At 42.8% G+C, this 72,089-nt stretch overlaps 1 protein-coding gene across 1 annotated transcript; it reads left to right on the forward strand.

Moving 5' to 3' along the window:
• Positions 1 to 13,505: 13,505 nt before the first annotated feature.
• On the forward strand, positions 13,506 to 15,560 carry LOC125551907. The gene is made up of 2 exons (XM_048715304.1): positions 13,506 to 14,184; positions 14,866 to 15,560. The coding sequence occupies exons 1-2, from the start codon at positions 13,713 to 13,715 to the stop codon at positions 15,408 to 15,410; spliced, it is 1,017 nt and encodes a 338-aa protein (XP_048571261.1). The 5' UTR covers positions 13,506 to 13,712; the 3' UTR covers positions 15,411 to 15,560.
• Positions 15,561 to 72,089: the final 56,529 nt, after the last annotated feature.

Raw genomic sequence — 72,089 nt, forward strand, 5'->3', positions numbered from 1 at the left:
TCTCCGATCTCGTGGTAGATCAACTCTTGTACTACTCATACTGTCAAGAATAATCAAGCAGGACGTAGGGTTTTACCTCCATCAAGAGGGCCCGAACCTGGGTAAAACATCGTGTCCCCTGCCTCCTGTTACCATCCGCCTTAGACGCACTCTTCGGGACCCCCTACCCGAGATCCGCCGGTTTTGACACCGACATCCGTCTTCAGTCCTCTCTTCCTTTGTAGTTCACGGTATTGGTCCTTGAACTTGGGGAAATTGTTGATGATCGTTCAACAATGCGTAAGAGTGAATGGCTTGTCGTTGTGACGGGCCTTGAATGACTCCAAAGATTGAAATGCCTACACCACATGATCAACAACAAGTGAACATGCAAACATATACACGGCCGAAGTCTCATGGCCGTAGCAAGGAAAGGGCTAGGAAGAGGAGAGCATACCATGTCCCCAACGCCGAGACCACTCACGGGCCGTGCTTCAACGCTCTCAAATGCGGCGCAATACGTGTTGCACTCTTGTTGGATGAACAACCATCTCTTTTGAATCGAGCCGATGCCACAGTTGCTTGTAAATTGGTAGGGCTCAAACATCTTCCTTCCATGGAATGTTTTGTGGACTCTCGTCCAAAAAACAATGCCCTTTTGTTGCGCGTCGGTCCTTGGATCTTGGCTAATCTCCATCCAAGCTTGGCAAATCAACTTGTTCTCATCTTGTGTATATGAACCCGTGCGAATGCTCTTCCTCTTCTTTTGTGCTTTCGCTCTTTGGGTGAGCTCGTCGATGAACAATGGCTCGCCACTAATATCAGCGTCATTGCCTTCTTCTTCATCACCATCACCTTTGACATAGATGTCATCGTCTTCATGCCACGAGTCACCATGGTCGTAGTCAGCACGGTCGTCGGCCTCTTCATTGGGCACGTACTGGGCGCGGCCATCCTGACTTTGAGTCTCCTCGGGGTCGTAGGCACGGCCATGCCCACCCTCGAAGATCACGTCCTCCTTGTACTGGTTGTAGAAGGGGTCGTCGACCGTTGGTGTTGGTGTTGGCATTCCGTCAAACAAGACGCGGGGGCCGGCATGGTGCCCGTGAACGGTGCCCGTGCTTGTTTTCTTTATAGATTCAGGCCGGCGCCTCATCAGACTTGGCAAACACGGAGCGGCACGCCGCATTGCGCCACTCATGCCGCGCCGCCGGCCTCACTGCACTGTCCTCGGCCAATACGATGGCCTACGACACGAGGAGTTGTCGTCACCGCCATGACCACTGAGATAGTGGAGGATGCGCCACTGTGCCTTTGCGTTCTACTTTGGGCAAATGTCGGGTCTTAAGATTAACTTACTAAAAGTGAATTGTTCTGCTTTGGAGAAGCCGTTGAGGCGGCGGCCAATTATGCGGACCTTAAAACTAAATCCTAAGCTATCATATATTTAACGGTGACCTCGTAGGCCATGCCGGGCTGGCCGGCGGCTCCTCCTCCGTCATCGGTGCCTGATCCGGTGTCAGAGTCGAAGTCGTCGTTGGGCTTCGGGCGCGAAAGGTGGCGGCAGGGCTTCCCGGTAGCCGCCCGTTGCTCGCAGATGATCCTCTATGCTTCCTCCTACGCCGTGCGCAGTGCGGCCGCGGCCACCTACGACGTGGGCTGGGGAAGAGGACGTCGGCCGTTGGTGGAGGCCGCGTCCATGTGGCGAGGGAGCATTCCTCACCGTACCTAACCATCACAACGTTAAGGCGGTGGAGACAGTGCTTGGCCGTCTCCGGCGTCATGACGGAGCGGTCCAGGACCCAGGCGTACAGGTCCGGGTCCGCCACGATGTGTGGCGGTGGGACGTCCGAGTCCGCGTACTTGGATCGGGGCGCTGCTCCCGCTCGGCGTACTCCTACATCGTCATGGCACTGTCAGAGTTGGTTTCTCGGGAACCTGCGTCCGTATTGAAGCGGCGGTTGCCGAGAGGTCGTGTCGTTCAGCGCCGCCCTCCCTTCCTCCAGTCACATCGCGGCATCGATGACGGTCTTTGCGTGCTCTGGGCCGCATGGGTGGGACGGGAGGACGGGTTTTTTGTGGGCTACGGCACTCAAAAGCGGGTGTGGGATCGGTTCGGACTCCCGCAAACCTCTCCTACATTTGTCTCTAGTTTGCGGGAGAAATCACGTCTGGACTGTCCTGCGGACCGCATTGGATGGCTTCTGCGATCCGGACAGCGCGGTCCGGACGGTTGCGAGAAGTTTAAGGGTCTGTCTTGAAGATGCCCTAAATGAATCACTTAATTTAAATTGGTGTCTTGTTTGTCTGAAGAAACTAGTAAAGTTTTTGCCAGGAGCTTCAGGGCACAAATAAAGTAGTGTGCAGCAAGAGAATCGTACGAGCACCGTTTTGCTTTCTATTTGCAGGGGGAAGTGGTGCTCCAGTTTAATTAGAAACCGAAGCTGAGGAAACATAAGATGTAGCAGAGGAATCGTGACTAGTAGTGAACCGCCAAAAATCATGGTGTTTCGTCTAGCCATGCAAACGCCAGCCATCTTGGCGTATGGCGGAGCCACGTCAGCCAGCCGACAAGGATGTGGCGCAAAGGCCAGACGCCAGAGGCGTCTCCAGTGCAACCGAAACTCCATACATGTTGGCGTAACTGAAAAAGTTCAGATGAAAAAATACTTGCGAAGCAGGGTCAAATCCTACTGATTTTTGCCTAAAAGGTTAAAACAGTAATTTCATCCCACACGAGAGGCCCTGTCGCATATCCTTTACCCTACCACCTGGTGTCAGCACTCGTCCTATAGGAGTAGGTCGTCGTCCGTCCGCCTTGGGAACAAAGTCTTCCTTCCCGTGCGTATCGGCTTTCCCTTCTTGGGGTGATTTCTCGGAGGAGTAAAATGCATTCGTGGTCATTGGACTTACCGTATAAGCTCACTTTGCTCACTGTACTTAGAAATACAGTCAATACGGTCACTATATACGTGTTGAGGTGATTATACGGTCATTGTAGATCGTATAGCTCCGTATTTCATCTATTTAACTGGTTAAACTATCCACGTGCTGCCTCACCAGCTCATTTTCTCCGCGGGTCCTACCTGTCAGTGGGTGGAGAAAGAAGTAGAGCCAAAAAGTAAAATGATGCACAAGCGTGGATTGCAACCGGAGAACAGATGCTCGAGTGCCAGTAGTCTAACCAGCTGCGTCAGTGTCGCCTTGTTGTTGCATAGTTTTAAGTTCCCTTTCAGCGATGTATGCTTGCATCGATCAATAGACGACCGGCCGGACCGGCGAAGCTTAGTTAGATGCCGATCCACCGATGGCAGCTATCTAGCATGGACGACGATTTACAGTTTGGATGGATCGGCTCGCGCCTAACGCAGGTGCCTAAACAAGTGAAGAACAGTACTTATGAACTGATTAACAGCTAGCTCTTCTTATTAAGTAGCAGTATCTCTGAATTTGAGATGGAGCGCGTCCGTCCATCCCCATTGATCTATCTCGTTCGTCACATGCCATGCGCATAGCTGCTTCCCAATGCCTCGCCTGTTTGTTGAAATGGAATCTTGTCAAGTACGAGTAGCAGCTAACTAGCTGCATCGCTGCACGACTGATCCACGCATGCATCACACTTAACCGCGGTACTTAGTTCACTACTCAACTACTTGAACAGAAGCCGGAAGTTGTCATGTGAGTAGTGAACTACTGGGAGCATTTTACTCGACACGTATTATTAAAAAACGAGAAAGCTATTTTTCTGCCGACTGTAATTTTGCAACAGATCCGCACGTATCCGATGTCGTTCATTTCAGATCTTGCGGCCGTGATTTCAGGACGGTTTTTTTGGATCGGAGTGATCGCCCGGGCGCATTTTTCTCGATCCCGATCTCTGGCGCGATTTTTTCTACGTAATTATCGGATCTTATCGCGGCAGCTATTTTAGAAAGTTTTTTTGGGCTCGATTTTAGAGATTTTTATTAGTGCGAAAGGAAATAAATGGCGTGATTTCTGGATCGTGATCACATGGGCAATTTTAGGAAGTTTTTCTAATGCGACTTCAGCTTGACTTTAATTAGAAAATAGCGTCAAAAACTGGTTGTGGCAAGAATCGAACTCTGACCATCTACTAGTGAGTTTAGCGAGCTAACCAATCCAGATACTATTACTTCTTGTTGTGAGTTGAAGTCAAAACTTATTTTAATACCTAGGTACTGACGAACATTTGCTCTATTAAAAGACTTAACTAGCCCATGCATCGTGGCCTAATGACTGACATTCGAATACCAAACACCGTGATAACTCTGATACAAGGAAAAAAATATACCATTGATATTTTATATGTAAATAGTATGATAATATAGGCTTCTTGACCTGATAACTTAGATACAAATAGCACGATAACTTTGACGCGTGATTAATTTTATTTTTTTGGAAAATGGCGAGGGATAAAAGTTGATACTCGCGTACAAACACCACGGTAAAGTTCGACTCCGAGATAAAAGTTGTTGAAAAATATACCCATGATAACTTCATTGTAAAAAGCATGATAATATATACACATCAGCGATGATAACTCATGTACAAACCACGAGTACTTTTCCACCTCCAAGATAAAAGTTGTTCAAAAATATACCCTGATAACTTTGGTGTAAATAACATGGTTGTATACTTATATCGGACCTGATAACTCACGTATGATGAGAAGTATACAACCTAATGTACCCCAGGTAACTTTTGTGTGAATACTGAATAGCATGGTAACTCACACATCGTAGACCTGACAACTTATGTACCCCGACCTGAAAACTTTGACAACGGGGGGGGGGGGGGGGGGGGGGGGGGTTGATGGAGTACCCCTAGTAACTTTTATATGAACAACATGATAACTCACACATCACATACATGGTGACTTATGTACTCTGTTCCTCACAACTTTGGCAGGGGGGAGGGGTAGGGGTTGATGAAATATCCCCTGGTAAATTTTGTGAATGGCATGGTAACTCACACATTACGGACCTGATAATTTATGTGCCCCGGTCCTGATTACTTTGGAGAAGGGGGTGATGAAATATACCCACAATAACTTTTATGCTAATAGCACAGCAACTCACATGCCGCAGACCTAATAACTTACGCACCACAGTTCTTTGGCGACGGGTGTGGGGATGGTGAGAGTTGTTGAACATATCATGATAATTTTTGTGCAAATAACATGATATTTTTTGGGTCCCGAAGACATGATAATGTAACTTTCATATAAATATCAGGGTAGCATACGCACCACAGTTCTAATAACTTAGGTACAAACACCACGATAACTTTTTTACTTTGGGAGAAATGTTGTTGTGCGTGAGTTACCATCATGTTTGTGTGTGAGTTATCAGGTTTGTGGCATATAAATTATGTTGCCCTTTTGAAGAGAAGTTATTGGTGTGTGTTACAACAACTTTTCTTCTGTGGACCAAAAGTTACCACAGTGTTTATGAGTGGGTTACCAGGTTTGTGGCGTATATATTACCATGTTTTTTATAAAGATGTTATTTGGGGTGTGTTACAACATTTTCTTTCATGTGGTCAAAAACTTACCACAATTTTTATGCGTGAGTTTTCAGATTCATGGCATATAAATTACCATGCTCTTTCTACAAATAAGTTATCGGGATGTATTACAACAATATTTTTTCTTCCGGTCGAAAGTTATCACGATGTTTGTGAGTGAGGTATGAGTTTCATGGCATATGATTACCATGCTCTTTTTACAAATAAGTTATGGGGATGTGTTACAGCAATATTTTTTCCTCGGGTCAAAAGTTACAACCGTGTTTGTGAGTTATCAGGTCTGTGATAGATGAATTACCGTGTACAAAAGGGAAGGAAGGAATATTTATGATCACGCGTGTAGATGTATAAATACCTGTCAAACTTCTTTGTATTCACAATTTGATTCTAGACCGAGTGGTACGACAATTGATCCTGTACCAGGAGCAAATGAGTTCGACTCCTGCTCCTTTTTACCATGTTTTTTTTATGACAAAAAAAGCGGGAGAAGTGGTGGGATCGATGTGCGCCAGAAAAATCGGAGCGACAGGACGGGAGAAGTGGATCGCAGGAAAAAAATGGGAGAAGCAAGGGGAACGAAGCGGGGAGCGGGAGAGAAGCGATCGTGCGGATCTGTAGCTAACGACCAGTTGACTGGTCATTAGCACAGTCCATTAAAAAACTCAACACGTATATATTTCAACTACTGGAAGCTTTTAACTCACGTGACAGTTTCCACGCAACAGGTAAAAGTTTCCACTAGCTAGAGCACATACGCGAGAGCTTTGGGTTCGAATCTCTGTTCGCGCGTAATTTTATTTCCGCTCTGCTTATTTCTCCCACCCACTGACAGGTAGGACCCACATGGGCAGAGAAAAAAATAAGCTGACGAGATTGTTTGACCGGTCAAATAGATGAAATACGGAGCTATACGATTTGTCAATGATCATATAATCACCTCAACACGTATATAATGATCGTATTGACCGTATTCCTGAATATAGTGACCAAAGTGAGCGTACACGATAAATCCAATGACCACGAGTACATTTTACTCTTCTCGAAGAGGGTGCGGAGTCACAGCCATACATCCATCTCCCGGGATGTCCCGCGCAGGCGCAGGGCAAAGTCCACCGGATTCTGCTCAACCTCTTTATGATGTCCTCCTACGCACAGAAACATACGTCCTGGTTCATCCTTAGGGCCACTGCACCACATCGTAATTACCCTGGTTTTATTTACACCGACACAAGGTGTGCGAGAAGGGGAACTCAAACTCGAGACCTGTTAGAGAGAGAGAGAGGTGCTTTACCAGTCGGGTTGAAGTAGGTTTTGTGAAAACATGCACTAAACTTGTCTTTAAATATTTGAATCTAATTTTTTAAGTTCAATATTTCATTAAAAAAATAAAAAAATCTAGTTTTTTTTCCAATTTTTAAGAGAATAAAAAATCCTATTTTTTAGAGGGGATTTTTTTCTAAACTTCCCATGTGCATTTTTATTGTAGGTAGCATGTCAATTTGTTTTTATACTAAAACTTGCATTTTTTTCTCTTCCAAAACATGGCACATTTTACTTTCTCACATGGCATTTCTATTGTTAAGAGCATATCATTTTAATTTTCTAATATGGTAGTTGTATTATTAAGATAATGGCATTTTAATAATTATTAATATTGATCTTTTTATTATTAGGAGGACAACAATTACATTATTAACCGGATGGTATTTTTATTTATTGATAGCATGGTATTTTTATTATCAAGAGGATGATAGTTTTATTATTAAGAGGATGGCAATTTCATTTTTATTAGCATGCCATTTTTTATTATAATAGTAAATTTATAAATTATAGAATGGGAGTTTTACAAAGTACCATGAAAATTTTGAAAAAAAAATCTCAGCATGGCTTTTATAAATTTATGTTCTTCTTTTTTTATAAGAAAATATGTTTTTTCATGCATTTTTTATCTAGAGGATGGTAGTTTAAAGTTTAGCACGGCAAAAAGAAAAGAGACCACGCAACCTTTTTTGTTTTGTGCACACTTATTGTAAATTTGTAAATTAGAGAAATAGCAGTTTTATAAAGTAACATGGCATTTTACATAATTCAGACTATGGCATTTTCAAATTTTAGGTTTTCTCTGTTTTTTATACGTAAATATTTTTTGTTCATGGCATTTCTTAAATAAAAAGGAGTTTACTGGGCCTTTTGGGTCAACCAGGGGTCGCCCTGTCCCGCCCGCTCAATGAACTATTATAAACGATCGCTGGGAGCTGCCCCCTCTAGCGAACGAATCGTCCAATAACAGCATATCCTAGGCGACCAGTCGCAAGATAATATATGGACGACGACAAGTGAAAATCTAGAACACAAATATCCACCCGACGTTCGATCTTTGCAAAACCCAGAATGAACGAACCAACACGTTCGATCTAGGGATCGACTACTTCGCTCAAAGACTCCCACGCTAACACCCCCCCCCCCCCCCCCCCCCCCCCCCCCCCCCCCCCGATCGAACCTCTAGTTGGGCAAAAAGGCCCAATTTTTGTAGTCAAGGCATACAAACTGGTATTTGGACCTAAATTTCAAAATAGCTAAACAAAAAAAGGAACAAAACTGCCCATGATGTACAAAAGGGAAAATTGCCATCTAGTGAGACATAAAATGCCAAGACATAAAAACCAATAGGAAATTTGTTTTTCGATCACGTAACAATATTAGACCCATTTTGTTACTAAAAGCGCAATGATTGTTTTATATACAATTGAAAACTTCCTAAAAAGATCCATTCAAGTTAGCCAAACTATTACGATTTGCCATGATGATATTTTTTACAACGAAAAGTTTTATAACAATTTCATTTCTAAAATTGGTGGCAAAATTATTTTAACAACATCTATGAGAATGTTCACATGGCAATTTCCAAGAATTGACATGGCCAAAAATTATGCTTGGAAAGTAGCATGGCAAAAAAACATGAAAAATTAGAATGAACAAAGTACAAACAAAATTATGAACAAAAAACTTGCCATGGCAAATTCGTATTGAAAATTTGCGATCGTATTTTAATTAATTTTCCATGTATAAAAAATATCACGAATATGAACAAAAAAATTACGATGGCATTTGAGTTATAATTGACATGCTTTGTGTAAGAAAACTGCCATGGACATATGTAGATATTAAAAAAAAATACCATGACCCATAAACTACATTTGCCATGCTTCATGCAATTAAGTCGCCATTGTCACATCAAGAAGAGTTTTATTTATATTGTTACGAAAAGAATTGTATTTGACATACTCCATGAACTTAAGTTGCCATGTTCCCATTAGAAAGTAATGTTTTGCGATCGTTGCGAAAGAATTTTTTCTTGGCCATTATACATGAACTACAAATGTCATGCTCCGTGAACTTAAAATTCCATGTTATCTTAAAGGTTTTTTTTGCCATGTTGCGATAGAAAAGAATTGCTTGCCATGATATACAAATAAAAAGAGTTGCCATGCCATTTTGAAGAAAAGAGTTTGTCAAAATTGCTGCCAATGTATATATGAATTTGAACATCAGATTTAATGAACAACTAAATTAGCCATGGCAAAAATTGGAGACTTGCCAAATGATATGAATCATCGATGGAAGATCAGAGAATAATAATGATCTTCAAATGGTAAAGTTCAAACAAGAAAAACTGATTGCTCTACATCAAATGACAAAATTGAGTGGGCATCTCAGACACATGCAAATTACCATACAACCCCCCCCCCCCCAAAAAAAATTTAAAAAAAATGGTGCATTTACATGCAAAACTATGATAATGAATAACAATTTTCCATGGTCGATGAAAAATCATAGCAAATTCATTTTTTTGCCATGGCAACTATTTACTAAAAGGAAAGATGGTAGGTGTTAAAGATTGTAAATTTTTCATGTCAATTGATGATAATTTGCAATGGCAGGTGATCTCTAATTCATAAACATTTTCCATGGTATATGAAGATAAACGATGCCTATTTATGAGAAATTTGGAAAAATGGTATGAACTAAATATCATTTATCGTGGCAATTTTAGGGATATGCAATTAAAGATCCATAATACATGGCAAATTTAGACAACATAGTGGATTAACATGGCAAAATGATCTATAAAAGAATGAATAGCAATTTGCCATGGCAACTATTTACTAAACAATTTGCCATGTTATATCAAAATTCATAGCAGTTCTGCCATGGAAACCATTTACTAACAAAAGCCATGGCAAAATGATCTCTGAAAATGAATAACAATTTGTCATGGTCTATGAAAATTCATAGCAAAATTTGCCATGCAACTATTTTCTAAAAAGAAAGATGGTACGTATTAAAGATTGCAAATTTTCCATGGCAAATGATCCCTAATTCATAATGATTCGCCATGGTATATGAAATTAGATGATGTATAACTCACGAGAAATGTACAAAAATGGTTTGAATTAAGGATCATGCGGCATGGCAATTTTAGAAACTAGATGATACCCCGCGCGTTGCTGCAGGATATTAGTATGCAAAATTGTTAAGATTCATGAGGTGCATTGTTGGAGTGTACATAAGATATGAAAAAGGAAATGGATTTTATCACTGTAGTAGGATCTTTGTGAGGTTGCGCAATCTACAATTGTAAAATGTATAAAGAGAAGGTTTTTTTGCAAATGATTCTTTTTCATATATAGATGCTGACCCATAAGAAAATAATTTACTTGTCTGGCGATGATCCGAAGTTTATTGTACTACAAAATAATTCAATTTCATCCTCAAAAAATAATAATTCAATTTCATACATACAAATTATTTTGCTATGCATAATTTGTTGCAAAGAGACATCGCTCCAGATCTCAGAATATAAGTACCTCTAGAATAAACGACTGGTACAGTAAAATAAATTTACTGGCCAGAAAGACAACCTGTTCATCATACCGAAAAATACGCATGTCTGTATGCCGCTTCAATTTTTGTTTGCGGCAGTTTGACACCTATTTATGTTACTGTTAATGAGCTATTGGTTAGCTGATAGAAAAGAGAGATGAGCTTAATACATGATTGTACAACGAATATAACCATATATTGTAGGAATAAGACACTTGGTAGTGTGTCTGTTCAGATTTAGTGACGCGAGGAAAACTTTTGAAATTGCACACTTCTTGGATGTACGCATCACACTTAGAAATGGCAAAGGAAAAGAAAGTATATACTTGCAGGATAGATAGAGGACATATCAAGAAAAGAGAAACCAGAAATTGTTCATGTGGTTCTAATTAAATTGATAGATGAGAATCTATAAGATAAATATATAGATCAAAAAAAATTGAACTCCTTCAGTTCCAGCATTGCAAATAATGAATTGCTACATTAACTAAAAGACTTGCTTACTAACTACGGAAAAGTCTCAAAAGAATTATCAAATGGTTGTTCAGAAATAGATAGATATCATACCACATCATTGAAGATTTCAGGGGACCTCATGAACCCAACTAACCTATTAAGATGCATACGCTTGTAGCAGTTTTCAGAAGCAGCCAGTGGGGTTGGATGCCATGACCTCATTGAACAGCGAAACCCTGTGAAGTACTTTTCCGGACATCAATTTTGCCAAATCTTGTAAACAGAAGGGTTCGGCAAGATAACCAAATGATGAAGCTCCAGATAAAAGAAGCATCAAATTAATCTAGTATCTAGTATATAACTTATATGGTAAATTCCTGGTACATGTTCAGTTGGTACCTCGTCAATCGTCCTGTTTACATGGTTCTTCCTTCACCTTCCAGCACTTGCTGACTGACATCTTTATCACAGCCAGGATCTCCCCCAAGGATCAGGCAACATATTTTTTAATGTTTCTGTTAAGTCCTCAACCAAAAAACACATCCGTTAATCTCCCCTTGCTCCAGGCTCCAGGAAGAAGTAAGGTGATCAATAAATCAGACGCGGGGCAGGAGCTAGAATCTCTTACATGGAATCATTCTGACCTATTCCTCCTAGGCGCCGAGTTGAACTCTGGGAGGCAAGACTGGCCAAGGACCCATAGTATATATAGCAAGTAAGAATCGCCAAGCCACCCACAATGAATCGAGGAGCAGTTGCATCGATTATTTCTGCAATGGGAGGTGGAGGAGTAAGATTTGGTGGAGAACGTGCAGACTGCAGAGGGAGAGGTGTTTCATATAGGGGGAGAGTAAATTCCGTGGAGAAGATGAGTAGCAGTCGTGGGGAAGATTCGGTCAGTTAAATATAGAATTGAAGGTGAGAAAATTAGGGCCGATTAATCCTGTCGTTTCATATGCATGTGTGGCTGCCGTTTCATTGTCGTGAGTGGAGAGCCTGTTGATCATGGCGGCAACAAACGGAAGAGAGAGCGACAGCGAGCGGACTTGCAGTAAGGAAAGATGGAAGTCTGATCGATCGACCCTAATGCAGTTACTGGCCAATTTATTGGACCGGGCAGCCCATTACAAAAAATGCCTAGTTGTCAACGGCTGCAAACAAATGCATGACGTGGCTGCATGTTAGACAAACGGACGTACGTGTGGCGACCTTGCTGAGTTGGAGTAGCTGCATGTTAAGATAAATTAGTTAATGGGAATGAACTTCTTAGGTATATAGGATATGTAATTGAAGATGTCTAATACATGGCAAATTAGACAACATAGTGGATTAACATGGCAAAAATCTGTAAAAGAACGAATAGCAATTTGCCATGGCAACTATTTACTAAACAAAAGCTATCATGACAACTATTTACCAAACAATTTGCCATGGTATATCAAAATTCATAGCAGTTCTACCATGACAACTATTTAATAACAAAAGCTATCATGGACCAACAAAAAAGGTACTAAATGGAAGCAGAAATAGAACATGGTGAATAGTCATGTTTCCTTTCATTCTAGCAATTTAAAATGAAGAGGCGTTTGTTTGCTCAGAGGTATAATTTTTTGAACCTATGGAGGCGCCAGAAGATGAGCACAAGGAAGAGGCGACAGAGTTCCTACTTCTGCATGTCGACACTGCACCACCATCTCCAGTGCCTGCGCCGTCGCATCCCGCAACAACTCCTCCCCCGCGCCGCCACGTTAGGCTGATGCACCACCGCGTCTTCCCCACGACGATGACCGCCACCACAGTGTATCCGCCGCCACCACCACATAAACCACAACCACCGCTGTAGCCATACTTGCGATGGAAGGGACATGGAAGGGGGTGCCGCTCCGACGCCACCGCTACCACGAGCTGACCGTGCCATCACCTTCCCACAGCCATCCTTGCAGTGTCCTCCTCGTGCGCCGTCGGAGCCGTGCCAACACACTGGACAGTAGCTGCCCCTCCTCCCCCTGCGTCGCCGACCGCGTCGCCTCCATCTCCTTCATGCCGCTCCTCTCCACTCGCACCAAACATCGATGGGAACCAACTGGATCCATGCACCATGCTCTGCCGCAGCACCGTCCGCACCAAACATATGAAGAAATGTCGCCAAAAACTGATCGGATCCACGTACCGTGCTCTGCCGCTGCACCGCCCGCACCAAACATCTGAAGAAACATCGCCAAGAACTGACCAGGATCCGTGCAACGCGCTTTGCCGCCGCACCACCTCGCCGGCAAATTGCCGAGCGGGGCTTGGATTGGACGCGGGAGGATAAGGGGGGTGACGATTGTCAGTGAGGGGGGTGAAGAAAAAACCGTTCATTCGATTTCCACTACCTATCAAACAACGTCGGAGCTGACGTGGAGCTAAATTTGCGTCAAGATCTGTGCTGAAAATCCAACTGCTAGAGCCTTCTACGGGAAACCTTAAAAATCTGACGTTTGATTTTTATCCATTTGGAAAATCTGACGCTCCCGACTTCGCCCGTTTTGCTTTTGTCACTACACGGGAACAAACACCGAACCACCACGCATTATGTGTCCTGTCTGCATCCCCATGACGCTTTCCGGCCAGGACCCCCAACCCCAGCTCATCCTAAACTTGTTGCGCTCCAGTAGTGACAGAACCCGGAAGATTTCGCCGCTGTGCCGCTCGCCAAACACCCACCAAAACCCCACCAAAAACGTAGTTTCTATATTAGGACTTGGAAACCCTTTGCTCCCAAGTGATATCGGTCAAACGTGCGAACACGCAAACACGAGAAGGAGAGCCTCCTCTCCGGATCTTGACGCCGCTTATCGTTCGCCATGTGCGGTGGCAGACGGCGCCGTCGCGGCGGCTCTGACGCGACGGCAGGAGAGCCCGGCGGGTGGGGTTTCTGCGCGCCAGCGCTCGCCTTCCTGGCCCTGGCGGCCGCTGCGGCGGTCGCGTTCCTGGAGGGCACCGCCGGCGGCGTCGCCTACGCCGGCGACGGGTGGTTCCACGAGTGCGCCAAGTGGGACGCCGAGGGCGGGAGGTTCCTGGTGTCCACCTTCTTCGGCGCCGGCGTGGCCGAGGTGCGCGTCGGGGCGGGGGGAGAAGAAGCCCTGGCGGAGCGGGTCGTGGTGGCGGACCCCGAGGTGACCGGGAGGGTGGCGCTGGGGCTCGCCGTGGACGCGCCCAGGCAGCGGATCCTCGTGGCCTACGCCGACCGGCCTCCGAGCTTCGGGTACGCCGCCGTGGGCGCGTACGATCTTCGCTCGGGGCGCCGCCTCTTCCTCGCCCGGCTCGACGGACCAGGTACACGTCTCCCCCTGTGATCGATGGCTTCTCCGCCTCTCGTCCATATGAGAATGTTCCTGCTTTCTAGCCGTCCGATTAGGATCATCTTTTCTTTGCCAAAAGGAAGAAGTCGAAAGCAAACCTTGAACTTGTAGATTAGAATGATCAGGTGGGCCCTGCTCTGCCCCGTCGCCGTCAAGAACCGTTGCGCATGGGATGCGGGACATACTCTACTTCCGTTGGAGAATGAAGGATGAATGGGCATCATTAATTATGTCCACCAATGATCCATGTCGATCCTGTGGTGGTTTCGCCTCTTGTCTCTGACAAGAAGACATAAAGCGAATTTCTGGATAGCATCTTCTCTTTATTAGGTGTAGGACCCTGCTGTACGTATTAGGATGCTGCTATCACTCGATTACTCAATTTGTTGGGAGCTTTACAGTTAGCATTCATCAACTCAAACAGTCCGCGATGCATAATCCACGCACTGCACTGGAACACGTTCCCTTTCAGATAAGATGTCGCCGGTTAAGCACCGAGCGGTAGAAAAACTTCGTAAAACATGACTACGGACAATATCCTCGAGCGCACATATCCCCTAATATAATTTTGCTTTCTTACATCATTGGATCAACCTCTGGCTAAAGTAGCACCTAATAATTCTAATTGACTGATCTGTGTTTCATCTGCGTGGAGGCGAGTCCTCGTTCGCCGACGACGTGGCCTCGGACGACGACGGCAACGCGTACGTGACCGACATCCTGGGCAACAGGATCTGGAAGGTGAGCCCGGACGGCGAGCCGCTCTCAGTCATCAAGAACGCCACCTTCAGGCAGCGGCCCGGGACGATGGACAACCTCATCGGCCTCAACGGCATCGTCTACCACCCCAACGGCTACCTCCTCGTCGTCCACACCTCTGGCCGCGACCTCTTCAAGGTGGACCCCAAGACGGGGGCCGTGAGCGTCGTCAGGGTGCGGGGCACGCTCAAGAGCGGCGACGGTCTGGAGCTGATCTCGCCGACGAAGCTGGCCGTCGCCGGCATGCCGAGCAGGCTGGTCGAGAGCTCCGACGACTGGGAGACCGCGAGCGTCACGGGACGGTATTTCGGGCCGGTGCACCGGATTGGGTCGTCGGCGACGGTGAAGGACGGGGACGTGTACGTCAACCACATCGTCGGGTTCGGTCTCGGCAAGAAGAAGACGCACGTCCTCGCCAAGGCGGTGTTCGCGCCTCTGTAGCACTCCATCGCTGTGGTCGAGTTGATGTGGCATTTGTCTGTTTTATTAAATTCAGTCGCATTTCTTGGCTACCACACTCTTCCCAGAGCTTTTGCTCTTCCCATCCCACCAAAGAGAATAGCCTTCAACCAAGGGATGAAGTTCATGTGAGATGTTGCCATTTTATCTCGGGAGTTATGCGTTCAGCAAGGAAGTGATGCACATACAACGCCCTTGCAGCTACCAACCTTGACGAGCATTAGCAGGACATTACAAACACGAAGACGCCTCACACGCCCAATTGAGAACGTGATGCCCATCTCCTACGACTTAGAAAAGAACCGATTCGGAGGAATCCATACAATCTCACACATTCAACCACTGAACCACACATATCCAGAAATAAATATTATTACTTGTTTTAATTGCAGTAGATTTGGGAAACAGCATTAAGAATGACCTGCTCATGGTTGATTCACAATCCACTGCCTTGATCCACTTGGCAACATCTGCCCTATTCAGCTAAACTTTTTTTTTCATTGATCATTATTTTATTTGTTCCGACCTCCGTACTTTGGTTGAGATATTGGACACATTCGTTGTAATTGATATTAGAAACCACATCAAAAACATTAATTGTTTTCTCTCCCCTCAATGGCCATGACCAATACTACAAATAAGAAGGACGAAAGAAAATGTGTTCATGCACTAATGATGTTTTTTGCGGGAACATGCACTAATGATGTTGCAGTCCATACTTCCGTGTTACGGACTACATGGCTGCGAAAACCCACAATAGTTCAACAACAACAATCGGCCGAGCCACCCCAGCTGTGGTGCATATAGATGTAGCATACGAAGCTCGATTGGAGCAAATGGGAAACAACATCGCCGAGGACGTCAACAACCATGTCACCAGCCGGACCATGTTGTGCCGACAAACTAATACCAAATGAGGTGGCACATCCATCAAATGCATAATGGCGACACATGGCATATCGTAGATTTTGAAAAGGCTAAACTTTAGAGAGCATCCATGCAAACAAGGGGAGACTCGATGAAGTGGAAGACGGCAACGTAAAGTTCCCCAATATATAATTAAACTCTATGTGTGTTGCACGTGCATGATTAATAATTATGAACAACTCGGCAGTACAAAAAACCAAAAGGCCTCCATGGGATACGCCTAAAAGTACAAAATTTACTCAAATCGGCTAGTCTGCCAATAATTTCTGGGATGTATGTACCCACTTGTATTCTCCGAATGCTCGTACGACAAACATGTAGGTGACATTCACTAAAAACAAGTTTTCTACAGTTAGAGCCCTAATGGTTCAATCAAGAAGAGAACTGCTCGGTTAATTTGTGGAAAACCGGACATAAACCAGCACCACACATCCACAAAACATGACACTAATCAAAGACCCACACACCAGACAAGATAGGAATTCCATCAAGGTTGCTAGCAAAATATCATTGTCATCACTTCTCCTCTAAGCAAGTGACTCTCCGACTTCACTTTAGACAACCAACTAAGAAGCCCCCACCATGAAATATGCACGAGATCGCTATCGACCCATACCAAACAATTGGCCAAACGTGTCGGCAAGCCTCACAAGAGAAAGAGGCACACCTTGCACCGAATGGTCCTGACATGGCAACTTGAGACTGCCAAACACCGAGCCCACCTCTCGTGCGACATCGTCGCCGTGTCGCTCGTTGACATTACAACTTTGATTGTACTGTGAGCAACAGGTGGTTGGAAGAACAAACCAAGGGACAAACTAGATAACCAATAACAAAGGACATATCGCGATCTAGCCTCCCTTACCACATGAGTCGCAACACCACTGTGACCCGTGGCAGCTGCCCCGACTCCATGCCCACATCACCAATCAGGACCTTCCGGGTGCAATGATGTGTGCGCACAACCCTTGAAAGTGTGGATGGGATCAATGGTCTTCAAGGCGATGCCCTAAAGGGGAAGCATCTGTTGGAAATGTGCCCTAGAGGCAATAATAAAATGGTTATCATCGTACTTCCCATTCATGATAAATGTTTATTATTCATGCTAGAATTGTATTAACCGGAAACTTAAATACATATGTGAACACATAAACAAGACCGTGTCTCTAGTATGCCTCTACTCGACTAGCTCGTAGATCAAAGATGGTTAAGGTTTCATAACCATAGACATGAGTTGTCATTTGATAACGGGATCACATCCATTTGATAACGGGACAGACCCAACCGTAAGCTTAGCATCAGATCGTTTAGTTATTTGCTACAACTTTCTTCATGTCAAGTATCAGTTCCTTAGACCATAAGATCATGCCACTCCCGGATATCGAAGGAATGCCTTGTGTGCTATAAAACGTCACTTCGTAAATGGATGATCATAAAGGTGCTCTACAGGTATCTCTGAAGGTGTCTGTTGGGTTGCATGGATCGAGACTGGGATTTGTCGCTCCGTGTGACGGAGAGATTCTCTCGGCCCTCTCGGTGATACAACATCACAATGAGTTTAGTCACGGAATCTTGTATTATGGAACGAATAAAGAGACTTGCCAGTAACGAGATTAAACTAGGTATGAAGATACCGGCGATCGAATCTCGGGCAAGTAACATATCGCCAGACAAAGGGAATTGTATGCGGGATTTACTGAATCCTTGACATCGTGGTTCGGACGGTAATGATCTTCGTGGAATATGTAGGAACCAATATGGGCATCCAGGTCCCACTATTGGTTATTGACCGGAGAGGAGTCTCGGTCATGTCTACATGATTCTTGAACCCGTAGGGTCGCACACTTAACGTTTGGTAGCGCTACGCTAGTATTGAGATATTAATATGGTGAAGTACGAAGGTTGTTTGGAGTCCTGGATAGGATCCGGGACATCATGAGGAGCTCCGAAATGGTCTAGAGGTAAAGATTTATATATGGGAAGTCATATTCAGGGTTCTGAAAAATGTTCGGATTTTTTTCGGTATTGTATCGGGAAAGGTCATAGAAGGTTCCTGAGTGGGGCCCACCTGCATAGGGGGGGAAAGGCCCCACACCCCTTGTCTAGGTGCACCAAGATCCCCCCTTAAAAGGAATAGTATCACATCCCGAAGGGATAAGATTAGGATCCCTAAAAGGGGATAGCGATAGGTGGGGAAGGAAAGGAGGGATTTCCTTCCTCCCCCCTTAGCCAATGACCCTAGGGGCTTGGAGGGCAAGCCAACAACCCCCTCCACACCTATATAAAGGTTGGTAGGCATTGGGGGCAACAACCCTTCCGCGCTTGCCCCGTTTCCCTCCCGTTACTCCTCCTCCATGTTCCATCAGCGCTTGCCGAAGCCCTGTCGGAATTCCGCCGCCACCACTATCACCATGCCCTCGTGTTGTTTCAGATCTCATCTAACTCCTCTCCCTCACTTGCTGGATCAAGAAGGAGAGGAAGACGTTGAGCTGTATGTGTGCTAAACTCAGAGGTGCCGTCCGTTCGGCACTAGATCACATTGGATCGTGAAGAGTACGACTACATCAACCTCATTAAGACACTAACGCTTTCAGTCTACGAGGGTACTTAGACACACTCGTCTCTCGTTGCTATACATATCCTAGATTAGATCTTGGGTGTTTCATAGGATTTTTTATTTTTATGCAACGTTCCCCATCGGTGGCATCATGAGCTAGGTCTATGCATAGATGTATATGCATGAGTAGAACACAAAGAAGGTGTTGGCGTTGATGTTCAAATTGCTTACTTCCTTTGTCTTATTTTTATTCGGTGGTATTGTGGGATGAAGCAGCTCGGACCAACCTTACTTGTCCATGCACAAGAGACCGGTTCCACTGATTGACATGCAACTTGTATAGCTTAAAAGTGGCTTTGCGGGCGTCTATCTCTCCCATATTAGTTGAATATGATTTGACAACGACGATCCTTGTAGAAGGTTAAAAGGCAACTTTTATATCATTGTTGTGGTTTTGCGTAGATAAGAATGGTTCTTATAGTTTACCCTAGCAGCCATGTAAAAATTGCAACAACAAAGTATAGGACGTCTAACTTGTTTTTGCAGGGCATGTTGTGATGTGGTATGGCCAAAATGTGATGTGATATATGTTGATGTATGAGATAGTCATGTTTTATAATAGGTTCACGACTTTCATGTCGATGAGTACGGCAACTAGCAGGAGCCATAGGGTTTTCTTTAATTCATTGTATGACATGCATGTCCATGATTTAACGCCATGTAATTGCTTTAATTTATCGCTATGCGTTAGCAATAGTTGTAGCAGCAATAGTTGGCGGAGACATCTACGTGACGATACGGTCACGAAGATCATGATGATGGAGATAATGGTGTCATGCCGGTGACGATGGAGATCATGTCGGTGCTTTGGAGATGGAGATCAAAAGCACAAGATGATAATGGCCATATCATGTCACATATATTGATTGCATGTGGTGTTTATCCTTTTTATGCATCTTATTTTTCTTAGGATGATGGTAGCATTGTAAGATGATCCCTTCACTTAATTTCAAGATAAAAGTGTTCTCCCTAAGTATGCACCATTGCGAAAGTTCGTCGTTTCAAAGCACCTCGTGATGACCGGGTGTGATAGACTCCACATTCGCATACAACGGGTGTAAGCCTGTTTTACACATGCAGAATACTTGGGATAAAATTGACGAGCCTAGCATGTACAGACATGGCCTCGGAACATGGAGGACCGAAAGGTTGAACATGAGTCATATAGTAGATATGATCAACATGGAGATGCTCACTATGAATGACGACCCCATCTCACATGATGATCGGACATGGGTAGTTGATTTGGATCATGTAACACTTACACAACTTGAGGGATGTTGATTTAAGTGGGAGTTCACTGGTAATTTGATTAATTGAACCAATTATCATGTACATAGCCTAAAGGTCTTCGCAAATTATGTTGTAGATCAATGGCTCGTGCTATAGGTCCCCTGAATTTTAATGCGTTCCTAGAGAAATAAAGGTTGAAAGATGATGGAAGCAACTATGCGTACTGGGTCTGTAATTTGAGGATTATCCTCACTGCTGCATAGAAGGCTTATGTCCTTCATGCACCTCTAGGTGAACCACCCGCTCCTGAAAATCTAGACGCTATGAACGTTTGGCAGACTAGAAGTGATGACTACACGATATTTCAGGGCGCCATGCTTTACGGCTTAGAACCGGGGCTCAAAAGATGTTTTGAGCACCACAGAGCATATGAGATATTCCAAGAGCTTGAATTGGTATTTGAGGCTCTTGCCCGGGTTGAGAGGTATGACACCTCCGACAAGTTCTTTAGCTGCAGATGGAGGACAACATCTCCATTAATGAGCATGTACTCAAGATGTCTGGGTACTACAACCACTTGAATCAGTTGGGAGTTAATCTTCCAGATGAAGTAGAGATTTACAGAGTTCTCCAGTCACTGCCAACAAGCTACAAAGGCTTTGTGATGAACTATAATATGCAAGGGATGGAGAGGGCGATCTTTGAGCTTTTTGTGATGCTTAATGTCGTGGAGGTAGAAAACGAGAAAGAGCATCAAGTGTTGATGGTTAAGAAGACCACTAGTTTCAAGAAAGGCAAGGGAAAGAAAGGAAACTTCAAGAAGAATGGCAAGGCAGTTGTCGCTCGCGTGAAGAAACCCAAGGCTGGACCCAAATCTGAGACTGAGTGCTTCTATTGCAAGGGGAATGGTCACTCGAAGCGGAATTGCCCTAAGTACTTGGCAGATAAGAAGGTTGGCAACGTCAATGAAGGTATATTTGATATACATGTTATTGATGTGTACCTTACTAGTGCTCGTAGAGTCGTAGTAGCGCTTCGGTATTTTATACTGATACGTCTCTAACGTATCTATAACTTTTGATTGTTCCATGCTATTATATTATCAATCTTGGATGTTTTATATGCATTATTATGCTATTTTATATCATTTTTGGGACTAACTTATTAACCCAGTGCCAGTTACTGCTTTTTTCCTTGTTTTTGCCTTTACAGAAAATCAATACCAAACGGAACAAAACTTTTTGAGGATTTTTCTTGGATAACAAGACACCTCGGAAGGTTTTGGAGGAGACCAGAAGAGCCACGAGGTGGCCACAAGCTGAGGGGGGCGCCCTCCAATCTTGTGGGCCCCCCGTGGCACTTCCAACCCTAATTTTTCTTCTATAAATACCAAAATATTCCCCGTAGACCAGAGGGCACACAAAAAATACTTTTCCGCGGATGCAAGTTCCAGAACCACGAGATCCCATTCAGAGGCCTTTTCCGATACTCTGCCGGAGGGGGGGGGGTTCGATCACGGAGGGCTTCTACAGACCTACGGGTCCATAGCTAGTAACTAGATGGCTTCTTCTCTCTGTTTGATCCTGAATACAATGTTCTCCTCAATGTTCTTGGAGATCTATTTGATGTAATCTTCTTTTGCGCTGTGTTTGTTGAGATCCGATGAATTGTGGGTTTATGATCAGATTATCTATGAATATTATTTGAGTCTTCTCTGAACTCTTTTATGCATGATTAAGATAGCTTTGTATTTCTCTCCGATCTATTGATTTGGTTTCGCCAACTAGATTGATTTTTCTTGCAATGGGAGAGGTGCTTTGTAGTGGGTTCAATTTTGCGGTGCTCAATCCCAGTGATAGAAAGGGGCATGGCACATATTTGTATTGTTGACATTAAGGATAAAAAGAAGGGGTTTATTCATATTGATTGGATCTATCCCTCTACATCATGTCATCTTGCTTAAGGCGTTACTCCGTTTTTGTTAGCTTAATACACTAGATGCATGTTGGATAGCGGTCATACGTGGAGTAATAGTAGTAGATGCAGGCAAGAGTCGGTCTACTTGTCTCAGACGTGATGCCTATATACATGATCATTGCCTTGGATATCTTCATAACTATGCATTTTTCTATCAATTGCTCAACAGTAATTTGTTTATCCACTGTATGCTCTCTTTCAAGAGAGAAGCCTCTAGTGAAAACTATGGCCCCGGGTCTACTTTTATCATATTATTTTCAGATCTATAAAATAAAAAATAATAAAAATACCGCTCTGCAATTTATTTACTTTTATCTTATTTAGCACTTTTACTTATCTTTTATATCCATCACTATCAGATCTCATCCTTGCAAGTAACCATGAAGGGATTGACAACCCCTTTATCGCGTTGGGTGCAAGTATTTATTTGTTTGTATAGGTGCAATTATTGGATACTTGTGTGTTCCTCCTACTAGATTGATACCTTGGTTCTTAACTGAGGGAAATATGTATCTCTATTTTCCTGCGTCACCCTTTCCTCTTCAAGGGAAAACCAACGCAAGCTCAAGAAGTAGCAGATACTGGTTCGGTTGCTCTTATTTGTAACTCGAAACAAAAGCTACGGAGTAAACGGAAACTAGATAAGGACGAGGTGACGATGCGCGTTGGAAATGGTTCAAAGGTTGATGTGATCGCCGTTGGCACGCTCCCTCTATATCTACCTTCAAGATTAGTTTTAAGCCCAAATAATTGTTATTTGGTGCCTGAGTTAAGCATGGACATCATATCTGGATTTTGTTTATTGCGAGATGGTTATTCATTTAAGACAGAGAATATTTGTTGTTCCATTTATATGGATAATATCTTTTAAGGTCATGCACCCCTTGTGAATGGTTTATTCTTGTTGAATCTTGATCGTAGTAATACACATGTTCATATTATTGATGCCAAAATATGCAAAGTTAATGATGATAGTACCACATACTTGTTGCACTGCCGCTTAGGTTAAATTGGTATAAAGCGCATGAAGAAACTCCATGCTGATGGACTTTTGGAATCACTTGATTATGAAACATGTGAGCCATGCCTCATGGGCAAGATGACTAAAACCAGGTTTTTCGGCACAATGGAACGGGCAAGCGACTTGTTGGAAATAATACACACCGATGTATGTGGTCCGATGAGTGATGAAGCATGCGGTAGGTATTGTTATTATCTTACCTTTACAGATGATTTGAGTAGATACAGGTGTATTTACTTGATGAAACACAATTATGAAATTTTGAAAAGTTCAAGCAATTTCAGAGTGAAGTTGAAGATCATCGTGACAAGAAGATAAAATGTCTACGATATGATCGTGGAGGTGAATATATGGGTTGAGAGTTTGGTATGTATTTAAGACAATGTGAAAATTGTTTCACAACCCACGCCACCTAGAACATCACAGTGTAATGGTGTGTCCAAACATCATTGCCGTACTCTATTCAATATGGTGTGTTGTATGATGTCTCTTACCAATTTACCACTATAGTGTTTGGGCTATGCATTAGAGACAATAACATTCACTTTAAATAGGGCACCATCTAAATATGTTGAGATGATGATAACCCACAAGTGTAGGGGATCGCAACAGTTTTCGAGGGTAGAGTATTCAACCCAAATTTATTGATTCGACACAAGGGGAGCCAAAGAATATTCTCAAGTATTAACAGTTGAGTTGTCAATTCAACCACACCTGAAACACTTAATATCTGCAGGAAAGTATTTAGTAGAAAAGTAATATGGAAGTAACAGTAACGGTGGCAAAAGTAACAGTATTGGTTTTGTAGTGATTGTAACAGTGGCAACGGTAAAGTAACTAAGCAAAGATCAATATGTGAAAAGCTCGTAGGCATTGGATCAATGATGGATAATTATGTCGGATGCGATTCCTCATGCAACAATTATAACATAGGGTGACACAGAACTAGCTCCAGTTCATCAATGTAATGTAGGCATGTATTCCAAATATAGTCATACATGCTTATGGAAAAGAACTTGCATGGCATCTTTTGTCCTACCCTCCCGTGGCAGCGAGGTCCTATTGGAAACTAAGGGATATTAAGGCCTCCTTTTAATAGAGTACCGGAACAAAGCATTAGCACTTAGTGAATACATGAACTCCTCAAACTATAGTCATCACCGGTAATTGTCCCGATTATTGTCACTTCGGGGTTAACGGATCATAACACATAGTAGGTGACTATTGACTTGCAAAATAGGATCAAGAACTCATATATATTCATGGAAAAATAATAGGATCAGATCTGAAATCATGGCACTCGGGCCCTAGTGACAAGCATTAAGCATAGCAAAGTCATAGCAACATCAATCTCAGAACATAATGGATACTAGGGATCAAACCCTAACAAAACTAACTCGATTACATGATAAATCTCATCCAACCCATCACAGTCTAGCAAGCCTACGATGGAATTACTCATGCACGGCGGCGAGCATCATGAAATTGGTGATGGAGGAAGGTTCATGATGACGATGGCGACGGATTCCCCTCTCCGGAGCCCCGAACGGACTCCAGATCAGCTCTCCCGAGAGAGATTAGGGCTTGGCGGCGGCTTCATATCGTAAAACGCGATGAATCCTTCTCCCTGATTTTTTTCTCCCCAAACATGAATATATAGAGTTTGAGTTGAGGTCACTGGAGCCTCAGGGGGCCCACGAGACAGGGGGGGCGCCACAGGGGGGTGGGCGTGCCCCCCACTCTCGTGGACAGGGTGTGGGCCCCCTTGCGTTGATTCTTTCGCTAGTATTTTTTATATATTCCAAAAATATTCTTCGTGAAGTTTCAGGTCATTGCGAGAACTTTTATTTCTGCACAAAAATAACACCATGGAAATTATGCTGAAAACAACGTCAGTCCGGGTTAGTTCCATTCAAATCATGCAAGTTAGAGTCCAAAACAAGGTCAAAAGTGTTTGGAAAAGTAGATACGATGGAGACGTATCAACTCCCCCAAGCTTAAACCTTTCCTTGTCCTCAAGCAATTCAGTTGACAAACTGAAAGTGATAAAGAAAAACTTTTACAAACTCTGTTTGATCTTGTTGTTGTAAATATGTAAAGCCAACATTGAAGTTTTCATCAAAGATTATGAACTAACCATATTCACCATAACATTTAGGTCTCATGTTTACCCATATCAATGGCATAATTAACTAGGGAGCAATAATAGTAAATATCGGATGACAACACTTTCTCAAAACAATCATAATATGATATAACAAGATGGTATCTTGCTAGCCCTTTCTGAGACCGCAAAACATAAATGCAGAGCACCTCTGAAGATCAAGGACTGACTAAACATTCTAATTCATGGTAAAAGAGATCCAGTCACAGTCATACTCAATGTAAACTAATAGTAACACATGCAAATGACAGCGGTGCTCTCCAACTGGTGCTTTTTAATAAGAGGATGATGACTCAACATAAAATTAAATAGATAGGCCCTTCACAGAGGGAAGCAGGGATTTGTAGAGGTGCGAGAGCTCGATTTAGAAATAGAGATAAATAATATTTTTGAGTGGTTTACTTTCATTGTCAACATAACAACCGAGAGATCTCGATATCTTCCATTCTACACACATTATAGGCGGTTCCCAAGCAGAATGGTAAAGTTTATACTCCCCTTACCACTAACAAACATCAATCCATGGCTTGTCTGAAACAACGGGTGCCTCCAGCTAACAACAATCCTGGGGGAGTTTTGTTTGCAATTATTTTAATTTAAGCATGGGACTGGGCATCCCGATTACCAACCATTTTCTCATGAATGAGGAGTGGAGTCCACTCCTCTTGAGAATAACCCGCCTAGCATGGAAGATATAGATAGCCCTAGTTGATACATGAGCTATTCGAGCATACAAAGCATAATTTCATTTGAAGGTTTAGAGTTTGGCACATACAAATTTACTTGGAACGGCAGGTAGATACCGCATATAGGAAGGTATGGTGGACTCATATGGAATAACTTTTGGGGTTTATGGGAGTGGATGCACAAGAAGTATTCCCGCTTAGTACAAGTGAAGGCTAGAAAGAGACTGAGAAGCGACCAACTAGAGAGCGACAATAGTCATGAACTTGCATTAAAATTAATCAACATTGAGTGCAAGCATGAGTAGGATATAATTCACCATGAACATAAATATCGTGGAGGCTATGTTGATTTTGTTTCAACTACATGCGTGAACATGTGCCAAGTCACGCCACTCGAATCATTCAAAGGAGGATACCACCCTATCATACCACATCATAACCATTTTAATAGCATGTTGGCATGCAAGGTAAACCATTATAAACTCCTAGCTAATTAAGCATGGCATGATCAACTATAATCTCTAATTGTCATTTCAAGCTTGTTTGCTTCATAATAGGATGAATCAGGAACGATGAACTAATCATATTTACAAAAAACAAGATAGGTCGAGTTTATACCAGCTTCTTTCATCTCAATCAGTCCATCATATATCGTCATTATTGCCTTTCACTTGCACGACCGAATGGTGTGGATAATAATAATAGTGCACGTGCATTGGACTAAGCTGGAATCTGCAAGCATTCAATACAAGGGAGAAGACAAGGCAATATGGGCTCTTTGTTAGATCAACAATAATGCATATAAGAGCCATTCAACATTTTCATCATGGTCTGCTCCTCTTGACCCCCAAAGAAAAGAAAAGAAACAAAACTATTTACACGGGAAAGCTCCCAACAAGCAAAAGAAGAACGAAAAATCTTTTTGGGTTTTCTTTTAATTACTACTACTACAGGCATGGGAAGTAAACTAGCTAAAAGCTATAACTAATTTTTTTGTGTTTTTCTTAAGGTTTTTCAAACACACAAGAAGAATGCCGGAAAAGAAAATAAACTAGCATGGATGGTACAATGAAAAAGTATGAGCACCGACAACTAGCATGAGTGTGTGAACATGAATGTAATGTCGGTGAGGAATACGTACTCCCCCAAGCTTAGGCTTTTGGCCTAAGTTGGTCTATGGCCATGGCTCAAAGCCGCCCTCTTCGGTGTACGGAGGAGTGTCCTCTGGGTGTCACTGGTTGGCGATCTCCCCCGGATCCCACTGATAAACACACTGACGGTAAGGATCAAGTGGTGGCTCCGGCTCAGGCTCTGGAGCTGATGTCAGGCTCCAGTATGCATGAATGGCCTCGGGCAAAACAAGGTACATGCCTGAAAATATGTTGAACAAAGAGGGAGAAGGCAAGGTAATAGTCTCAAAGTAATTTTTATCAAATATCAATCTATATTTAAGCATCTTCTTCTTATCCTTAACAATAAAATCATGTGCTACCATACTCTTATAATCTAGAAAAATAGGGGGCAGCAACTTTTCCTCTTTCTCATAATGCCTAATAGGTATGTTAAAGTGTGCAGCAAGGCGCGAGGCAAAGATGCCTCCAAAGACAAGACCCTCTGTACGGTTCAGATTTAACCTTTTAGCAACAATAGCGCCTAAACTGAAAGTGGTATCACGAAACAAGGCATGTCGCAAAATAACAATATCATGAGCACTAAGATTTCCACATTCCCGCGACCAACTAAGCATCTACTAGCAAATATTGCAAAGTAACATAGAACAGGAAAGATGTATGCTAGTAATTCTTGCATCGGAAACTTTCCTCGTTTCCCGTATAGCAATCATATCAATAAATCCCTCCACATCATTACGATGTGGTTCCTCTATGTTGCCCGCAAAGGGTATCTTACAGACCCTACAAAACTCGTATAGTGACATCTCCTTAACCTTATCATATAAATGAAATTCCACCGAAGGTGGTGATTTCTTAGCATGAAAGTAAAAAATTTGCACGAAAATATTAGTGAGGAGGAGATATTGTTCGCGCTGGTCGCGGAGGAAGTCGACGAGGCCTGCATTCTCAGCCAAATAATAAAAGTCTTCATAAATTCCGGCTGCTCTCAAGAACTCATCACAAGGCCATTCGCACGACCGAACCTCCGCAATGCGAGGGAGATTATATTTGGGCTTCTTATTCGCTTCACTTTGCTTATCCTTCGAGCTTCGACTCGAAGAGCCCCTCAGCAATCTCTTCATCATTTTCTCTGAAAAATTTCTGAATTTTTTAGTAACTCAAAATAAAAGTGAACCAAACTCAACAAGATTGATAGCAACTACTCCCACAAGTACCTAGAGGCCATATCATGCAATGAAACTACTTTTGACAACATAAATTTGACATGCAAGCTCAAGAACAGGGTCACCTAAGCAGCAAAAATTTACAATAAATAAAGTACTAGAACAAGAACTAATTGGACCATTGGAGGAGTCACATACCAAAGAACAATCCCCCAAAGCAGTTTTGTGAATGGAGCTTTGAGCAAGGAGATCAAAAATGGCAGCAAGATGAGCTAGAACTCGGGTTTGAGCCGGTGGATGATTTTTTCTAGAGGAAGACGGAGTGTGTGGGTGCAACAATAAGTGGAGGGGGCCCACGTGGGGTCCACGAGGCAGGGGGCGCGCCCTCCACCCTCGTGGGCACATGGTGGGTCCCCTGGTGTGTTCTAGTGCCAATGATTCTTAAAAATTCTAGAAAAAATCGTATTAAATTTTGAAGGCATTTGGAGAAATTTTATTTTCAGGGCATTCTTTTATCACAAGGACAATTCTAGAAAATAGACAGAAAATATTATTTTTTGCTTTATTTAATCTAAATAGCAGAAAGTAAAAAAAGGGTACAGAGAGTTGTGCTTTCTAACTTCATCCATCTCATGCTCATCAAAAGGAATCCACTAACAAGGTCGATCAGGTCTTGTTAACAAACTCTTTCCGAATCGCATGAAACCGGAGAAATTTCGAATACACTAGGTTACCTCAGTGGGGATATGCATGTCCCCAACAATAAGAATATCATATTTCTTCTTAACAGTAGGAAGAGGAAATTCAAAACCTCCAATAATAATCATTGAAGTTTTTCCAATAGAATTAATACTGTGGACTTGAGGTTGTTTCCTCGGAAAGTGTACCATATGCTCATTAGCATTAACATGAAAAGTGACATTGCCTTTGTTGCAATCAATAACAGCCCCTGCAGTATTCAAAAAGGGTATACCAAGAATAATAGACATACTATCATCCTCGGGAATATCAAGAATAACAAAGTCCGTTAAAATAGTAACGTTTGCAACCACAACAGGCACATCCTCACAAATACCGACAGGTATAGCAGTTGATTTATCAGCCATTTGCAAAGATATTTCAGTAGGTGTCAACTTATTCAAATCAAGTCTACGATATAAAGAGAGAGGCATAACACTAACACCGGCTCCAAGATCACATAAAGCAGTTTTAACATAGTTTCTTTTAATGGAGCATGGTACAGTTGGTACTCCTGGATCTCCTAGTTTCTTTGGTATTCCACCCTTAAAAGTATAATTAGCAAGCATGGTGGAAATTTCAGCTTCCGGTATCTTTCTTTTATTAGTGACAATATCTTTCATGTGCTTAGCATAAGGATTCATTTTAAGCATATCAGTTAATCGCATACGCAAAAAGATAGGTCTAATCATTTCAGCAAAGCGCTCAAAATCCTCATCATCCTTTTTCTTTGATGGTTTAGGAGGAAAAGGCATGGGTTTGTGAACCCAAGGTTCTCTATCTTTACCATGCTTTCTAGTAATGAAGTCTCTCTTATCATAACGTTGATTCTTTGATTGTGGGTTATCAAGATCAATGTGACGGCCTGGTTTTTGCCCTCTTTTATTTGCCTGATTTTCTTTTGGATTGATTTTGAAATTTGGAGTTTTGAATCTTTTCATATGGACTTAAACACTTGGGTACCCCTTGGCTTTCACCCAAGTGTCCCATTTCCCTCTCTAACCATCATTCCCACTCTGGTTCATCTCAAAATAATTATTGGAATATTTTTCTTAAATGAAAAATATTCATGTCCCTCTCTTAAACCCTAGCTAGATCAATGTGCTCCAAAGCAACCCCAAATTTTCTTGCCCAAAAAAATTTGAGAAAATTCACAAATATTCTTGGACCCTAGGGCACCTTCCTGAGCAAAAATACTGCATAACTTTTTGGAATATTTTTGCTACAGAAAATATTTTCAGTTCTGGACAGAAATGGTGGTTTCTACAACAACTACCATATTACTTGCTCCATTGGGGCTGATTTTTCTTGTGCATCATCACCTTAGTAGATGATTGCTAACATCGAAAGCCCAGCTCCCAACTCCCAGCCATTTGACCTCAGTAACCTCTCAAAGTTACTGATCAGAAACTTACTAGGCTTGTGAAATCTTTTCTACTGCGTCTGGATCCAAACCATAGCGTGGTAAACTTCAAAACTACCACGAACAACATGCCAGACATGAAGTTTGGGCTTAGGTCGGCCTGAGGTCAGAGTTCACGCGGTGACCGCGTTCATCCAGGCGTGCTGGCATACGGCCGACGCGCTCTGCGACGCGCCCGAGCCTCTGTTGATCGCGTGCTCGCTTCCCCGCCTGCCTAAACTTGCCAAACCCCGCCACCATCTTCGTCCTACCTCCCTTAACTCTCCCCTGGCACTTGCCGACGCCGGAGCTCGCCGCAGCGAGCACAGGCGCGGTCCGTCCAACATAACAGTGCGGTGCACACTATGCTCGTCGCCTTCCTCTCGATCCTGTGCTCGTCCCCGTTCGCCCATAGTCCCCGCATGAGCTGCGTCTTCTTCTCCCCCTCTTACTGACGCCGTTCATCGCCGAGCACCGTGTCCAGGTGTCCAACGGCGGAGCCCGAAACCCCCTCGACGCTCGGCTATAAATAGAGCCCTCCCCAGCCTCCTCGAGCACCATCCTCCACTCCCACACACTCCACAACCTCATAGAGAACCGTAGCCCGACCAGGCAGGCCACGGGCCACCGTCCCTGAGCTCGAGCTCGCCAGCGATCCCCTTGGGTCATCTCCGTAGCTCCGGCCCCTCCCAAGCCTGGGCAACCCTTCCAGGTCCTCCACCACTCTGCGGTGGTGCCTTCTAAGTCAACCCTTCGACGTCACCCCCTAGTCTGTCTTTATTTAAATTCAAAATTCATTTATATCCAGAGAGCTTCAAACAACTATAACTTTTCAACCATAAGTCCAAATGAATTGATTCTTTTTGCATTGTGTTCTTTGTAAAGAAATCTAGCAGCTCACCAAAAATGGGATTTTTCCCTGCTGTTTAGATTTTCTGGTGATTTTTAGAAGGGTTCTTGATGTTTTCTTTTTGTGTTTATAAATGTTTTCAGAGAAGTGAAGCTTGTCTTGAGGATCACCAGGTGGCTTGTGAACCTCATCTGCACTAAGGCAAGCCACAACAACATTTTCATGGTGCCATTGCAATATTTGTGATTTTCCTACTTGAATGAATGATTTAATCCATGCATATAGATCACTATTGTGTTATTTATATTCTGTTAAGTGCTTGTCCAAGTTAATATGCTTGTGTCACAAAATTTTTAAAGCTAACTAAGTTGGTAAAGAGACTAGAATTAATTTTTGCTATGAAAGAAATAATATGGTTATGGATATAAGTAATTAATTGGAATTATTTTTCTTGCATGAGAAAAAAATGATATAATTTGTTAGAAAAGATTATGTTTAATTTGAGGTTTAATATTGACCAGAGAAGTGTCAAGAGTTGTTGATGGTTATGTTTAGTGTGGATATAGTTGACTTAGTCTTTTCCGTTAATATGTGATGCACATGTTATTGTTGCACTTCATGGCATACTATGACACCGGTTATTTTCAATTTAAGTTGAACCTGATAATAATACAACTTGAATATATCGTTGAATGGGTCATGGTGCCACTAAATCGAGTTTTTCCCAGTGCAACCACATTTTCCTTTATGGAAAGGCCTTTATTCGATCTGTTGTCATGCCTCTGGTCGGTGCCTCCAACTAGGGAAGGTTATGGGCGTGCGGTACCCTGGCCCGGTAAGCAGACATAACCTTGTGTGCCCGTTGTTGAGATTTTTGGTACCGGTCCCCGTGACGGACGTTTATGTTTTGGCCACGACGGCGGTCGTTATGTCTTTGGTAGACACGGGGCCACCCAGGACTAGCCTAGTTGGGAGTGAGTCAGAGTGGTCGAGAGAGTGTCATGGCAATGGAGGGGTTTCATCGGAATGCCATTGGTCCACCCGAATGGGAGTACGAGGCCATGGGTTCCGTGGTGTGGGTACAATGCACTACCTCTGCAGAGTGTATTAATCTATCGATAGCCGAGTCCACGGTTGCGGACACACTTGAAAGTAGGTCACACCATGGGTCAGTATTTAATAAAACTTGCACACTAAGTTATGAACTTGGCACTGTTGATGATGGCGAGAAGGCCATCGGGTTGGATAAGACCAAATGTTGGTCGTGGTTGTGATTGCCGGAAGGATCATTGTTTTAGACCAAGTATGGGTCGTGGCTGTGATCGCCGGAAAGATCACGAGATGTTCATAGTTAAGATTTTGAGGTTGGCACGGTGGTGATCCAAGAAGTGATCATCGTTGGTAAGAGGGGTTTTTCTCACAAGAGTATGATCACAGCATGTTGGTTATATTGTTGCATCATCAATAATTGGTTAATTATCATGATATTGTTTGTCATTATATTTATGTCTGTTGTGAGCTTGCAAGTACATTCCATGTACTGACCTGGCGTGTCATGCCAGATTTCAGGAAAGCCGTGTTGGGAAGGAGTGTTGTCCGAGTCTAGATCGTGACCACACCGGTGTCCCTATGCTATGGAGTTCTGCTACGATGTTGTTGCGCTGCCGCGTAGTTGTTATGATCGAGGTCTTTATGTTCACTAAATAATGTACAGATTGTTCAGCCGCACCGTGTGTGCCGCTTGGCCTCGCTACCTGTTGTAATGTAAACTTTGGTCCGCTAGTATCAATAAAGCAGTTGTTTTCCATACCAAGATGTTGTGTCTTGCCAGAAGACATGGTCTCTGGGCTGGTAATGAATGGTAAACCGGTTGCTCTGAGCCGGGGTGCCACAATCAACAGCAGGTTCAATCTCTACATCATTGTTATTGCTAGGTTGAGCATCAACATGAACATCATCATTAATATTATCACTAGGTTCATGTTCATTACTAGATTGTGTTTCAGCATCAGAAATAGAAATATCATTGGGATTCTCATGTGTGTCAACAACAGGTTCAGTAGAAGGATGCAAATATCATTCTTCTTTTTCTTCCTCTTAGAATAACTAGGTGCATCAACATTAGTTCTTTGATAATCTTGCTCAATTCTCTTAGGGTGGATGATAACCCACAAGTATAGGGGATCGCAACAGTTTTCGAGGGTAGAGTATTCAACCCAAATTTATTGATTCGACACAAGGGGAGCTAAAGAATATTCTCAAGTATTAGCAGCTGAGTTGTCAATTCAACCACATCTGGAAACTTAATATCTGCAGCAAAGTATTTAGTAGCAAAGTAATATGATAGTAGTGGTAACGGTAGCAAAAGGTAATGATAGAAAAAGTAATGTTTTTGGTATTTTGTAGTGATGATAGCAATAGCAACGGAAAAGTAAATAAGCGAAGAACAATATATGGAAAGCTCGTAGGCAATGGATCGGTGATAGAGAATTATGCCGGATGTGGTTCATCATGTAACAGTCATAACCTAGGGTGACACAGAACTAGCTCCAATTCATCAATGTAATGTAGGCATGTATTCTGAATATAGTCATATGTGCTTATGTAAAAGAACTTGCATGACATCTTTTGTCCAACCCTCCCATGGCAGCGGGGTCCTAGCAGAAACTAAGGGATATTAAGGCCTGCTTTTAATAGAGTACCGGACCAAAGCATTAACACATAGTGAATACATGAACTCCTCAAACTACGGTCATCACCGGTAAGTATCCTGATTATTGTCACTTCGGGGTTAACGGATCATAACACACAGTAGGTGACTATAGACTTGCAAGATAGGATCAAGAACTCTCATATATTGATGAAAACATAATAGGTTCAGATCTGAAATCATGGCACTCAGGCCCTAGTGACAATCATTAAGCATAGCAAAGTCATAGCAACATCAATCTCAGAACATAGTGGATACTAGGGATCAAACCCTAACAAAACTATCTCAATTACATGATAAATCTCATCCAACCCATCATCGTCCAGCAAGCCTACGATGGAATTACTCATGCACGGCAGTGAGCATCATGAAATTGGTGATGGAGGAAGGTTGATGATGACAATGGCGATGGATTCCCCTCTTCGGAGCCCCGAACGGACTCCAGATCAGCCCTCCCGAGAGGTTATAGGGCTTGGCGGCGGCTCCGTATTGTAAAACGCGATGAATCCTTCTCTCTGATTTTTTTCTCCCCGAAAGCAAATATATAGAGTTGGAGTTGAGGTCGGAGGAGCTCCAAGGGCCCACGAGGTAGGGGGCGCGCCCTAGGGGGGCAGGCGCGCCCCCACCCTCGTGGCTAGGGTGTGGGCCCCTGGTCTTCATCTTTTGCAAGGATTTTTTTTATTATTTCCAAATAGACATTCTGTGAAGTTTCAGGTCATTCCGAGAACTTTTGTTTCTGCACATAAATAACACCATGGCAATTCTGCTGAAAACAGCATCAGTCCGGGTTAGTTCCATTCAAATCATGCAAGTTAGAGTCCAAAACAAGGGCAAAATCATGCCCCTCCTACTGTGTTCTCAGTGCCAAATATTCTCAAATATTTCAGAAAAAATCATATTTAAATTTCAGGGCATTTGGAAAACTTTTATTTTCAGGGTATTTTTATATTGCATGGATAAATAAGATAACAGACGGAAAATACTTATTTTTATTTTATTTAATATAAATAACAGAAAGTAAGAGGAGGGTACAGAAGGTTGTGCCTTCTAGTTTCATCAATCTCATGCTCATCAAAAGGAATCCACTAACAAGGTTGATCAAGTCTTGTTAACGAACTCATTCCGAATAACATGGAACCGGAGAAATTTCAAATAACACTATGTTACCTCAACGGGGATATGCACATCCCCAATAATAAGAATATCATATTTCTTCTTGACAGTAGGAAGAGGAAATTCAATACCTCCAAATATAATCGATGGAATTTTTCCAATAGAATTGATATTGTGGACTTGAGGTTGTTTCCTCGGAAAGTGTACCATATGCTCACTACCATTAACATGAAAAGTGACATTGCCTTTGTTGCAATCAATAACAGCCCTTGCAGTATTCAAAAAGGGTCTTCCAAGAATAATAGACATACTATCGTCGTCGGGAATATCAAGAATAACAAAGTCCGTTAAAATAGTAATGTTTGCAACTACAATAGGCACATCCTCACAAATACCGACATGTATAGCAGTTGATTTATCAGCCATTTGCAAAGATATTTTAGTAGGTATCAACTTATTCAAATCAAGTCTACGATATAAAGAGAGAGGCATAACACTAACACCGGCTCCAAGATCACATAAAGCAGTTTTAACATAGTTTCTTTTAATGGAGCATGGTATAGTGGGTACTCCTGGATCTCCAAGTTTCTTTGGTATTCCACCCTTAAAAGTATAATTAGCAAGCATGGTGGAAATTTCAGCTTCCGGTATCTTTCTTTTATTAGTGACAATATCTTTCATGTGCTTAGCATAAGGATTCATTTTAAGCATATCAGTTAATCGCATACGCAAAAAGATAGGTCTAATCATTTCAGCAAAGCGCTCAAAATCCTCATCATCCTTTTTCTTGGATGGTTTGGGAGGAAAAGGCATGGGTTTCTGAACCCATGGTTCTCTTTCTTTAACATGTTTCCTGGCAACAAAGTCTTTCTTATCATAACATTGATTCTTTGATTGTGGGTTATCAAGATCAACATTAGGTTCAATTTCTATATCATTATCATTACTAGGTTGAGCATCATCATGAACATTATCACTAGTTTCAGGTTCATTACCAGATTGTGTTTCAGCATCAGAAATAGAAATATCATTTGGATTCTCAGGTGTTTCAGCAATAGGTTCACTAGAAGCATGCTAAGTCCTATCATTTTTCTTTTTCTTCCTTTTAGAAGGACTAGGTGCATCTATATTATTTCTCTGAGAATCTTGCTAATTCTCTTAGGGTGGCCTTCAGGATACAAAGGTTCCTGAGTCATTCTACCGGTTCTAGTAGCCACTCTAACAGCATAATCATTATTCTTACGATTCAATTCATTGAGCAAATCATTTTGAGCCTTAAGTACTTGTTCTACTTGAGTGGTAACCATAGAAGCATGTTTACTAATGAGTTTAAGTTCGCCTTTAACTCTAGACATATAGTCACCCAAGTGTTCAAGCATATTTGTATTGTATTTTAATTCTCTACCAAAATAAGCATTGAAGTCTTCTTGCTTAACCATAAATTAATCAAACTCATCTAAGCATGGGCTAGCAAACTTAGTAAATGGGATTTCAGCTTTATCATATCTATAGAGAGAATTTACCTTTACTACCTGTGTCGGGCTATCAAGACCATGTATTTCTTCAATAGGTAATGTATTAAGATCATATGTTTCTTCATCAGGTGGTAAATTAAGACCATGTATTTCTTCAATAGGAGGTAAATTCTTAACATCTTCAGCTTTAATACCCTTTTCTTTCATAGATTTCTTTGCCTCTTGCATATCTTCAGGACTGAGAAATAGAACACCTCTCTTCTTCAGAATTGGTTTAGGAATAGGCTCAGGAGTTAACTCAGGAATTGTCCAATTATTTTCATTTTTCAATATATTATTCAATAGAATTTCAGCTTCATCCGGTGTTCTTTCCCTGAAAACAGAACTAGTACAACTATCCAGGTAATCTCTGGAAGCATCGGTTAGTCCATTATAAAAGATATCAAGTATTTCATTTTTCTTAAGAGGATGATCAGGCAAAGCATTAAGTAATTGGAGAAGCCTCCCCCAAGCTTGTGGGAGACTCTCTTATTCAATTTGCACAAAATTATATATATATATATATCCCTCAAAGCAGCTTGTTCTTATGAGCAGGGAAATATTTAGCAGAGAAGTAATAAATCATATCCTGGGGACTACGCACACAACCAGGATCAAGAGAATTAAACCATATCTTAGCATCACCCTTTAATGAGAATGGAAATATTTTAAGGATATAAAAGTAGCGAGTTCTCTCATCATTAGTGAACAGGGTGGCTATATCATTTAATTTAGTAAGATGTGCCACAACAATTTCAGATTCGTAGCCATGAAAAGGATCAGATTAAACCAAAGTAATTATATCAGGATCAACAGAGAATTCATAATCCTTATCAGTAACATAGATAGGTGAAGTAGCAAAAGCAGGGTCAGGTTTCATTCTAGCATTAAGAGATTGCTGCTTCCATTTAGCTAATAACCTCTTGAGCTCGTATCAATATTTGCAAGCTAAAGTAGCTAGAGCAGCTTCTTTTTCAAAAACATAACCCTCAGGAATAACAGGTGATTCATATTAATTAGGGGAAGAGTCTTCATCATCACTTTCATCAATATTATCAGTTTCAATAATTTCATTCTCTCTAACCCTAGCAAGTTGTTCATCAAGAAATTCACCAAGTGGCACAGTAGTATCAAGCATAGAAGTAGTTTCATCATAAGTATCGTGCATAGCCGAAGTGGCATCATCAATAACATGTGACATATCAGAACGAATAGCAGAAGCAGGTTTATGTGTCGCAAGCTTACTCAAAACAAAAGGTGAATCAAGTGCAGATCTAGATGGCAGTTCCTTACCTCCCCTCGTAGTTGAGGGATAAATCTCGGTTTTTGGATCTCTCAAGTTCTTCATAATGATAAGAAGATATAAATCCCAAGTGACTCAAAGAATAGAGCTATGCTCCCCGGCAACGGCGCTAGAAAATAGTCTTTATAACCCACAAGTATAGGGGATCGCAGCAGTTTTCGAGGGTAGAGTATTCAACCCAAATTTATTGATTCGACACAAGGGGAGCCAAAGAATATTCTGAATTATTAGCAGCTGAGTTGACAATTCAACCACACCTGGAAACTTAATATCTGCAGCGAAGTATTTAGTAGCAAAGTAATATGATAGTAGTGGTAATGGTAGCAAAAGGTAACGATAGCAAAAGTAATGTTTTTGGTATTTTGTAGTGATGATAGCAATAGCAACGGAAAAGTAAATAAGCGAAGAACAATATATGGAAAGCTCGTAGGCAATGGATCGGTGATAGAGAATTATGCCGGATGTGGTTCATCATGTAACAGTCATAACCTAGGGTGACACAGAACTAGCTCCAATTCATCAATGTAATGTAGGCATGTATTCCGAATATAGTCATACATGCTTATGGAAAAGAACTTGCATGACATATTTTGTCCAACCCTCCCGTGGCAGCGGGGTCCTAGCGGAAACTAAGGGATATTAAGGCCTCCTTTTAATACAGTACCGGACCAAAGCATTAACACATAGTGAATACATGAACTCCTCAAACTACGGTCATCACCGGTAAGTATCCCGATTATTGTCACTTCGGGGTTAACGGATCATAACACATAGTAGGTGACTATAAACTTGCAAGATAGGATCAAGAACTCTCATATATTGATGAAAACATAATAGGTTCAGATCTGAAATCATGGTACTCGGGCCCTAGTGACAAGCATTAAGCATAGCAAAGTCATAGCAACATCAATCTCAGAACATAGTGGATACTAGGGATCAAACCCTAACAAAATTAACTCGATTACATGATAAATCTCATCCAACCCATCACTGTCCAGCAAGCCTACGATGTAATTACTCACGCACGGCGGTGAGCATCATGAAATTGGTGATGGAGGAAGGCTGATGATGACGATGGCGACGGATTCCCCTCTCCGGAGCCCCGAACGTACTCCAGATCAGCCCTCCCGAGAGGTTTTAGGGCTTGGCGGCGGCGGCTCCGTATCGTAAAACGCGATGAATCCTTCTCTATGATTTTTTTATCCCCGAAAGCAAATATATAGAGTTGGAGTTGAGGTCGGAGGAGCTCCAGGGGGGCCACGAGGTAGGGGGGCGCGCCCTAGGGGGGCAGGAGCGCCCCCCGCCCTTGTGGCTAGGGTGTGGCCCCCCTGGTCTTCATCTTTTGCAAGGATTTTTTATTATTTCCAAATAGACGTTCCGTGAAGTTTCATGTCATTCCGAGAACTTTTGTTTCTGCACATAAATAAGACCATGGCAATTCTGTTGAAAATAGCGTCAGTCCGGGTTAGTTCCATTCAAATCATGCAAGTTAGAGTCCAAAGCAAGGGCAAAAGTGTTTGGAAAAGTAGATACGACGGAGACGTATCAGTGGCCCTCAGGATACAAAGGTTCCTGAGTCATTTTGCCCCCTCTAGTCACAACTCTAACATCATTATCATTTTTCTTATTATTTAATTCATTGAGCAAATCATTCTGAGCCTTAAGTACTTGTTCTACTTGAGTGGTAACCATATAAGCATGTTTACTAATAAGTTTAAGTTCACTTTTAACTCTAGACATATAATCACTCAAGTGTTCAATCATATAAGCATTACGTTTCAATGTCTACCAACATAAGCATTGAAGTTTTCTTGTTTAACAATAAAATTATCAAACTCATCCAAGCATTGGCTAGCAGACTTATAACGAGGAATATCACCTTCATCAGATCTATAGAGAGAATTTATCTTTACTACCTGTGTCGAGTTATCAAGACCATGTATTTCTTCAATAGGTGGTAATTCTTAACATCTTTAGATTTAATACCTTTTTCTTTCATAGATTTCTTTGCCTCTTGCATATCTTTAGGACTGAGAAATAGAATACCCCTTTTCTTCGGAGTTGGCTTAGGAGTTGGTTCAGGAAGTGTCCAATCATTTTCATTACTCAGCATATTATTCAATAGCAATTCAGCTTGATCAACAGTTCTTTCCCTGAAAACACAACCAGCACAACTATCCAGGTGGTCTCTCGAAGCATCGGTTAGTCCATTATAAAAGATATCAAGTATTCAAAGACTTTTCTTTCAGCTTAGCTAACAGTTTCTTAAGATCATATCTATCATTGCAAGCTAAAAAGTCTCTAGTAGTTTCTTCATCCATATAACCCTCAAGCACAATAGGCAATTCATATCTAGGGGGAGAATCTTCATCATCACTTTCATCAATATTATCAGTTTCAATAATTTCATTCTCTCTAACCCTAGCAAGTTGTTCATCAAGAAATTCACCTAGTGGCAAGTATTATCAAGCATAGAAGTAGTTTCATCATAAGCATCATGCAAAGCAGAAGTGGCATCATCAATAACATGCGACATATCAAAATGAATAGCAGGTGTAGGTGTCGCAAGTTTACTCATAACAGAAGGTGAATCAAGTGCAGAGCTAGATGGCAGTTCCTTACCTCCCATCGTAGTTGAGGGAAAAATCTTGGTTCTTTCATATTTCATGTTCTTCATAGTGATCAAGAGATATAAATCCCAAGTGACTCAAAGAATAGAGCTAAGCTCCCTGGCAACGGCGCCAGAAAATAGTCTTGATAACCCACAAGTATAGGCTAAATGTCTTCGCAAATGTCTTCGCAAATTATGTTGTAGATAAATGGCTCACGCTATAGCTCCCCTAAATTTTAATGGGTTCCTAGAGAAAGAAAAGTTGAAAGATGATGGAAGCAACTATGCGTACCGGGTTTGTAATTTGAGGATTATCCTCACTGCTGCATAGAAGACTTATGTCCTTCATGCATGTAACACCCACAATGCGGCTATATCTCCCACGTGTCGGGGCATGACTTAGAGGCATAGCCGCATGGTAGGTTTGTCGCAAGAGGGGTAATCTTCAAACAATCCCATGCACTGAATAAGAAAAGGGATAAAGAGTTGGCTTACAATCACCACTTCACAGAAATACAAGTTAAACATACATCATCCAGAATACAATCAAGGTCCAACTACGGAACCAAAATAAAAGAAGACAACCCCAAATGCTAGATCCCCGATCGTCCCAACTGGGCTCCACTACTGATCAACAGGAAACGAAACAAAACAACGATCAAGATCTTCATCGAGCTCCCACTTGAGCTTGATTGCGTCACCTGCACTAGTATCATCGGCACCTGCAACTGTTTGGAAGTATCTGTGAGTCACGAGGACTCAGCAATCTCACACCCGTGAGATCAAGACTATTTAAGCTTATGGGTAGGATAGGGTAATGAGTTGGAGCTGCAGTAAGCACAAAGCAAATATGGTGGCTAACATACACAAATAAGAGCGAGGAGAGAAGAACCGCAGTGGTCAAGAAGCTAGAAGTGATCAAGAAGTGATCCTGAAACTACTTACGTTCAAGCATAACACAAGAACCATGTTCACTTCCCGGACTCCGTAGGAAAGAGACCATCACGGCTACATACGCGGTTGATGCATTTTAATTAATTCAAGTGTCAAGTTCTCTACAACCGGACATTAACAAATTCCCATCTGCTACATAACCGTGGGCACGACTCTCGAAAGTTTATACTCTGCAGGGGTGTCCCAACTTAGCCCATCACAAGCTCTCACGGTCAACGAAGGATATTCCTTCTCCCGGGAAGACCCGATCAGTCTTGGAATCCCAGTTACAAGACATTTCGACAATGGTAAAAGAAGACCAGCAAAGCCACCCGATGTGCCGACAAATCCCGATAGGAGTCGCACATATCTCGTTCTCAGGGCAACACCGAATGAGACAGGCTACGAGTAAAACCAACCCTCGAGTTTCCCCGAGGTGGCCCCGCAGGCGGCTCGGTTCAGACTAACACTCAGAGGAGCACTGGCCTGGGGGGGGGGGTTAAAATAAAGATGACCCTCGGGCTCGCGAAAACCCAAGGGAAGGTTATAGGTTGTTAGGAAAATGTAAAACCAAGGTTGGGCCTTGTTGGAGGAGTTTTATTCAAAGCGAGTTGTCAAGGGGTTCCCATAATACCCAACCGCGTTAGGAACGCAAAATCAAGGAGCATAACACAGGTATGACGGAAACTAGGGCGGCAAGAGTGGAACAAAACACCAGGCATAAGGCCGAGCCTTCCACCCTTTACCAAGTATATAGATGCATTAATTAAATAAGATATATTGTGATATCCCAACCTATCCATGTTCCAACATGGAACAAACTTCATCTTCACCTGCAACTAGCAACGCTATAAGAGGGGCTGAGCAAAATCGGTAACATAGCCAAACAATGGTTTGCTAGGATGGTTGACATAGGTTAGAGGCTATCATGGCAATTTGGGAGGCTTGATATAACATGTGGTAGGTAGCGCGACATAGCGATAGAGCGAACAACTAGCAAGCAAAGATAGAAGTGATTTCGAGGGTATGATCATCTTGCCTTAGATCCCGCAAGGGAGAAGAACGAGTCCACGAAGAAGACAAACGAACATAGTCGAACAGATCCTCACAACTCTGGAATGAAACCGAAGCCAACGAGAGAAGCAACCCGGAAAGAAGCAAACAACATAGTAAACAACCATCACATAAACATGGCATGATGCACAACTAAGTATGATGCATGTCCGGTTTAAAGAGGCATGGCATGGCAAAGTGCAACAAACAATGCTAAAAATTAGGTGGAGCTCAATATGCAACGAGTTGCATATTGACGAAACACCATGTGACTTATTTAGTTCACTCTCGTTTATGTACCCAACAATACTAAATGTTATTAACATGGCAAGAGGTGAAACATAATAAAACTACCTATCTAGGCAAGTTTAAATGAGGCCGGAACAACAAGCAACAAGTCCGGCAAATCCTCATATGCATATTATGAATTTGGTACTGTTCTGACATAAACATGATTTTAGAGTTGTTAAGCATGCAAAGTACTCCCACCATGTTAAACTAGGCATTTTTCTACCCCATTTACATATAAAGATTATCTAAAATGGAGCTACGGTTATTTAATTATGAATTAAATCATTTTAACATGGCATATGAGGAAATTAATGCAAATAGCAAGTTAAACATCTCAAACTTGCATGAAAGTTGGATATTGTGAAACTAGAGGAAATTCTAGTCATATTTCATATATAAATCATTTTAATCCGATGCACGGTTGTGGAGTTATTAAATGCATGAAGTCTAGGTACTATTCTGCAAAACTGAAATTCCCTGGATAATAGATAAATTTGCTGACGGAAAAAAATAGAGTTGGGCCGAAGCTGAACAGTGGTCTGGGCGCTGGGGTGAGTGACCTCACCATAGGCCATGGGCCTTGGCCCAAGTCGATGGAGGTGGGCAAGCTGGTGCGCTGGGCCTGAGGTGGTTCGCGGTCCACGAGGCCCAAAGGCATGTCGTCCTCGTCCCCGATCCCGCTGGATCGAGGTAAGCCAGGGGTGGCGGCGCTGCAAAGCTCGGCGGCCAGGGTCGGCGAAGGCAGAGGTCAGGGACGACGGGAATAGAAAGATCCGATGATGGGGATCCCAGATCCGGCCGGAGGAGAGACCGGCAAGGTACAGCAGGGTGGTTCCGAGTTCAGGTGGCGGCGTCCATGGCACATAGGGAGAGAGGTTAGAGAGAGCTTGAGCTGAGGAAGAAAACGGGACAGGGCGGCGGTTCTGCTCACCAGGGCGGCGGTGGCGCTCGCCGGCTTGGTGGCGCGGCTTCCGGCGACCGAGCGACGACACGCCGACGACGGGGTCGGGCAGAGGCAACGGGAGGAGGGAGCGGGGGCGCTCGGGTAGGTCAGGTGCTGGCGGTGGCAGGGTCGGCCCGGTGCGGTCCACGGCGGGCTGCCGATGGGTTGCGGGCGCGCCTGGCGCGGGGACGACGGGATGGACATGTAGCGGCGCGGGAGAGGCCACAGGGGGCGGCTGGCGACGGCTGGCGGCCACTCGTGGCTTGCCAAGTGGCGGGGAGAGGTGGCCGGCGGCTGATCCGAGGACGGAGGCGGCGGCTGGCTGCGGAAGTTGAGGAGGGGGTAGGTAGGAGGCCAAAATGGCAGGGGAGATGTCTATAAATAGAAAGGGGCTAGGGTTAGGAGTTTAGAGGGGTTTGAGAATGTTTCGGGGCATCCGATCACGATCTGGTGGTACCGATCGGAGGGGGGGGGGTTTAGAGAGCTAGTTGTGGGCTATGTAGGGGGCCATGTACTGAGAGGAGAGAAGAGAAATGCAGCCCGGCAAGACTTTCGGAGACCAAAAACGTCCCACGTTCTGACCGACTATATTGTCGCTATAGTTATCCGTTGGGGCGGCATACGAACTCCGAATGCGATGAAACTTGGCAGGCGGCCTATCTACAACATAACAACACCGCATGCCAACTTTGAACCCATTCTTAGAACATTTTCCGGCCACTTATAAAATACTATTTCGGACGTGTCGCGGCGCGTGCAAGTGTGTCTGGGCTCAGAACGGACAACGGAAAGAACTGGGAGACCCGGACGAATGGAAGTTTAAAAAAAACATGATGATGCAATGCACATGATGACATGACAAGATGAACATGCAAGCGAAAGACAAGGAAACAACAACGCATAACTGGAAGACACCTGGCACATCGGTCTCGGGGTGTTACAACACTCCACCACTACGAGAGGATCTCGTCCCGAGATCTAGGATGGCACTGGAGAGAAACGGAAGAGGAAGAGAAGAGGTAAACTAAGTTTCTTCTTTGAAAAATGGGTGAAACCAAAGAACCTTGCGAAGTTGAACAAATTGAAAGAAAGAATACAACAAAGATGAACAAAGTTGAAAACACTTCGTTCGAAAAGAGGAACAAGGAACTTTTACTAGAATCTTGTAGGTTGAAAGACATAAGAAAAAGGGTTGCAATGGACAAGAAGTAGATGCAAGCACTTCGGTTGAAACGAGATGTACAAGGAACAATAAAGATCAATTATGACAACACTCCGGTTGGAAAAAAGGAAGGCATAGAATATGAACTTGGCAAAATAAAGGCACTTGGATGAGACTCCGGTTAGAATAGGAATGATAGCCACAAAACTCCGGTTGAAACAAGATAGAGAAGGAATAAGAATGATATATTTTGAACAACACTCCGACTGAGTGGAAATAATTGAACATGAACTTGACAAGATGAGAGTATACTTGAAAAGAGGACATGACACTCCGGTTGAATGGATAAGAAAAAGGAAAGAACATGATCTTTGGCAAAAATTTGAAGATGGATGAAGAGAGCAACATCACTATGCCTTCAGAACGAAAGAATAGAAGTTGAATCGTTGGCAAGGAAAGAATTGAGAAGAAAATGACAACTTCTGCCACACATGAGCTTGGAAAACACCCTTCCAAGAAGGTTATAATGGATTTGTTGGAAAACCACCGACGAAAAGAACAAACTTGTAGTGGACTTGTGGAGAACATCTCAAAACTATAAGGTGAAATTCTGCCACTACAGAAACAAAAGATTGGATTGATATGAACAAGGAGATGAGAAACTTATTTCACCGGAAGGATAAATGAAGAACTTGGGTCATTTATAAACACCATAAATGGCAACAATCCTTAGGGAAAGCTTTAGGTGAAATATAACCCAAGATAACTCCAATGAAGAGATTGGTGGATTTAAAATATCTTTTTCTTGACAACATGTGAATCATGAAACAAGAACTCAAATTGTCAAGAATGACATAACACCACCTCAAAACATAAGATAGGAAGAACTGCACTTAGAAATGCAAGATGAAGAATGCTTGAACTCCTCTGAAAAGAATCTCGATGAAAACTTCGAGAAGGAATTAAATCCTTGATGAACCATCATGTTGAGCCTTCGTGAAGAACTCCGGTAATAAAAGGATGATAGAAAGACAGAGGAGTTGAAAACACAAGGTGAATCCTTGCAATGATTTAGATGAATCTTCGTGGTGATATAGTTGAGAGATCTTGGAACTCCTGGAAAAGTATGAAGCACTTGAACCAAGAATTTACTCATCATGAACAAACTCCGGAAGATGAATCCATCGCTTGGATGAAGCAAGAATAAGAATTAATTTATGCGTATCCTTCACCAATTTAAATTGATGACCAGCAACGGATTTGGCATACTACTTATTCTCGTAGAAAGGATTAAGATAGATATAGCGCCAACTTGGGAAAATCTTCAACGAACCACCGGTAGGATTGAAACAAGGAATGAATTAATATGATAACCATGGAATAGAATCTTGAACAAACCACCGTAAGAATTGAAAATGAAATTAGCAAAGGCACAATACACGGGGAAGAATTGGAAAATGAAAGATGATACTTGAGGGAATTTAGATACATGAGAACGAAGAGATCACGAACTTATAAGAGAATACTTGAATGATGCACCGGTAAGATTTGGAGAACGAGAGCTGAAAGCCGGAATGAATAATTCTGAGATGATGGGTTCCAGATAATCAAACTGAAAAAAACTCCTGAATTGCTTCAGATGGGTGAAAAGAATTCTGACAATCGAAAACAATTATGAGAGGATGGCATAACGCTAGAACCATGAATCTTTGGAAGAACGTCGGTCTTCAAATGTTGAGAAAGATGACGAGAACCACCACTAAGAATTGTTTAGACACTCCGGGAGAATAAAAAATGAAGAGGTTGAGCCAACGATGAAAGAATTCAAAAGATGTTTGGGGAAAGACATATGACTGATGACAAATCATTCTTACGTCAAACTTTGAAAATAATTTGAGGGTTGCTCCGGGAAAATAGAAGAGTCCGGTAAGATCCTGAAAAAAGACCTGTGGGTTTGGGCCCACTCAAAAGAAAACACCATCGAACGATTACTTGAAAGGGAGAATGCACCGGTTGATTTAAATGGCTTGAATGAGATGACATCCTCAAAAGAACTTGAGCGAATTGAGAATGGAAACTTGAATCTTCTGAGATATCTTCAACACTTCGGATATGAATAGAGAGAGATGAACGATTAAGAGGTGCATCGACATGAGAAAACATTTGAAATGAGGAAAGGGATATAATCAACACCAAAAGCTTGAATTGCATCCACCGGAGAAGAAAGAGAACGAAGAATGATGAACTTGAAGCTCCATTAGCATCTTCCTAAGAATCACCGGATAAGAACATTGACGAAAAATAATGGAGAGACTTCACATCCATAAAATGGATACTTGATTCAGAAATCTGAGTCCTTGAAGAAAAAGGGTGGGAGGGCGGGAAAACAAAGGCAACTTGGGCAGATGGAAAAGGATACCCTCGAGAAAACTTAGAGTTGATCTTGCGGATGTTGAAATGATCGGATCCACTTGAAGAGAAACACACCGGTTGAAAAGGATTGACATGACAATCTCGATTATCATGTGAAGGAAATATGCCCTAGAGGCAATAATAAAGTTATTATTTATTTCCTTATATCATGATAAATGTTTATTATTCATGCTAGAATTGTATTAAACGGAAACATAATACATGTGTGAATACATAGACAAACAGAGTGTCACTAGTATGCCTCTACTTGACTAGCTCATTAATCAAAGATGGTTATGTTTCCTAACCATGGACAAAGAGTTGTTATTTGATTAACGGGATCACATCATTAGGTGAATGATCTGATTGACATGGCCCATTCCATTAGCTTAGCACCCGATCATTTAGTATGTTGCTATTGCTTTCTTCATGACTTATACATGTTCCTATGACTATGAGATTATGCAACTCCCGTTTGCCAGAGGAACACTTTGTGTGCTACCAAACGTCACAACATAGCTGGGTGATTATAAAGGTGCTCTACAGGTGTCTCCAAAGGTACATGTTGGGTTGGCGTATTTCGAGATTAGGATTTGTCACTCCGATTGTCGGAGAGGTATCTCTAGGCCCTCTCGGTAATGCACATCACATAAAGCCTTGCAAGCATTGCAACTAATGAGTTAGTTGTGAGATGATGTATTACGGAACGAGTAAAGAGACTTGTCGGTAACGAGATTGAACTAGGTATTGAGATACCGACGATCGAATCTCGGGCAAGTAACATACCGATGACAAAGGGAACAACATATGTTGTTATGCGGCCTGACCGATAAAGATCTTTGTAGAATATGTAGGAGCCAATATGAGCATCCAGGTTCCGCTATTGGTTATTGACCGGAGACATGTCTCGGTCATGTCTACATTGTTCTCGAACTGTAGGGTCCGCACGCTTAAGGTTTCGATGACAGTTATATTATGAGTTTATGAGTTTTGATGTACCGAAGGAGTTCGGAGTCCCAGATGAGATCGGGGACATGACGAGGAGTCTCGAAATGGTCGAGACGTAAATATCGATATATTGGACGACTATATTCGGACATCGGAAAGGTTCCGAGTGATTCGGGTATTTTTCGGAGTACCGAAGAGTTACGGGAATTCGCCGGGGAGTATATGGGCCTTATTGGGCCATACGGGAATAGAGGAGAGAGGCCAAAAGGAAGGAGGCTTGCGCCCCCCCTCTGGTCTGAATTGGACAAGGGGCGCAGCCCCCTTTTCCTTCTTCCTCTCCCCCTCTTTCCCCTTCTCCTACTCCAACAAGGAAGGAAGGAGTCGGGAGTAGGACTCCCCTTGGCGCGCCCCCTCCTAGGCCGGCCGCCCCCTCCCCCTTGATCCTTTATATACAGGGGCAGGGGGGCACCTCTAGACACACAAGTTGATCTTCGTGATCGTTCCTTAGCCGTGTGCGGTGCCCCCCTCCACCATATTCCACCTCGGTCATATTGTAGCGGTGCTTAGGCGAAGCCCTGCGACGGTAGAACTTCAAGATCGTCACCACGCCGTCGTGCTGACGGAACTCCTCCCCGACGCTTTGCTGGATCGGAGCCCGGGGATCGTCATCGAGCTGAATGTGTGCTAGAACTCGGAGGTGCCGTAGTTTCGGTGCTTGATCGGTCGGGCCGTGGAGACGTACGACTACATCAACCAAACGCTTCCGTTGTCGATCTACAAGGGTACGTAGATCACACTCTCCCCCTCTCGTTGCTATGCATCACCATGATCTTGCATGTGCATAGGAATTTTTTTTGAAATTACCACATTCCCCAACAGTGGCATCCGAGCCTAGGTTTTATATGTTGATGTTATATGCACGAGTAGAACACAAGTGAGTTATGGGCGATATAAGTCATACTGCTTACCGGCATGTCATACTTTGGTTCGGCGGTATTGTTGGACGAAGCGGCCCGGACCGACATTACGCGTACGCTTACGCGAGACCGGTTCTCCCGATGTGCTTTGCACAAAGGTGGCTAGCGGGTGACAGTTTCTCCAACTTTAGTTGAACCGAGTGTGGCTACGCCCGGTCCTTGCGAAGGTTAAAACAGCACCAACTTGACAAACTATCGTTGTGGTTTTGATGCGTAGGTAAGATTGGTTCTTGCTTAAGCCCGTAGCAGCCACGTAAAACTTGCAACAACAAAGTAGAGGACGTCTAACTTGTTTTTGCAGGGCATGTTGTGATGTGATATGGTCAAGACATGATGCTAAATTTTATTGTATGAAATGATCATGTTTTGTAACCAAGTTATCGGCAACTGGCAGGAGCCATATGGTTGTCGCTTTATTGTATGCAATGCAATCGCGCTGTAATGCTTTACTTTATCACTAAGCGGTAGCGATAGTCATGGAAGCATAAGATTGGCGAGACGACAACGATGCTACGATGGTGATCATGACGGTGCTTCGAAGATGGAGATCACAAGCACAAGATGATGGTGGCCATATCATATCACTTATATTGATTGCATGTGATGTTTATCTTTTATGCATCTTATCTTGCTTTGATTGACGGTAGCATTATGAGATGATCTCTCACTAATTATCAAGAAGTGTTCTCCTTGAGTATGCACCGTTGCGAAAGTTCTTCGTGCCCAGACACCACGTGATGATCGGGTGTGATAAGCTCTACGTCCATCTACAACGGGTGCAAGCCAGTTTTGCACACGCAGAATACTTAGGTTAAACTTGACGAGCCTAGCATATGCAGATATGGCCTTGGAACACGGAGACCGAAAGGTCGAGCGTGAATCATATAGCAGATATGATCAACATAGCGATGTTCACCAATGAAACTACTCCATCTCACATGATGATCGGACATGGTTTAGTTGATTTGGATCACGTAATCACTTAGAGGATTAGAGGGATGTCTATCTAAGTGGGAGTTCTTAAGTAATATGATTAATTGAACTTAAATTTATCATGAACTTAGTCCTGGTAGTATTTTGCAAATTATGTTGTAGATCAATAGGTCGCGTTGTTGCTTCCCTGTGTTTATTTTGATATGTTCCTAGAGAAAATTGTGTTGAAAGATGTTAGTAGCAATGATGCGGATTGGATCCGTGATCTGAGGTTTATCCTCATTGCTGCACAGAAGAATTATGTCCTTGACGCACCGCTAGGTGACGGACCTATTGCAGGAGCAGATGCAGACGTTATGACCGTTTGGCTAGCTCAATATGATGACTACTTTAGTGCACCATGCTTAATGGCTTAGAATCGGGACTTCAAAGACGTTTCGAACGTCATGGAGCATACGAGATGTTCCAGGAGTTGAAGTTAATATTTCAAGCAAATACCCGAGTTGAGAGATATGAAGTCTCCAACAAGTTCTATAGCTAAAAGATGGAGGAGAATCGCTCAACTAGTGAGCATGTGCTCAGATTGTCTGAGTACTACAATCGCTTGAATCAAGTGGGAGTTAATCTTCCAGATAAGATAGTGATTGACAGAATTTTCTAGTCACCATCACCAAGTTAGTAGAACTTCGTGATGAACTATGATATGCAAGGGATAACGGAAATGATTCCCAAGCTCTTCGTAATGCGGAAATTGACGAAGGTAGAAATCAAGAAAAACATCAAGTGTTGATGGTAGACAAGACCACTAGTTTCAAGAAAAGGGAAGAAGGGGAACTTCAAGAAGAACAACAAGCAAGTTGCTGCTCAAGTGAAGAAGCCCAAGTCTGGTCCTAAGCCTGAGACTAAGTGTTTCTACTGCAAAGGGACTGGTCACTGGAAGCGGAACTACCCCAAGTGATTGGCAGATAAGAAGGATGGCAAGGTGAACATAAGTATATTTGATATACATGTTATTGATGTGTACTTTACTAGTGTTTATAGCAACCCCTCAGTATTTGATACTAGTTCAGTTGCTAAGATTAGTAACTCGAAACAGGAGTTGCAGAATAAACAGAGACTAGTTAAGGGTGAAGTGATGATGTGTGTTGGAAGTGGTTCCAAGATTGATATGATCATCATCACAGACTCCCTATACTTTCGAGATTAGTGTTGAACCTAAATAAGTGTTATTTGGTGTTTGCGTTGAGCATGAATATGATTTGGTCATGTTTATTGCAATACGGTTATTCATTTAAGTTAGAGAACAATTGTTGTTTTGTTTACATGAATAAAACCTTCTATGGTCATACACACCAACGAAAATGGTTTGTTGGATCTCGATTGTAGTGATACACATATTCATAATGTTGAAGCCAAAAGATGCAGAGTTGATAATGATAGTGCAACTTATTTGTGGCACTGCCGTTTGGGTCATATCGGTATAAAGCGCATGAAGAAACTCCATACTGATGGGCTTTTGGAACCACTTGATTATGAATCACTTGGTACTTGCAAACCGTGCCTTATGGGTAAGATGACAAAAACACCGTTCTCCGGTACTATGGAGAGAGCAACAGATTTGTTGGAAATCATACATACAGATGTATGTGGTCCGATGAACGTTGAGGCTCATGGCGGATATCGTTATTTTCTCACCTTCACAGATGACTTAAGCAGATATGGGTATATCTACTTAATGAAACACAAGTCTGAAACATTCGAAAAGTTCAAAGAATTTCAGAGTGAAGTTGAAAATCATCGTAACAAGAAAATAAAATTCCTACGATTTGATCGCGGAGACAAATATTTGAGTTACGAGTTTGGTCTTCAATTAAAACAATGTGGAATAGTTTCACAAACTCATGCCACATGGAACACCTCAGCATAATGGTGTGTCCGAACGTCATAACCGTACTTTATTGGATATAGTGCAATCTATGATGTCTCTTACCGATCTACCACTATTGGTTTGGGGTTATGCATTAGAGACAGCTGCATTCACGTTAAAAGGGCACCATCTAAATCTGTTGAGACGACACCGTATGAACTGTGGTTTGGCAAGAAACCAAAGTTGTCGTTTCTTAAAGTTTGGGGTTGCAATGCTTATGTGAAAAAGTTTCATCCTAATAAGCTCAAACCCAAATCGGAAAAGTGTGTCTTCATAGGATACCCAAAAAGTTACTGTTGGGTACACCTTCTATCACAGATCCGAAGGCAAGACATTCGTTGCTAAGAATGGATCCTTTCTAGAGAAGGAGGTTCTCTCGAAAGAAGTGAGTGGGAGGAAAGTAGAACTTGATAAGGTAATTGTACCTTCTCCCTTATTGGAAAGTAGTTCATCACAGAAATCTGTTCCTGTGACTACTACACCAATTAGTGAGGAAGCTAACGATGATGGTCATGTAACTTCAGATCAAGTTACTACCGAATCTCGTAGGTAAACCAGAGTGAGATCCGCACCAGACTGGTACGGTAATCCTGTTCTGGAGGTCATGCTACTTGACCATGACGAACCTACGAACTATGAAGAAGCGATGGTGAGCCCAGATTCCGCAAAATGGCTTGAAGCCATGAAATCTGAGATGGGATCCATGTATGAGAACAAAGTATGGACTTTGGTTGACTTGCCCACTGATCAGCAAGCAATTGAGAATAAATGGATCTTCAAGAGGAAGACGGACGCTGATAGTAGTGTTACTATCTACAAAGCTAGAATTGTCGCAAAAGGTTTTCGACAAGTTCAAGGTGTTGACTACGATGAGAGTTTCTCACTCGTATCTATGCTTAAGTCTGTCCGAATCATGTTAGCAATTGCCGCATTTTATGGAATCTGGCAAATGGATAAACAAAACTGCATTCCTTAATAGATTTATTAAAGAAGAGTTGTATATGATACAACCAGAAGGTTTTGTCAATCCTAAAGGTGCTAACAAAATATGCAAGCTCCAGCGATCCATCTATGGACTGGTGCAAGCATCTCGGAGTTGGAATATACGCTTTGATAAGTTGATCAAAGCATAAAGTTTCATACAGACTTGCGATGAAGCTTGTATTTACAAGAAAGTGAGTGGGAGCACTACAACATTTCTGATAAGTATATGTGAATGACATATTGTTGATCGGAAATAATGTAGAATTAATCTGCAAAGCATAAAGGAGTGTTCTTAAAGAAGTTTTTTCAAAGAAAGACCTCGGTGAAGCTGCTTACATATTAAGCATCAAAATCTATAGAGATAGATCAAGAAGCTTGATAAGTTTTTTCAATGAGTACATACCTTGACAATATTTTGAAGTAGTTCAAAAATGGAACAGTCAAAGAAAGAGTTCTTGGCTGTGTTACAAGGTATGAAATTGAGTAAGACTCAAAGCCCGACCACGACAGAAGATAGAAAGAGAATGAAAGTCATTCCCTATGCCTCAGCCATAGGTTCTATAAAGTATGCCATGATGTGTACCAGATCTATTGTATACCCTACACTGTTAAGCAAGGGAGTACAATAATGATCTAAGAGTAGATCACTGGACATTGGTCAAAATTATCCTTAGTGGAATAAGGAAATATTTCTCGATTATGGAGGTGACAAAAGGTTCGTCGTAAAAAGTTACGTCGATGCAAGTTTTGACATAGATCTGGATGACTCTAAGTCTCGATCTAGATACATATTGAAAGTGGGAGCAATTAGCTAGAGTAGCTCCGTGCAGAGCATTGTAGACATAGAATTCGCAAAATACTTACGGATCTGTATGTGACAGACCCGTTGATTAAAATTATCTCACAAGCAAAACATGATCACACCTTAGTACTCTTTGGGTGTTAATCACATAAATAATGTGAACTAGATTATTGACCCTAGTAAACCCTTTGGGTATAGGTCACATGACGATGTGAACTATGGGTGTTAATCACATGGTGATGTGAACTCTTAGTGTTGAATCACATGGCGATGTGAACTAGATTATTGACTCTAGTGCAAGTGGGAGACTGAAGGAAATATGCCCTAGAGGCAATAATAAAGTTATTATTTATTTCCTTATATCATGATAAATGTTTATTATTCATGCTAGAATTGTATTAACCGGAAACATAATACATGTGTGAATACATAGATAAACAGAGTGTCACTAGTATGCCTCTACTTGACTAGCTCGTTAATCAAAGATGGTTATGTTTCCTAACCATGGACAAAGAGTTGTTATTTTATTAATGGGATCACATCATTAGGTGAATGATCTGATTGACATGACCCATTCCATTAGCTTAGCACCCGATCGTTTAGTATGTTGCTATTGCTTTTTTCATGACTTATACATGTTCCTATGACTATGAGATTATGCAACTCCCGTTTGCCGGAGGAACACTTTGTGTGCTACCAAACGTCACAACGTAACTGGGTGATTATAAAGGTGCTCTACAGGTGTCTCCAAAGGTACATGTTGGGTTGGTGTATTTCGAGATTAGGATTTGTCACTCCGATTGTCGGAGAGGTATCTCTGGGCCCTCTCGGTAATGCACATCACATAAAGCCTTGCAAGCATTGCAACTAATGAGTTAGTTGTGAGATGATGTATTACAGAACGAGTAAAGAGACTTGCCGGTAACGAGATTGAACTAGGTATTGAGATACCGACGATCGAATCTCGGGCAAGTAACATACCGATGACAAAGGGAACAACGTATGTTGTTATGCGGCCTGACCGATAAAGATCTCGGGGAAGTAACATACCGATGACTCGGGTATTTTTCGGAGTACCGAAGAGTTACGGGAATTCGCCGGGGAGTATATGTGCCTTATTGGGCCATACGGGAATAGAGGAGAGAGGCCAAAAGGAAGGAGGCCTGCGCCCCCCCTCTGGTCTGAATTGGACAAGGGGCGCAACCCCCTTTTCCTTCTTCCTCTCCCCCTCTTTCCCCTTCTCCTACTCCAACAAGGAAGGAAGGAGTCGGGAGTAGGACTCCCCTTGGCGCGCCCCCTCCTAGGCCGGCCGCCCCCTCCCCCTTGATCCTTTATATACAGGGGCAGGGGGGCACCTCTAGACACACAAGTTGATCTTCGTGATCGTTCCTTAGCCGTGTGCGGTGCCCCCCTCCACCATATTCCACCTCGGTCATATTGTAGCGGTGCTTAGGCGAAGCCCTGCGACGGTAGAACATCAAGTTCATCACCACGCCGTCGTGCTGACGAAACTCCTCCCCGACACTTTGCTGGACCGGAGCCCGGGGATCATCATCGAGCTGAACGTGTGCTAGAACTCGGAGGTGCCGTAGTTTCGGTGCTTGATCGGTCGGGCCATGGAGACGTACGACTACATCAACCAAACGCTTCCGTTGTCGATCTACAAGGGTACGTAGATCACACTCTCCCCCTCTCGTTGCTATGCATCACCATGATCTTGCGTGTGCGTAGGAATTTTTTTGAAATTACTACGTTCCCCAACATCATGAAGGATTAGTATTCACATAGAAGTATGAGAACACCGTTTAGAAAAGGTATGGAATCAACACTTGACATTGAAGCAGCTTGAATATCACAACTCAAAAACAAAACACAGGATTGGCTTGTAGAATAAGCCGGAACAAACATATGATAGACCCCATATCATATCATGTGTCTGTTGGAAAGATATCCTACGATATACTTGAATTCCCACTTATAAACTCCCGAAACTTTCTGGTTATGCAATCAGGTGTTGGGGATACAAGGGAAGCATAATATCTCACCCAAACTAACCATACCTACATCCAACTGTCTCCATTCTTCAACACATAACCAAGAAACCTTCGGAAATCGTGTACCTCAACCTTCGAAAAGCATCCATTATAAGAGTTATGGCAATACTCCCGAACTCTCGCCCAGTACTGGGTGGCGTCAAGGTTATCTCACCAACAACTGCATAAAAGAGATTTCCGATGTAGGTGGACTCAGGTATTCCAGAACTGCAACGATAAAATTGTGACGACAACACCTCAAAGCTCAACTCCCCGGGACACTGCCACAACCCCTAAATGTCAGGAGGCACCAAGAACAATGTTCTCGTCACAAGACTATCTGAACGATTCCAAGATACCCGCGTGATCCTAATTTTTTTTCATGAAATTTGAGGAGAGAAGAGTCAGAACTTCTACGTCAGGAGGCCTCACCAGAGCGACGAAGGGACTGAGAAGTAAAAAGAATCCTACTCTCCAATATATATAATCCTAAGACTCAAAACATTTTGTTCTAGACTCAACAACGTCAGCGATTCGATCAAGTAGGGGGCTCCTAAGTGGGGGATGGCTCTGATTACCAACTTGTAACACCCACAATGCGGCTATATCTCCCACGTGTCAGGGCACGACTTAGAGGCCTAGCCGCATGGTAGGTTTGTCACAAGAGGGGTAATCTTCACATAATCCCATGTACTGAATAAGAAAAGGGATAAATTGTTGGCTTACAATCACCACTTCACACAAATACAAGTTAAACATAAATCATCCAGAATACAATCAAGGTCCGACTATGGAACCAAAATAAAAGAAGACCACCCCAAATGCTAGATCCCCGATCGTCACAACTGGGCTCCACTACTGATCAACAGGAAACGAAACAAAACAACGATCAGGATCTTCATCGAGCTCCCACTTGAGATCGGTTGCGGCACCTGCACTGGTATCATCGGCACCTGCAACTGTGTGGAAGTATCTGTGAGTCACGAGGACTCAGCAATCTCACACCCATGAGATCAAGACTATTTAAGCTTATGGGTAGGATAGGGTAATGAGGTGGAGCTGCAGCAAGCACTAAGCAAATATGGTGGCTAACATACGCAAATAAGAGCAAGAAGAGAAGCAACGCAGCGGTTGAGAAGCTAGAAGTGATCAAGAAGTGATCTTGAAACTACTTACGTTCAAGCATAACACAAGAACCGTGTTCACTTCCCGGACTCCACCGGAAAGAGACCATCACGGCTACACACACGGTTGATGCATTTTAATTAAGTCAAGTGTCAAGTTCTCTACAACCAGACATTAAAAAATTCCCATCTGCCACATTTCCGTGTGCACGGCTCTCAAAAGTTTATACCCTGCAGGGGTGTCCCAACTTAGCCCATCACAAGTTCTCACGGTCAACGAAGGATATTCCTTCTCCCGGGAAGACCCGATCAGTCTCGGAATCCCAGTTACAAGACATTTCAACAATGGTAAAACAAGACCAGCTAAGCCACCTAATGTGCCGACAAATCCTGATAGGAGTCACATGTATCTCGTTCTCAGGGCAACACCGGATGAGACAGGCTACGAGTAAAACCAACCCTCGAGTTTCCCCGAGGTGGCCCCGCAGGCGGCTCGGTTCGGACCAACACTCAGAGGAGCACTGGCCCGGGGGGGGGGGGGGTTAAAATAAAGATGACCATCGGGCTCGTGAAAACCCAAGGGAAGGTTATAGGTTGTTAGGAAAATGTAAAACCAAGGTTGGGCCTTGATGGAGGAGTTTTATTCAAAGCGAACTTTCAAGGGGTTCCCATAACACCCAACCGCGTTAGGAACGTAAAATCAAGGAACATAACACCGGTATGACAGAAACTAGGGTGGCAAGAGTGGAACAAAAAACCAGGCATAAGGCCGAGCCTTCCACCCTTTACCAAGTATAAAGATGCATTAATTAAATGACATATATTGTGATATCCCAACATATCCATGTTCCAACATGGAACAAACTTCATCTTCACCTGCAACTAGCAACGCTATAAGAGGGGCTAAGCAAAAGCGGTAACATATCCCACCTCATCCGGTGTTCTTTCCCTGAAAACAGAACTAGTACAACTATCCAGGTAATCTCTGGAAGCATCAGTTAGTCCATTATAAAAGATATCAAGTATTTCATTTTTCTTAAGAGGATGATCAGGCAAAGCATTAAGTAATTGGAGAAGCCTCCCCCAAGCTTGTGGGAGACTCTCTTATTCAATTTGCACAAAATTATATATATATATATCCCTCAAAGCAGCTTGTTCTTATGAGCAGGGAAATATTTAGCAGAGAAGTAATAAATCATATCCTGGGGACTACGCACACAACCAGGATCAAGAGAATTAAACCATATCTTAGCATCACCCTTTAATGAGAATGGAAATATTTTAAGGATATAAAAGTAGCGAGTTCTCTCATCATTAGTGAACAGGGTGGCTATATCATTTAATTTAGTAAGATGTGCCACAACAATTTCAGATTCGTAGCCATGAAAAGGATCAGATTAAACCAAAGTAATTATATCAGGATCAACAGAGAATTCATAATCCTTATCAGTAACATAGATAGGTGAAGTAGCAAAAGCAGGGTCAGGTTTCATTCTAGCATTAAGAGATTGCTGCTTCCATTTAGCTAATAACCTCTTGAGCTCGTATCAATATTTGCAAGCTAAAGTAGCTAGAGCAGCTTCTTTTTCAAAAACATAACCCTCAGGAATAACAGGTGATTCATATTAATTAGGGGAAGAGTCTTCATCATCACTTTCATCAATATTATCAGTTTCAATAATTTCATTCTCTCTAACCCTAGCAAGTTGTTCATCAAGAAATTCACCAAGTGGCACAGTAGTATCAAGCATAGAAGTAGTTTCATCATAAGTATCATGCATAGCAGAAGTGGCATCATCAATAACATGCGACATATCAGAACGAATAGCAGAAGCAGGTTTAGGTGTCGCAAGCTTACTCAAAACAGAAGGTGAATCAAGTGCAGAGCTAGATGGCAGTTCCTTACCTCCCCTCGTAGTTGAGGGATAAATCTTGGTTTTTGGATCTTTCAAGTTCTTCATAATGATAAGCAGATATAAATCCCAAGTGACTCAAAGAATAGAGCTATGCTCCCCGGCAACGGCGCCAGAAAATAGTCTTGATAACCCACAAGTATAGGGGATCGCAACAGTTTTCGAGGGTAGAGTATTCAACCCAAATTTATTGATTCGACACAAGGGGAGCCAAAGAATATTCTCAAGTATTAGCAGCTGAGTTGTCAATTCAACCACACCTGGAAACTTAATATCTGCAGCAAAGTATTTAGTAGCAAAGTAATATGATAGTAGTGGTAACGGTAGCAAAAGGTAACGATAGCAAAAGTAATGTTTTTGGTATTTTGTAGTGATGATAAGCAATAGCAACGGAAAAGTAAATAAGCGAAAGAACAATATATGGAAAGCTCGTAGGCAATGGATCGGTGATAGAGAATTATGCCGGATGCGGTTCATCATGTAACAGTCATAACCTAGGGTGACACAGAAACTAGCTCCAATTCATCAATGTAATGTAGGCATGTATTCCGAATATAGTCATACGTGCTTATGGAAAAGAACTTGCATGACATCTTTTGTCCTACCCTCCCGTGGCAGCGGGGTCCTATTGGAAACTAAGGGATATTAAGGCCTCCTTTTAATAGAGTACCGACCAAAGCATTAACACATAGTGAATACATGAACTCCTCAAACTACGGTCATCACCGGTAAGTATCCCGATTATTGTCACTTCGGGGTTAACGTCATAAACACATAATAGGTGACTATAGACTTGCAAGATAGGATCAAGAACTCTCATATATTGATAAACATAATAGGTTCAGATCTGAAATCATGGCACTCGGGCCCTAGTGACAAGCATTAAGCATAGCAAAGTCATAGCAACATCAATCTTAGAACATAGTGGATACTAGGGATCAAACCCTAACAAAACTAACTCGATTACATGATAAATCTCATCCAACCCATCACCGTCCAGCAAGCCTACGATGGAATTACTCACGCACGCGGTGAGCATCATGAAATTGGTGATGGAGGATGGTTGATGATGACGATGGCGACGGATTCCCCTCTCCGGAGCCCGAACGGACTCCAGATCAGCCCTCCCGAGAGGTTTTAGGGCTTGGCGGCGGCTCCGTATCAAACGCGATGAATCCTTCTCTATTTTTTTCCGAAAGCAAATATATAGAGTTGGAGTTGAGGTCGGAGGAGCTCCAGGGGGCCCATGAGGGGGCGCGCCCTAGGGGGGCGCCCCCCACCCTCGTGGCTAGGGTGTGGGCCCCCTGGTCTTCATCTTTTGCCAGGATTTTTTATTATTTCCAAAGACGCTCCGTGAAGTTTCAGGTCATTCCGAGAACTTTTGTTTCTGCACATAAATAACACCATGGCAATTCTGCTTGAAAACAGCGTCAGTCCGGGTTAGTTCCATTCAAATCATGCAAGTTAGAGTCCAAAACAAGGGCAAAAGTGTTTGGAAAAGTAGATACGACGAGACGTATCAGGGCCCTCAGGATACAAAGTTCCTGAGTCATTTTGCCCCTCTAGTCACAACTCTAACATCATTATCATTTTTCTTATTATTTAATTCATTGAGCAAATCATTCTGAGCTTTAAAGTACTTGTTCTACTTGAGTGGTAACCATAGAAGCATGTTTACTAATAAGTTTAAGTTCACCTTTAACTCTAGACATATAATCACTCAAGTGTTCAATCATATAAGCATTACGTTTCAATTGTCTACCAACATAAGCATTGAAGTTTTCTTGTTTAACAATAAAATTATCAAACTCATCCAAGCATTGGCTAGCAGACTTATAACGAGGAATATCACCTTCATCAAATCTATAGAGAGAATTTATCTTTACTACCTGTGTCGAGTTATCAAGACCATGTATTTCTTCAATAGGTGGTAAATTCTTAACATCTTTCAGCTTTAATACCTTTTTCTTTCATAGATTTCTTTGCCTCTTGCATATCTTCAGGACTGAGAAATAGAATACCCCTTTTCTTCGAGTTGGCTTAGGAGTTGTTCAGGAAGTGTCCAATCATTTTCATTACTCAACATATTATTCAATAGCAATTCAGCTTGATCAACAGTTCTTTCCCTGAAAACACAACCAGCACAACTATCCAGGTGGTCTCTGGAAGCATCGGTTAGTCCATTATAAAAGATATCAAGTATTTCATTTTTCTTGAGAGGATGATCAGGCAAAGCATTAAGTAATCGGAGAAGCCTCCCCCAAGCTTGTGGGAGACTCTCTTCTTCAATTTGCACAAAATTATATATTTCCCTTAAGGCAACTTGTTTCTTATGAGCGGGGAAATATTTAGCAGAGAAGTAATAAATCATATCCTGGGGACTACGCACACAACCAGGATCAAGAGAATTAAACCATGTTTTAGCATCACCCTTTAATGAGAACGAAAACTTAAGGATAAAGTAATAGTGAGTTTTCTCATCATTAGTGAACAGGTGGCTATATCATTTAATTTAGTAAGATGTGCCACAACAGTTTCAGATTCATAGCCATAAAAAGGATCAGATTCAACCAAAGTAATTAACTCAGGATCGAAAAAGAAATCATAATCCTTACAGATACAGATAGGTGAAGTAGCAAAAGCAGGTCATATTTCATTCTAGCATTCAAGGATTTTCTTTCAGCTTAGCTAACAGTTTCTTAAGATCATATCTATCATTGCAAGCTAAAAAGTCTCTAGCAGTTTCTTCATCCATAACAATAACCCTCAAGCACAATAGGCAATTCATATCTAGGGGGAGAATCTTCATCATCACTTTCATCAATATTATCAGTTTCAATAATTTCATTCTCTCTAACCCTAGTAAGTTGTTCATCAAGAAATTCACCTAGTGGCAAGTATTATCAAGCATAGAAGTAGTTTCATCATAAGCATCATGCAAAGCAGAAGTGGCATCATCAATAACATGCGACATATCAAAATGAATAGCAGGTGTAGGTGTCGCAAGTTTACTCATAACAGAAGGTGAATCAAGTGCAGAGCTAGATGGCAGTTCCTTACCTCCCATCGTAGTTGAGGGAAAAATCTTGGTTCTTTCATATTTCATGTTCTTCATAGTGATCAAGAGATATAAATCCCAAGTGACTCAAAGAATAGAGCTAAGCTCCCTGGCAACGGCGCTAGAAAATAGTCTTGATAACCCACAAGTATAGGCTAAATGTCTTCGCAAATGTCTTCGCAAATTATGTTGTAGATAAATGGCTCACGCTATAGCTCCCCTAAATTTTAATGGGTTCCTAGAGAAAGAAAAGTTGAAAGATGATGGAAGCAACTATGCGTACCGGGTTTGTAATTTGAGGATTATCCTCACTGCTGCATAGAAGACTTATGTCCTTCATGCATGTAACACCCACAATGCGGCTATATCTCCCACGTGTCGGGGCATGACTTAGAGGCATAGCCGCATGGTAGGTTTGTCGCAAGAGGGGTAATCTTCAAACAATCCCATGCACTGAATAAGAAAAGGGATAAAGAGTTGGCTTACAATCACCACTTCACAGAAATACAAGTTAAACATACATCATCCAGAATACAATCAAGGTCCAACTACGGAACCAAAATAAAAGAAGACAACCCCAAATGCTAGATCCCCGATCGTCCCAACTGGGCTCCACTACTGATCAACAGGAAACGAAACAAAACAATGATCAAGATCTTCATCGAGCTCCCACTTGAGCTTGATTGCGTCACCTGCACTAGTATCATCGGCACCTGCAACTGTTTGGAAGTATCTGTGAGTCACGAGGACTCAGCAATCTCACACCCGTGAGATCAAGACTATTTAAGCTTATGGGTAGGATAGGGTAATGAGTTGGAGCTGCAGTAAGCACAAAGCAAATATGGTGGCTAACATACACAAATAAGAGCGAGGAGAGAAGAACCGCAGTGGTCAAGAAGCTAGAAGTGATCAAGAAGTGATCCTGAAACTACTTACGTTCAAGCATAACACAAGAACCATGTTCACTTCCCGGACTCCGTAGGAAAGAGACCATCACGGCTACATACGCGGTTGATGCATTTTAATTAATTCAAGTGTCAAGTTCTCTACAACCGGACATTAACAAATTCCCATCTGCTACATAACCGTGGGCACGACTCTCGAAAGTTTATACTCTGCAGGGGTGTCCCAACTTAGCCCATCACAAGCTCTCACGGTCAACGAAGGATATTCCTTCTCCCGGGAAGACCCGATCAGTCTTGGAATCCCAGTTACAAGACATTTCGACAATGGTAAAAGAAGACCAGCAAAGCCACCCGATGTGCCGACAAATCCCGATAGGAGTCGCACATATCTCGTTCTCAGGGCAACACCGAATGAGACAGGCTACGAGTAAAACCAACCCTCGAGTTTCCCCGAGGTGGCCCCGCAGGCGGCTCGGTTCAGACTAACACTCAGAGGAGCACTGGCCTGGGGGGGGGGGTTAAAATAAAGATGACCCTCGGGCTCGCGAAAACCCAAGGGAAGGTTATAGGTTGTTAGGAAAATGTAAAACCAAGGTTGGGCCTTGTTGGAGGAGTTTTATTCAAAGCGAGTTGTCAAGGGGTTCCCATAATACCCAACCGCGTTAGGAACGCAAAATCAAGGAGCATAACACAGGTATGACGGAAACTAGGGCGGCAAGAGTGGAACAAAACACCAGGCATAAGGCCGAGCCTTCCACCCTTTACCAAGTATATAGATGCATTAATTAAATAAGATATATTGTGATATCCCAACCTATCCATGTTCCAACATGGAACAAACTTCATCTTCACCTGCAACTAGCAACGCTATAAGAGGGGCTGAGCAAAATCGGTAACATAGCCAAACAATGGTTTGCTAGGATGGTTGACATAGGTTAGAGGCTATCATGGCAATTTGGGAGGCTTGATATAACATGTGGTAGGTAGCGCGACATAGCGATAGAGCGAACAACTAGCAAGCAAAGATAGAAGTGATTTCGAGGGTATGATCATCTTGCCTTAGATCCCGCAAGGGAGAAGAACGAGTCCACGAAGAAGACAAACGAACATAGTCGAACAGATCCTCACAACTCTGGAATGAAACCGAAGCCAACGAGAGAAGCAACCCGGAAAGAAGCAAACAACATAGTAAACAACCATCACATAAACATGGCATGATGCACAACTAAGTATGATGCATGTCCGGTTTAAAGAGGCATGGCATGGCAAAGTGCAACAAACAATGCTAAAAATTAGGTGGAGCTCAATATGCAACGAGTTGCATATTGACGAAACACCATGTGACTTATTTAGTTCACTCTCGTTTATGTACCCAACAATACTAAATGTTATTAACATGGCAAGAGGTGAAACATAATAAAACTACCTATCTAGGCAAGTTTAAATGAGGCCGGAACAACAAGCAACAAGTCCGGCAAATCCTCATATGCATATTATGAATTTGGTACTGTTCTGATGTAAACATGATTTTAGAGTTGTTAAGCATGCAAAGTACTCCCACCATGTTAAACTAGGCATTTTTCTACCCCATTTACATATAAAGATTATCTAAAATGGAGCTACGGTTATTTAATTATGAATTAAATCATTTTAACATGGCATATGAGGAAATTAATGCAAATAGCAAGTTAAACATCTCAAACTTGCATGAAAGTTGGATATTGTGAAACTAGAGGAAATTCTAGTCATATTTCATATATAAATCATTTTAATCCGATGCACGGTTGTGGAGTTATTAAATGCATGAAGTCTAGGTACTATTCTGCAAAACTGAAATTCCCTGGATAATAGATAAATTCGCATACGGAAAACATAGAGTTGGGCCGAAAATGAACAGTGGGCTGGGCGCTGGGGTGAGTGACCTCACCATAGGCCATGGGCCATGGCCCAAGTCGGTGGAGGTGGGCTGGCTGGTGCACTGGGCCTTAGGTGGTTCGCGGTCCACGAGGCCCAGAGGCATGTCGTCCTCGTCCCCGATCCCGCTGGATTGAGGGAAGCAGGGGTGGCGGCGCTATGAAGCTCGGCGGCCAGGGTCGGCGAAGGCAGAGGTCAGGGACGGCGGGAGCAGACTGATCCGATAATGGGGATCTCGGATCCGGCCGGAGGAGAGACCGACGAGGTACAGCGGGGCGGTTCCGAGCTCAGGCGGCGGCGTCCATGGCACATAGGGAGAGAGAGGTTAGAGAGAGATTGGGCAAAGGAAGAAAACATGGCAGGGCGGCGGTGGCGCTCGCTGGCACGGTGGCGCGGCTTCCGGCGACCCGGCGACGACACGCCGATGACGGGGTCGGGCAAAGGCGACGGGAGGAGGGAGCGGGGGCGCTCGGGCAGGTGGGTGCTGGAGGCGGTAGGGTCGGCCTGGTTCGGTCCACGGCGGGCCGCCGATGGGCTGCGGGCGGGCCTGGCGCAGGGACGACGGGAGGGACCTGTGGTGGCGCGGGAGAGGCCACAGGGGGCGGCTGGCGGCGGCGCAGCCACTCGTGGCTTGCCAAGTGGCGGGGAGAGGTGGCCGGCGGCTGATCCGAGGACGGAGGCGGCGGCTGGCTGCGGAAGTTGAGGAGGGGGTAGGTAGGAGGCCAAAATGGCAGGGGAGATGTCTATAAATAGAAAGGGGCTAGGGTTAGGAGTTTAGAGGGGTTTGAGGCTGTTTCGGGGCGTCCGATCATGATCCGGTGGTACCAATGGGAGGGGGGTTACAGAGCTAGTAGTGGGCTGTGCAGGGGTCCATGAACTGAGGGGAGAGAAAAGAAATGCAGCCCGGCAAGACTTTCGGAGACCGAAAATGTCCGACGTTCTGACCGACTATATTGTCGCTATAGTTATCCGTTGGAGTGGCAAACGAACTCCGAATGCGATGAAACTTGGTAGGCGGCCTACCTACGACATAACAACACCACATGCCAACTTTTAGCCCATTCCGATAACATTTTCCGGCCACTTATAAAATACTATTTCGGACGTGCCGCGACGCGTGCAAGTGTGTCTGGGCTCAGAATGGACAACGGAAAGAACTAGGAGACCCGGACGAATGAAAGTTTAAAAAAAACATGATGATGCAATGCACATGATGACATTACAAGATGCAACACGCAAGCGAAAGACAAGGCAACAATGGCGCATAACTGGAAGACACCTGGCACATCGGTCTCGGGGCGTTACAATGCACCGCTAGGTGAACCACCCGCTCCCGAAAATCTGGACTCTATGAACGCCCGACAGACTAGAAGTGATGACTACACGATATTTTAGGGCGTCATGCTTTACGGCTTAGAACCGGGGCTCCAAAGAAGTTTTGAGCACCACGAAGCATATGAGATGTTCCAAGATCTTGAATTGGTATTTCAGGCTCTTGCCCGTGTTGAGAGGTATGACACCTTCGACAAGTTCTTTAGCTGCAACACGGAGGACACCATCTCCATTAATGAGCACGTACTCAAGATGTCTGGGTACTACAACCGCTTGAATCAGTTGGGAGTTAATCTTCCAGATGAAGTAGCGATTTACAGAGTTCTCCAGTCAGTGCCACCAAGCTACAAAGGCTTTGTGATGAACTATAATATGCAAGGGATGGAGAGGGCGATCTCTGAGCTTTTTGTGATGCTTAATGTCGCAGAGGTAGAAATCGAGAAAGAGCATCAAGTGTTGATGGTTAATAAGACCACTAGTTTCAAGAAAGGCAAGGGAAAGAAAGGAAACGTCAAGAAGAATGGCAAGGCAGTTGTCGCTCCTGTGAAGAAACCCAAGGCTGGACCCAAACCTGAGACTGTGTGCTTCTATTGCAAGGGGAATGGTCACTCGAAGCGGAACTGCCCTAAGTACTTGCAGATAAGAAGGCTGGCAACGTCAACAAAGGTATATTTGATATACATGTTATTGATGTGTACCTTACTAGTGCTCGTAGAGTCGTAGTAGCGCTTGGGTATTGGATACTGATACGTCTCCAACGTATCTATAACTTTTGATTGTTCCATGCTATTATATTATCAATCTTGGATGTTTTATATGCATTATTATGCTATTTTACATCATTTTTGGGACTAACTTATTAACCCAGTGCCAGTTACTGCTTTTTCCCTAGTTTTTGCCTTTATAGAGAATCAATACCAAACGGAATGCAACTTTTGAGGATTTTTCTTGGATAACAAGACACCTCGGAAGGTTCTGGAGGAGGCCAGAAGAGCCACGAGGCGCCCTCCAAGCTTGTGGGCCCCCCTGGCACTTCCAACCCTAATTTTTCTTCTATAAATACCAAAATATTCCCCGTAGACCAGAGGTCACACAAAAAATACTTTTACGCGGACGCAGGTTCCAGAACCACGAGATCCCATCCAGAGGCCTTTTCCGGTACTCTGCCAGAGGGGGGTTGATCACGGAGGGCTTCTACAGACCTATGGGTCCATAGCTAGTAGCTAGATGGCTTCTTCTCTCTGTTTGATCCTGGATACAATGTTCTCCTCAATGTTCTTGCAGATCTATTTGACGTAATCTTCTTTTGCGCTGTGTTTGTTGAGATCCGACGAATTGTGGGTTTATGATCAGATTATGTATGAATATTATTTGAGTCTTCTCTGAACTCTTTTATGCATGATTAAGATAGCTTTGTATTTCTCTCCGATCTATTGATTTGGTTTCGCCAACTAAACTGATTTTTCTTGCAATGGGAGAGGTGCTTTATAGTTGGTTCAATATTGCGGTGCTCAATCCCAGTGATAGAAAGGGACATGACACATATTTGTATTGTTGCCATTAAGGATAAAAAGAAGGGGTTTATTCATATTGATTGGATCTATCCCTCTACATCATGTCATCTTGCTTAAGGCGTTACTCCGCTTTTGTTAGTTTAATACACTAGATGCATGCTGGATAGCGGTCGATGCATGGAGTAATAGTAGTAGATGCAGGCAAGAGTCGGTCTACTTGTCTCAGACCTGATGCCTATACACATGATCATTGCCTTGGATATCTTCATAACTATGCGTTTTTCTATCAATTGCTCAACAATAATTTGTTTATCCACCGTATGCTCTCTTTCAAGAGAGAAGCCTCTAGTGAAAACTATGGCCCCGGGTCTACTTTTATCATATTATTTTTAGATCTATAAAATAACAAACAAAAAAATACCGCTCTGCAATTTATTTACTTTTATCTTATTTAGCACTTTTACTTATCTTTTATATCCATCACTGTTAGATCTCATCCTTGCAAGTAACCGTGAAGGGATTGACAACCCCTTTATCGCATTGGGTGCAAGTATTTATTTGTTTGTATAGGTGCAATTATTGGAGACTTGTGTGTTCGTCCTACTAGATTGATACCTTGGTTCTTAACTGAGGGAAATATTTATCTCTATTTTCCTGCATCACCCTTTCCTCTTCAAGGGAAAACCAACGCAAGATCAAGAAGTAGCAGATACTGGTTCGGTTGCTCTTATTTGTAACTCGAAACAAAAGCTACGGAGTAAACGGAAACTAGATAAGGACGAGGTGACGATGCACGTTGGAAATGGTTCAAAGGTTGATGTGATCACCGTCGGCACGCTCCCTCTACATCTACCTTCAAGATTAGTTTTAAGCCCAAATAATTGTTATTTGGTGACTGAGTTAAGCATGGACATCATATCTGGATCTTGTTTATTGCGAGACGGTTATTCATTTAAGACAGAGAATATTTGTTGTTCCATTTATATGGATAATATCTTTTAAGGTCATGCACCCCTTGTGAATGGTTTATTCTTTTTGAATCTTGATCGTAGTAATACACATGTTCATATTATTGATACCAAAATATGCAAAGTTAATGATGATAGTACCACATACTTGTTGCACTGCCGCTTAGGTCAAATTGTTATAAAGCGCATGAAGAAACTCCATGCTGATGGACTTTTGGAATCACTTGATTATGAATCATTTAAAACATGTGAGCCATGCCTCGTGTGCAAGATGACTAAAACCACATTTTTTGGCACAATGGCCTTGCGCCTTTCCTCGTTAAACCGTCGAAGAAACTGCCTGACCGGCTTGAACTTCGGATCAATATTAAGAGTGTGCTCAGCGAGTTCTCTCGGGACACCCAGCATGTCAGAAGGTTTCCATGCAAAGATGCCCTGGTTCTCATGGATAAACTCGATGAGCGCATGTGCTGGCTCAAGAGTTGCGGATGATTCCAATCACTTGGCCGTTTGCAGTTTGGGGGCTTGACATGGTTGGACCTTTCAAAAGGTCTAAGGATAAAAAGACACATCTTTTAGTGGCAGTTGACAAATTCACAAAATGGGTTGAGGCAGAGCCAGTGAGTAAGTGTGATGTAGCCACGGCGGTTCAGTTCATGAAAAAGGTGATTTTTTTGCTTTGGTTTTCCACACAACATTATCACTGACAATGGCACTAATTTGTCCCAAGGTGCTATGGAGGAGTTTTGTCAACGTGAGCATATCCGGCTTGATGTTTCTTCCGTAGCTCACCCTCAATCTAATGGTCAGGCTGAGAGAGCAAATCAGGAAATCTTAAAAGGTCTCAAGCCCCGGCTTATGGTTCCCTTACAACGGACGCCCGGTTGTTGGGTAGAGGAATTACCCTCAGTGCTGTGGAGTATCAACACCACTCCTAACAGGTCTACAGGTTATACACCTTTCTTCATGGTTTATGGAGCGGAAGCGGTGCTGCCCAGTGACATCCGTCATGACTCGCCTCACGTGCACTACAAAAAAATACACTTCCGTGATGATACGTGTTTGTCACAGTAGGTCGCATTTTCACAGTAGGTCGCGTTTTCTGTCATGCATGTACATCCATGACAAATTTATGACAGAATCAAGATAGTCATACATGTGCTGTCGTAGAAGTGTTCCATGACATTACCAAAATTATCATCACAGAAGTGTCCACTTCTATGACGATAAATCGCGCGTCATAGAAGTGCTTTCGTCAAGGGTGACCGACACGTGGCATCCACCGTAAGGGAACACCGTTAAGCTATCGGGTCGGGTTTTGGATCCGATAACCCGTTGACAGCCCCGACCAATGTGGATTTTCCACGTGTAAAATCATCATTGGCTGGAGGAAACACGTGTCGGCTCATCGTTGGGACAGATGTCAACCACTCATTGGACGGAAGGCGCCTATGATACGTCGACATGTAGCATGGCCCAACAGAGGCCCATTCCTGTGAAAAGGCCGGCCCGTTTGACTTGGTCAAAAGCTGGCGGGCCGGCCCATGGAAAGCCTGTTAACGGCCTGTTCGAATATAGCCCATTTACAGCCCGTTAACCCAAGGCCCATTACACCCTATCCGAATTAGGCCCAGTAGCGTCATCTGGGCCATCCAATATGATTTCAGCCTGTTTCCACTTCTAGCCCATGTATGGCCCATGACGTCTTTCGGCCCATATGAGGCCCTATGTAACTCTTGGCCTACTAACGGCCTGTGGTGAAACTGGCCCGTAATGAACAATGTATCACTTTACACCCATTAACGGCCCGTGGTGAAACTGGCCCGTAATGAACAGTGTATTACTTTATACCCATTAACGGCCCGTTATTCCGTTGGGCCGTTTCTAGCCCATGTTATCTTTCGGCCTTCTTAGAGCCCATTTATTCTTGGGATCATTTCCAGCATTCGTTTACTTACGACCCGTTACTGTCATTTTCTGCTTGTGGGCCAAATTCAGCCCATGGTTACAGTCGGCCCGTTTGTGGTCCGTTAATACGTTGGGTCGATTTCATAGCGTCATCAAATACGGCCTATTAACGATGGCCCGTTATGGTCGGCCCATGAACGGACGATTCCAACTCTAGCCCGTTTACGACCATAGAAGGCCCAGTGTTTCTATGGCCAGTAGGAGGCCCAGTGTCACTACAGTAAATATTAGCCCATGGTTATTGTGGCCTAGTTTTAAAAACTAGGTTATTGCAACCACTAGCTAACTGCGGAAAAAGAACTGCAATGACTACAAGCAAACAAATAAACAAGACAACAAGGAAATAAATAAGCAAGCAACTAATGCTAGGCTATCACGGCTATTACACATATTACATCCACTGGGCATCAAAGTTCACCACCAGTGCAAATATAGGGAACAAAGCAGCATATCATATACACTGGTTGTCAAAGTTGGCGACCAGTGCAAATAAACGCCGTAGCAAAACAAATCCAGAACTGAAACCACTTCAGAAGATCTCAAGAAACAATATCCTGGGTACCCATAATGCTGGCAAGATGCTTAGCAAGCTTATTAACTTTCTCTTGTTTGGCTCTTAAATCCTCCAGCGCTTGCTGTTGCACCATAAAATATGCATCTAAATTCTGCAGGGACTTCCTCAGTCCTTCAGCTTCCCGTCGGAGCACATCTGATCGATCTCTTTCAACTTGAAGTCGAGACTCAGGAAGACAAACTGATTCAGGCAGTGAGTTCGAAGAGCTTGTGCCAGCAGTACTGGCCAGGACTTTTGGGTTCCCTCACTATCGTCAAGATAGTTTTTATCAGCTTTCTTGGAGACCAACAGGGATGTCTCACTATCTTGAACCTTATCTTCATTACTTCCTTTACCATTGGATAATGCGGTACTGTTCTCCAATATTTTGTCCGCATTCTAAAAGAGAAACAAGCAGACACATCACATGTTTACCATGTTGTATATGAAAATCATTTTGGTAAATGAGTTCAGTAGTAAAGTGGACAAGATAACATCATGAAACAAACATATATGTATGTACCATGGTCACTTATGGTCTATAACATTCTAGTTTTTGTTGCCAAATCAAGATAGAGACACAGTTCAAATAATATTTGTTCAAGACAAAGCAGAATAGATAGAATATAAGTGTGGGTAACTATAGAGCAATAACAACACTTGTAATGTGCATGACATGAGAACATAACTGTTTATTCAATTGAAACTGAAATCAACATAGAGCAGGTTACAACAGCAAACCAGTTAAAGAAATAGGTTTAAAACATACCTGTTGCGCCATTGGAGTTTCAATTCCATCCTTCAAATTTGAAAAAAGTTGGTATGAGTAAATACAGTCATGCAAGAGAAAAG

This window comes from Triticum urartu, chromosome 4 (assembly GCF_003073215.2).
Source record: "Triticum urartu cultivar G1812 chromosome 4, Tu2.1, whole genome shotgun sequence".
Lineage (NCBI taxonomy): Eukaryota > Viridiplantae > Streptophyta > Magnoliopsida > Poales > Poaceae > Triticum > Triticum urartu.

Coding starts and splice junctions, on each gene's coding strand:
- LOC125551907 (XM_048715304.1), top strand. CDS start 13,713: ATGTGCGGTGGCAGACGGCGCCGTCGCGGCGGCTCTGACGCGACGGCA. Junction 14,185..14,865: donor CGCCCGGCTCGACGGACCAG/GTACACGTCTCC, acceptor ATCTGCGTGGAG/GCGAGTCCTCGTTCGCCGAC.